This window comes from Gorilla gorilla, chromosome 6 (assembly GCF_029281585.2).
Source record: "Gorilla gorilla gorilla isolate KB3781 chromosome 6, NHGRI_mGorGor1-v2.1_pri, whole genome shotgun sequence".
NCBI lineage: Eukaryota > Metazoa > Chordata > Mammalia > Primates > Hominidae > Gorilla > Gorilla gorilla.
This window is the reverse complement of record NC_073230.2, coordinates 4,265,752-4,337,840: the sequence shown is the minus strand read 5'-3', so window position 1 is coordinate 4,337,840 and position 72,089 is coordinate 4,265,752.

Genomic DNA, 72,089 nt, shown 5'->3' with positions numbered 1-72,089 from the left:
TCATACAGATAGCGGTGTAGATATTTCCATGTTCATACAGGTAGCAGTGTAGATATTTCCATGTTCATACAGATAACGGTGTAGATATTTCCATGTTTATACAGATAGCGGTGTAGATATCTCCTTCTTAATACAGATGGCGGTGTAGATATTTATATGTTCATACAGATGGCGGTGCAGATATTTCCATGTTCATACAGATGGTGGTGTAGATATTTCCATGTTTATAGATATAGCGGTGTAGTTATTTCCATGTGTAAAGAGATAGCTGTGTATATATTTCCATGTATATGCAGATAGCTTTGTAGATATTTCCATTTTCATGCAGTTAGCGGTGTAGATATTTACATGTTCAAACAGATAGCGGTGTAGGTATTTCCATGTTCATTCAGATAGCTTTGTAGATATTTCCATGTTCATACAGACAGCGGTGTAGATATTTCCATGTTCATACAGATAGCGGTGTAGATATTTCCATGTTCATACAGATAGCGTTGCTGATATTTCCATGTTTATACAGGTAGCGGTGTAGATATTTCCATGTTTATACAGACTGCGGTGAAGATGTATGCATGTTTACACAGATAGCGGTGTAGATATTTCCATGTTCATCCAGTTGGCTGTGTAGATATGTCCATGTTCATACAGATTGCTGTGTAGATATTTCTATGTGCATACAGATAGCGGTGTAGATATTTCATGTTCATCCAGATGGCTGTGTAGATATATCCAGGTTCATACAGATAGCGGTGTAGATATTTCCATGTTCATACAGATAACGGTGTAGATATTTCCATGTTCATACAGGCAGCGGTGTAGATATTTCCATGTTCATACAGATAGCGGTGCTGATATTTCCATGTTTATACAGGCAGCGGTGTAGATATTTCCATGTTCATACAGATAGCGGTGTAGATATCTCCATCTTAATACAGATGGCGGTGTAGATATTTATATGTTCATACAGATGGCGTTGCGGATATTTCCATGTTCATACAGATGGCAGTGTAGATATTTCCATGTTTATAGATATAGCGGTGTAGTTATTTCCATGTATAAAGAGATGGCTGTGTAGATATTTCCATGTATATGCAGATAGCTTTTTAGATATTTCCATTTTCATGCAGATAGCGGTGTAGATATTTCCATGTTCAAACAAATAGCGGTGTAGAAATTTCCATGTTCATTCAGATAGCTTTGTAGATATTTCCATGTTCATACAGATAGCGGTGTAGATATTTCCATGTTCATACAGATAGCGGTGTAGATATTTCCATGTTCATACAGATAGCGGTGCTGATATTTCCAAGTTTATACAGGTAGCGGTGTAGATATTTCCATGTTTATACAGATAGCGGTGTAGATATTTCCATGTTTATAAAGATAGTGGTGTAGATATTTCCATGTATTTTCAGATAGCGGTGTAGATATCTCCATCTTAATACAGATGGCGGTGTAGATATTTACATGTTCATACCGATGGCGGTGCAGATATTTCCATGTTCATACATATGGTGGTGTAGATATTTCCATGTTCATACAGTTAGCGGTGTAGTTATTTCCATGAGTAAAGAGATAGCTGTTTAGATATTAACATGTATATGCAGATAGCTGTGTAGATATTTCCATTTTCATGCAGATAGCGGTGTATATATTTCCATATTCAAACAGATAGCGGTGTAGATATTTCCATGTTCATACAGATAGCGGTGTAGATATTTCCATGTTTATACAGATCGCGGTGAAGATGTATGCATGTTTACACAGATAGCGGTGTGGATATTTCCAAGTTCATCCAGAGGGCTGTGTAGATATATCCACGTTCATACAGATAGCGGTGTAGATATTTCCATGTTCATACAGATAGCGGTGTAGATATTTCCATGTTCATCCAGATGGCTATGTAGATATATCCATGTTCATACAGAGGGCGGTGTAGATATTTCCGTGTTCATAGAGATAGCGGTGTAGATATTTCCATGTTCATACAGATAGAGGGGCTGATATTTCCATTTTCATACAGATAGCGGTGCTGATATTTCCATGTTTGTACAGGTAGTGGTGTAGATATTTCCATGTTTATACAGGTAGCAGTGTAGATATTTCCATGTTTATACAGATAGCGGTGTGGATATTTCCATGTTTATACTGATAGCGGTGTAGATATCTCCATCTTAATACAGATGGCGGTGTAGATATTTATATGTTCATTCAGATGTCGGTGCAGATATTTCCATGTTCTTACAGATGGCGGTGTAGATATTTCCATGTTCATACAGATAGCGGTGTAGTTATTTCCATGTGTAAAGAGATAGCTGTGTAGATATTTCCATGTATATGCAGATAGCTGTGTAGATATTTCTATTTTCATGCTGATAGCCGTTTAGATATTTCCATGTTCAAACAGATAGCGGTGTAAATATTTCCATGTTCATACAGACAGCGTTGTAGATATTTCCATGCTTATACAGATTGCGGTGAAGATGTATGCATGTTTACACAGATAGCGGTGTAGATATTTCCATGTTCATGCAGATAGCGGTGTAGATATTTCCATGTTCATCCAGATGGCTGTGTAGACATATCCATGTTCATACAGATAGCGGTGTAGGTATTTCCATGTTCATACAGATAGAGGTGTAGATATTTCCATGTTCGTACAGATAGCGGTGTAGCTATTTCCATGTTCATGCAGATAGCGGTGTAGATATTTCCATGTTCATAGAGATAGCGGTGTAGATATTTCCATGTTCATACAGATAGCGGTGCTGATATTTCCATGTTTATACAGGTAGCGGTGTAGATATTTCCATGTTTATACAGATAGCGGTGTAGATATTTCCAGGTTTATAGAGATAGCGGTGTAGATATTTCCAAGTTTATACGGATAGCATTGAAGGTATCTCCATCTTAATACAGATGGCGGTGTAGATATTTATATGTTCACACAGATGGCGGTGCAGATATTTCCATGTTCATTCAGATGGCTGTGTAGATATTTCCATGTTTATAGAGATAGCGGTGTAGATATTTCCATGTGTAAAGAGATAGGTTTGTAGATATTTCCATGTATATGCAGATAGCTGTGTAGATATTTCTATTTTCATGCAGATAGCGGTTTAGATATTTCCATGTTCAAACAGATAGCGGTGTAGATATTTCCATGTTCATACAGACAGCGGTGCAGATATTTCCATGTTTATACAGATAGCGGTGAAACGTATGCATGTTTACACAGATAGCGGTGTAGATATTTCCATGTTCATACAGATCGCGGTGTAGATATTTCCATGTTCATCCAGATGGCTGTGTAGACATATCCATGTTCATACAGATGGCGGTGAAGGTATTTCCATGTTCATACAGATAGCGGTGTAGATATATCCATGTTCATACAGATAGCGGTGTAGATATTTCCATGTTCATCCAGATGGCTGTGTAGATATATGCATGTTCATACAGATGGCGGTGAAGAAATTTCCATGTGCATACAGATAGCGGTGTAGCTATTTCCATGTTCATACAGATAGCGGTGTATGTATTTCCATGTTCATACAGATAGCGGTGTAGATATTTCCATGTTCATACATATAGCGGTGTAGATATTTCCATGTTCATACAGATGGCTGTGTAGATATATCCATGTTCATACAGATGGCGGTGTAGATATTTCCATGTTAATAGAGATAGCGTTGTAGATATTTCCATGTTCATACAGATAGAGGGAATGATATTTCCATATTCATACAGATAGCGGCGCTGATATTTCCATGTTTATACAGGTAGTGGTGTAGATATTTCCATGTTTATACAGGTAGCAGTGTAGATATTTCCATGTTTATACAGATAGCGGTGTGGATATTTCCATGTTTATACAGATAGCGGTGTAGATATCTCCATCTTAATACAGATGGCGGGGTAGATATTTATATGTTCATTCAGATGGCGGTGCAGATATTTCCATGTTCATACAGATGGCGGTGTAGATATTTCCATGTTCATGCAGATAGCGGTGTAGTTATTTCCATGTGTAAAGAGATAGCTGTGTAGATATTTCCATGTATATGCAGATAGCTGTGTAGATATTTCTATTTTCATGCTGATAGCGGTTTAGATATTTCCATGTTCAAACAGATAGCGGTGTAGATATTTCCATGTTCATTCAGATAGCGTTGTAGATATTTCCATGCTTATACAGATTGCAGTGAAGATGTATGCATGTTTACACAGATAGCGGTGTAGATATTTCCATGTTCATGCAGATAGCGGTGTAGATATTTCCATGTTCATCCAGATGGCTGTGTAGATATATCCATGTTCATACAGATAGCGGTGTAGATATTTCCATGTTCATACAGATAGTGGTGTAGATATTTCCATGTTCGTACAGATAGCGGTGTAGCTATTTCCATGTTCATGGAGATAGCGGTGTAGATATTTCCATGTTCATAGAGATAGCGGTGTAGATATTTCCATGTTCATACAGATAGCGGTGCTGATATTTCCATGTTTACAGGTAGCGGTGTATATATTTCCATGTTTATACAGATAGAGGTGTAGATATTTCCAGGTTTATAAAGACAGCGGTGAAGATATTTCCAAGTTTATACAGATAAAGTTGAAGATATCTCCATCTTAATACAGATGGCGGTGTAGATATTTATAAGTTCATACAGATGGCAGTGCAGATATTTCAATGTTCATACAGATTGCGGTGTAGATATTTCCATGTTTATAGAGATAGCGGTTTAGTTATTTCCATGTGTAAAGAGATAGGTTTGTAGATATTTCCATGTATATGCAGATAGCTGTGTAGATATTTCTTTTTTCATGCAGATAGCGGTTTAGAAATTTCCATGTTCAAACAGATAGCGGTGTAGATATTTCCATGTTCATACAGATAGCGGTGTAGATATTTCCATGTTTATACAGATAGCGGTGAAACGTATGCAAGTTTACACAGATAGCGGTGTAGATATTTCAATGTTCATACAGATATCTGTGTAGATATTTCCATGTTCATCCAGATGGCTGTGTAGACATATCCATGTTGATACAGATGGCGGTGAAGAGATTTCCATGTTCATACAGATAGCGGTGTAGATATTTCCATGTTCATACAGATAGCGGTGTAAATATTTCCATGTTAATACAGTTGGCTGTGTAGATATATCCATGTTCATACAGATGGCGGTGAATATATTTCCATGTTCATATAGATAGCGGTGTAGATATTTCCTTTTTCATACAGATAGCGGTGCAGATATTTCCATGTTCATACAGATAGCGGTGCTGATATTTCCATGTTTATACAGATAGCGTTGTAGATATTTCCATGTTTATACAGGAAGCGGTGTAGATATCTCCTTCTTAATACAGATGGCGGTGTACATATATATATGTTCATACAGATGGCTGTGAAGATATTTCCATGTTCATACAGATGGCGGTGTAGATATTTCCATGTTTATAGAGATAGCGGTGTAGTTATTTCCATGTGTAAAGAGATAGCTTTGTAGATATTTCCATGTATATGCAGATAGCTGTGTAGATATTTCCATTTTCATGCAGACAGCGGTGTAGATAATTCCATGTTCAGATAGCGGTGTAGATATTTCCATGTTGATACAGATAGCGGTGTATATATATCCATGTTCATACAGATAGCGGTGTAGGTATTTCCATGTTCATACAGATAGAGGGGCTGATATTTCCATGTTCATACAGATAGCGGTGCTGATATTTCCATGTTTATACAGATAGCGGTGTAGATATTTCCATGTTCATACAGATAGCGGTGTAGGTATTTCCATGTTCATACAGATAGAGGGGCTGATATTTCCATGTTCATACAGATAGCGGTGCTGATATTTCCATGTTTATACAGATAGCGGTGTAGATATTTCCATGTTTATACTGATAGCGATGTAGATATCTCCATCTTAATACAGATGGCCGTGTAGATATTTATATGTTCATACAGATGGCGGTGCAGATATTTCCATGTTCATACAGATGGCGGTGTAGATATTTCCATGTTCATACAGATAGCGGTGTAGTTATTTCCATGTGTAAAGAGATAGCAGTTTAGATATTTCTATGTATATGCAGATAGCTCTGTAGATATTTACATTTTCATGCAGATACCGGTGTAGATATTTCCATGTTCAAACAGATAGCGGTGTAGATATTTCCATGTTCACACAGATAGCGGTGTAGATATTTCCATGTTTATGCAGATTGCGGTGAAGATGTATGCATATTTACACAGATAGCGGTGTAGATATTTCCATGTTCATACAGATAGTGGTGTAGATATTTCCATGTTCATCCAGATGGCTGTGTAGATATATCCATGTTCATACAGATAGCGGTGTAGATATTTCCATGTTTATACAGATAGCGGTGTAGATATTTCCATGTTTATACATATAGCGGTGTAGATATTTCCAAGTTTATACAGATAGCGGTGTAGATATCTCCATCTTAATATAGATGGGGGTGTAGATATTTATATCTTCATATAGATGGCGGTGCAGATATTTCCATGTTCATACAAATGGCACTGTAGATATTTCCATGTTTATAGAGATAGCGGTGTAGTTATTTTCATGTGTATAGAGATAGCTTTGTAGATATTTCCATGTATATGCAGATAGCTGTGTAGATATTTCTATTTTCATGCAGATAGCGGTTTAGATATTTAGATGTTCAAACAGATAGCGGTGTAGATATTTCCATGTTCATACAGATAGCGGTGTAGATATTTCCATGTTTATACAGATAGCGGTGAAGATGTATGCATGTTTACACAGATAGCGGTGTAGGTATTTCCATGTTCATACAGATCGCGGTGTAGATATTTCCATGTTCATCCAGATGGCTGTGTAGACATATCCATGTTCAAACAGATGGCGGTGAAGATATTTCCATGTTTACACAGATAGCGGTGTAGATATTTCCATGTTCATACAGATAGCGGTGTAGATGTTTCCATGTTTATACAGATAGCGGTGTAGATATTTCCATGTTTATACAGATAGCGTTGTAGATATCTCCTTCTTAATACAGATGGCGGTGTAGATGTTTATATGTTCATACAGATGGCGGTGCAGATATTTCCATGTTCATACAGATGGCTGTGTAGATATTTCCATGTTTATATAGGGGTGTAGTTATTTCCATGTGTAAAGAGATAGCTGTGTTGATATTTCCATGTATATGCAGATAGCTGTGTAGATATTTCCATTTTCATGCAGACAGCTGTGTAGATATTTCCATGTTCAAAGAGATAGCGGTGTAGATATTTCCATGATCATACAGATGGCTGTGTAGATATATCCATGTTCATACTGATGGCGGTGAAGTTATTTCCATGTTCATACAGATAGCGGTGTAGATATTTCCATGTCCATACAGATAGCGGTGTAGATATTTCCATGTTCATACAGAAAGCGGTGTAGCTATTTCCATGTTCATACAGATAGCGGTGTATGTATTTCCATGTTCATACAGATAGCAGTGCAGATATTTCCATGTTCATACAGATAGCAGTGTAGATATTTCAATGTTCATCCAGGAGGCTGTGAAGATATATCCATGTTCATACAGATGGCGGTGAAGATATTTCCATGTTCATACAGACAGCGGTGTAGTTATTTCCATGTGTAAAGAGATAGCTGTGTAGATATTTCCATGTATATGCAGATAGCTGTGTGGATATTTCCATTTTCATGCAGATAGCGGTTTAGAGATTTTCATGTTCAAACAGATAGCGGTGTAGATATTTCCATGTTCATAGAGATAGCGGTGTAGATATTTCCATATTCATACAGATAGAGGGGCTGATATTTCCATGTTCATACAGATAGCGGTGCTGATATTTCCATGTTTATACAGGTAGCGGTTTAGATATTTCCATGTTTATACAGGTAGCAGTGTAGATATTTCCATGTTTATACAGAGAGCGGTGTAGATATATCCATGTTTATACTGATAGCGTTGTAGATATCTCCTTTTTAATACAGATGGCGGTGTATATATTTATAAGTTCATACAGATGGCGGTGCAGATATTTCCGTGTTCATACAGATGGCTGTTTAGATATTTCCATGTTCATACAGATAGCGGTGTAGTTATTTCCATGTGTAAAGAGATAGCTGTGTAGATATTTCCATGTATATGCAGATAGCGGTGTAGATATTTCCATTTTCATTCTGATAGCGGTTTAGATATTTCCATGTTTATACAGGTAGCGGTGCTGATATTTCCAAGTTTATACAGGTAGCGGTGTAGATATTTCCATGTTTATACAAATAGCGGTGTAGATATCTCCATCTTAATACAGATGGCGGAGTAGATATTTCTATGTACATGCAGATGGCGGTGCAGATATTTCCATGTTCATACAGATAGCGGTGTAGTTATTTCCATGTGTAAAGAGATAGCTGTGTAGATATTTCCATGTATATGCAGATAGCTGTGTAGATATTTCCATTTTCATTCAGACAGAGGTGTAGATATCTCCATGTTCAAACAGATAGCGGTGTAGATATTTCCATGTTCATACATATAGCGGTGTAGATATATCCATGTTCATACAGATTGCGGTGTAGATATTTCCATGTTCATACAGATAGCGGTGCTGTTATTTCCATGTTTATACAGGTAGCGGTGTAGATATTTCCATGTTTATACAGATAGCGGTGTAGATATTTCCATGTTTATACAGATAGCGGTGTAGATATTTCCATGTTTATACAGATAGCGGTGTACATATCTCCATGTTAATACAGATGGCGGTGTAGATATTTATATGTTCATACAGCTGGCGGTGCAGATATTTCCATATTCATACAGATAGCGGTGTAGCTATTTCCATGTTCATACAGATAGCGGTGTAGATATTTCCATGTTCATCCAGATGGCTGTGTAGACATATCCATGTTCATACAGATGGCAGTGAAGATAATTCCATGTTTATACATCTAGCGGTGTAGATATTTCCATGTTCATACAGATAGCGGTGTAGGTATTTCCATGTTCATACAGATAGAGGGGCTGATATTTCCATGTTCATACAGATAGCGGTGCTGATATTTCCATGTTTATACAGATAGCGGTGTAGATATTTCCATGTTTATACTGATAGCGGTGTAGATATCTCCATCTTAATACAGATGGCCGTGTAGATATTTATAAGTTCATACAGATGGCGGTGCAGATATTTCCATGTTCATACAGATGGCGGTGTAGATATTTCCATGTTCATACAGATAGCGGTGTAGTTATTTCCCTGTGTAAAGAGGTAGCTGTGTAGATATTTCCATGTATATGCAGATAGCTGTGTGGATATTTCCATTTTCATGCAGATAGCGGTTTAGAGATTTTCATGTTCAAACAGATAGCGGTGTAGATATTTCCATGTTCATAGAGATAGCGGTGTAGATATTTCCATGTTCATACAGATAGAGGGGCTATTTCCATTTTCATACAGATAGCGGTGCTGATATTTCCATGTTTATACAGGTAGCGGATTCGATATTTCCATGTTTATACAGGTAGCAGTGTAGATATTTCCATGTTTATACAGAGAGCGATGTAGATATATCCATGTTTATACAGATAGCCGTGTAGATATCTCCTTCTTAATACAGATGGCGGTGTAGATATTTATATGTTCATACAGATGGCGGTGCAGATATTTCCGTCTTCATACAGATGGCTGTTTAGATATTTTCATGTTCATACAGATAGCGGTGTAGTTATTTCCATGTGTAAAGAGATAGCTGTGTAGATATTTCCATGTATATGCAGATAGCGGTGTAGATATTTCCATTTTCATGCTGATAGCGGTTTAGATATTTCCATGATCAAACAGATAGCGTTGTAGATATTTCCATGTTCATTCAGATAGCGGTGTAGCTATTTCCATGCTTTTGCAGATTGCGGTGAAGATGTATGCATGTTTACACAAATAGCGGTGTAGATATTTCCATGTTCATGCAGATAGCGGTGTAGATATTTCCATGTTCATCCAGATGGCTGTGTAGATATATCCATGTTCATACAGATAGCGGTGTAGATATTTCCATGTTCATTGATATAGCGGTGTAGATATTTCCAGGTTCATACAGATAGCAGTGCTGATATTTCCATGTTTATACAGGTAGCGGTGTAGGTATTTCCATGTTTATACAGATAGCGGTGTAGATATTTCCAAGTTTATACAGATAGCGGTGAAGATATCTCCATGTTAATACAGATGGCGGTGTAGATATTTATATGTTCATACAGATGGCAGTGCAGATATTTCCATGTTCATACAGATCGCGGTGTAGATATTTCCATGTTCATCCAGATGGCTGTGTAGACATATCCATGTTCATACAGATGGTGGTGAAGATGTTTCCATGTTCATACAGATAGCGGTGTAGATATTTCCATGTTCATACATATAGCGGTGTAGATATTTCCATGATCATACAGATGGCTGTGTAGATATATCCATGTTCATACTTTTGGCGGTGAAGTTATTTCCATGTTCATACAGATAGCCTTTTAGATATTTCCATGTTCATACAGATAGCGGTGTAGATATTTCCATGTTCATACTGATAGCGGTGCTGATATTTCCATGTTTATACACGTAGCGGTGTAGATATTTCCATGTTTATAAAGATAGCGGTGTAGATATTTCCATGTTTATACAGATAGCAGTGTAGATATTTCGATGTTTATACAGATAGCGGTGTAGATATCTCCTTCTTAATAGAGATGGCGGTGCAGATATTTATATGTTCATACACATGGCAGTGCAGATATTTCCATGTTCATACAGATGGCGGTGTAGATATTTCCATGTTCATAAAGATAGCGGTGTAGATATCTCCATGTTCACACAGATAGCGGTGTAGATATTTCCATGTTCATACAGATGGCGGTGCAGATATTTCCATGTTCATACTGATAGCGGTGCTGATATTTCCATTTTTATACAGATAGCGGTGTAGATATTTCCATGTTTATACAGATAGCGGTGTAGATATTTCCATGTTTATACAGATAGCGGTGTAGATATCTCCTTAATACAGATGGTGGTGTAGATATTTATATGTTCATACAGATGGCAGTGAAGATATTTCCATGTTCACACAGATGGCGGTGTAGATATTTCCATGTTTTTAGAGATAGCGGTGTAGTTATTTCCATGTGTAAAGAGATAGCTGTGTAGATATTTCCATGTATATGCAGATAGCTGTGTAGATATTTCCATTTTCATGCAGACAGCGGTGTAGATATTTCCATGTTCAAACAGATAGCGGTGTAGATATTTCCATGTTCATACAGATAGCGGTGTATATATTTCCATGTTCATACAGATAGCGGTGTAGATATTTCCATGTTCATACAGATAGCGGTGTAGATATTTCCATGTTCATACAGATAGCGGTGTATATATTTCCATGTTCATACAGATAGCGGTGTAGATATTTCCATGTTCATCCAGATGGCTGTGTAGTCATATCCATGTTCATACAGATAGCGGTGTAGATATCCCCATCTTAATACAGATGGCGGTGTAGATATTTATATGTTCATGCAGATGGCGGTGCAGATATTTCCATGTTCATACAGATAGCGGAGTAGCTATTTCCATGTTCATACAGATAGCGGTGTAGATATTTCCATGTTCCTCCAGATGGCTGTGTAGACATATCCATGTTCACACAGATGGCGGTGAAGATAATTCCATGTTCATACATCTAGCGGTGTAGATATTTCCATGTTCATACAGATAGCGGTGTAGATATTTCCATGTTCATACAGATAGAGGGGCTGATATTTCCATGTTCATACAGATAGCGGTGCTGATATTTCCATGTTTATACAGATAGCGGTGTAGACATTTCCAAGTTTAAACAGATAGCGGTGTAGATATCTCCATCTTAATACAGATGGCGGTGTAGATGTTTATATGTTCATACAGATGGCTGTGCAGATATTTCCATGTTCATACAGATAGCGGTGTAGTTATTTCCATGTGTAAAGAGATAGCTGTGCAGATATTTCCAGGTATATGCAGATAGCTGTGTAGATATTTCCATTTTCATGCAGATAGCGGTTTAGATATTTCCATGTTCAAACAGATAGCGGTGTAGCTATTTCCACGTTCATACAGATAGCGGTGTAGATATTTCCATGTTCATCCAGATGGTTGTGTAGATATATCCATGTTCATACAGATAGCGGTGTAGATATTTCCATGTTCATACAGATAGCAGTGTATATATTTCCCTGTTCATACAGATAGCGGTGTAGATATTTCCATGTTCATCCAGATGGCTGTGTAGATATGTCCATGTTCATACAGATGGCGGTGAAGATAATTCCATGTTCATACAGATAGCCGTGTAGATATTTCCATGTTCATACAGATAGTGGTGTAGATATTTCCATGTTCATACAGATAGCGGTGCTGATATTTCCATGTTTATACAGGTAGCGGCGTAGATATTTCCATGTTTATACAGATAGCGGTGTAAATATTTCCATGTTTATACAAATAGCGGTGTAGATATCTCCATCTTAATACAGATGGCCGTGTAGATATTTATATGTTCATACAGATGGCGGTGCAGATATTTCCATGTTCATACAGATGGCGGTGTAGATATTTCCATGTTCATACAGATAGCGGTGTAGTTATTTCCATGTGTAAAGAGATAGCAGTTTAGATATTTCTATGTATATGCAGATAGCTCTGTAGATATTTCTATTTTCATGCAGATAGCGGTTTAGATATTTAGATGTTCAAACAGATAGTGGTGTAGATATTTCCATGTTCATACAGATAGCGGTCTAGATATTTCCATGTTTATACAGATAGCGGTGAAGATGTATGCATGTTTACACAGATAGCGATGTAGGTATTTCCATGTTCATACAGATCGCAGTGTAGATATTTCCATGTTCATCCAGATGGCTGTGTAGACATATCCATGTTCAAACAGATGGCGGTGAAGATATTTCCATGTTTACACAGATAGCGGTGTAGATATTTCCATGTTCATACAGATAGCGGTGTAGATATTTCCATGTTCATACAAATAGTGGTGCTGATATTTCCATGTTTATACAGGTAGCGGTGTAGATATTTCCATGTTTATACAGATAGCGGTGTAGATGTTTCCATGTTTATACAGATAGCGGTGTAGATATTTCCATGTTTATACAGATAGCGTTGTAGATATCTCCTTTTTAATACAGATGGCGGTGTAGATATTTATATCTTCATACAGATGGCGGTGCAGATATTTCCATGTTCATACAGATGGCGGTGTAGATATTTCCATGTTTATATAGGGGTGTAGTTATTTCCATGTGTAAAGAGATAGCTGTGTTGATATTTCCATGTATATGCAGATAGCTGTGTAGATATTTCCATTTTCATGCAGACAGCGGTGTAGATATTTCCATGTTAAAACAGATAGCGGTGTAGATATTTCCATGATCATACAGATGGCTGTGTAGATATATCCATGTTCATACTGATGGCGGTGAAGTTATTTCCATGTTCATACAGATAGCGGTGTAGATATTTCCATGTCCATACAGATAGTGGTGTAGATATTTCCATGTTCATACAGAAAGCTGTGTAGCTATTTCCATGTTCATACAGATAGCGGTGCATGTATTTCCATGTTCATGCAGATAGCTGTGCAGATATTTCCATGTTCATACAGATAGCAGTGTAGATATTTCCATGTTCATCCAGGAGGCTGTGAAGATATATCCATGTTCATACAGATGGCGGTGAAGATATTTCCATGTTCATACAGATAGCGGTGTAGTTATTTCCATGTGTAAAGAGATAGCTGTGTAGATATTTCCATGTATATGCAGATAGCTGTGTGGATATTTCCATTTTCATGCAGATAGCGGTTTAGAGATTTTCATGTTCAAACAGATAGCGGTGTAGATATTTCCATGTTCATAGAGATAGCGGTGTAGATATTTCCATGTTCATACAGATAGAGGGGCTGATATTTCCATGTTCATACAGATAGCGGTGCTGATATTTCCATGTTTATACAGGTAGCGGTTTAGATATTTCCATGTTTATACAGGTAGCAGTGTAGATATTTCCATGTTTATACAGAGAGCGGTGTAGATATATCCATGTTTATACAGATAGCGGTGTAGATATCTCCTTCTTAATACAGATGGCAGTGTAGATATTTATATGTTCATACAGATGGCGGTGCAGATAATTCCGTGTTCATACAGATGGCTGTTTAGATATTTCCATGTTCATACAGATAGCGGTGTAGTTATTTCCATGTGTAAAGAGATAGCTGTGTAGATATTTCCATGTATATGCAGATAGCGGTGTAGATATTTCCATTTTCATGCTGATAGCGGTTTAGATATTTCCATGATGAAACAGATAGCGTTGTAGATATTTCCATGTTCATACAGATAGCGGTGTAGTTATTGCCATTGGTAAAGAGATAGCTGTGTAGATATTTCCATGTATATGCAGATAGCTCTGTAGATATTTCCATTTTCATGCAGATAGCGGTTTAGATATTTCCAAGTTCAAACAGAGGTGTAGATATTTCCATGTTCATACAGATAGCGGTGTAGATATTTCCATGTTTATACAGATAGCGGTGAAGGTGTATGCATGTTTACACAGATAGCGGTGTAGATATTTCCATGTTCATACAGATAGCGGTGTAGATATTTCCATGTCCATCCAGATGGCTGTGTAGATATATCCATGTTCATACAGATAGCGGTGTAGTTAATTCCATGTTCATACAGATAGTGGTGTAGATATTTCCATGTTCAGATAGCGGTGTAGCTATTTCCATGTTCATACAGACAGCGGTGTATATATTTCCATGTTCGTACAGATAGCGGTGTAGATATTTCCATGTTCATACAGATAGCTGTGCTATTTCCATGTTTATACAGGTAGCGGTGTAGATATTTCCATGTTTATACAGATAGCGGGGTAGATATTTCCATGTTTATACAGATAGCGGTGTAGATATTTCCAGGTTTATACAGATAGCGGTGCAGATATCTCCTTCTTAATACAGATGGCGGTGTAGATATTTATATGTTCGTACAGATGGCGGTGCAGATATTTCCATGTTCATACTGATGGCGGTGTAGATATCACCATGTTTTTAGAGATAGCGGTGTAGTTATTTCCATGTGTAAAGAGATAGCTGTGTAGATATTTCCATGTATATACAGATTTCTGTGTAGATATATACATTTTCATGCAGACAGTGGTGTAGATATTTCCATGTTCAAACAGATAGCGGTGTAGATATTTCCATGTTCATACATATAGCGGTGTAGACATTTCCATGTTCATACAGATAGCGGTGTAGATATTTCAATGTTCATACAGATAGCGGTGTAGATATTTCCATGTTCATACAAATAGCGGTGCTGATATTTCCATGTTTATACAGGTAGCGGTGTAGATATTTCCATGTTCATACAGATAGCGGTGTAGATATTTCCATGTTCATCCAGATGGCTGTGTAGTCATATCCATGTTCATACAGATAGCGGTGTAGATATCTCCATCTTAATACAGATGGCGGTGTAGATATTTATATGTTCATACAGATGGCGGTGCAGATATTTCCATGTTCATACAGATAGCGGTGTAGTTATTGCCATTGGTAAAGAGATAGCTGTGTAGATATTTCCATGTATATGCAGATAGCGGTGTAGATATTTCCATTTTCATGCTGATAGCGGTTTAGATATTTCCATGATGAAACAGATAGCGTTGTAGATATTTCCATGTTCATACAGATAGCGGTGTAGTTATTGCCATTGGTAAAGAGATAGCTGTGTAGATATTTCCATGTATATGCAGATAGCTCTGTAGATATTTCCATTTTCATGCAGATAGCGGTTTAGATATTTCCAAGTTCAAACAGAGGTGTAGATATTTCCATGTTCATACAGATAGCGGTGTAGATATTTCCATGTTTATACAGATAGCGGTGAAGGTGTATGCATGTTTACACAGATAGCGGTGTAGATATTTCCATGTTCATACAGATAGCGGTGTAGATATTTCCATGTCCATCCAGATGGCTGTGTAGATATATCCATGTTCATACAGATAGCGGTGTAGTTAATTCCATGTTCATACAGATAGTGGTGTAGATATTTCCATGTTCAGATAGCGGTGTAGCTATTTCCATGTTCATACAGACAGCGGTGTATATATTTCCATGTTCGTACAGATAGCGGTGTAGATATTTCCATGTTCATACAGATAGCTGTGCTATTTCCATGTTTATACAGGTAGCGGTGTAGATATTTCCATGTTTATACAGATAGCGGGGTAGATATTTCCATGTTCATCCAGATGGCTGTGTAGATATATCCATGTTCATACAGATAGCGGTGTAGATATTTCCATGTTCATACAGATAGCGGTGTGGATATTTCCATGTTTATACAGGTAGCGGTGTAGATATTTCCATGTTTATACAGATAGCGGTGTAGATATCTCCTTCTTAATACAGATGGCGGTGTAGATGTTTATATGTTCATACAGATGGCGGTGCAGATATTTCCATGTTCATACAGATGGCGGTGTAGATATTTCCATGTTTATATAGGGGTGTAGTTATTTCCATGTGTAAAGAGATAGCTGTGTTGATATTTCCATGTATATGCAGATAGCTGTGTAGATATTTCCATTTTCATGCAGACAGCGGTTTAGATATTTCCATGTTCAAACAGATAGCGGTGTAGATATTTCCATGATCATACAGATGGCTGTGTAGATATATCCATGTTCATACTGATGGCGGTGAAGTTATTTCCATGTTCATACAGATAGCGGTGTAGATATTTCCATGTCCATACAGATAGCGGTGTAGATATTTCCATGTTCATACAGAAAGCGGTGTAGCTATTTCCATATTCATACAGATAGCGGTGTATGTATTTCCATGTTCATACAGATAGCAGTGCAGATATTTCCATGTTCATACAGATAGCAGTGTAGATATTTCCATGTTCATCCAGGAGGCTGTGAAGATATATCCATGTTCATACAGATGGCGGTGAAGATATTTCCATGTTCATACAGATAGCGGTGTAGATATTTCCATATTCATACAGATAGCGGTGTAGCTATTTCCATGTTCATACAGATAGCGGTGTAGATATTTCCATGTTCATCCAGATGGCTGTGTAGACATATCCATGTTCATACAGATGGCAGTGAAGATAATTCCATGTTTATACATCTAGCGGTGTAGATATTTCCATGTTCATACAGATAGCGGTGTAGGTATTTCCATGTTCATACAGATAGCGGTGCTGATATTTCCATGTTTATACAGATAGCGGTGTAGATATTTCCATGTTTATACTGATAGCGGTGTAGATATCTCCATCTTAATACAGATGGCCGTGTAGATATTTATATGTTCATACAGATGGCGGTGCAGATATTTCCATGTTCATACAGATGGCTGTGTAGATATTTCCATGTTCATACAGATAGCGGTGTAGTTCTTTCCATGTGTAAAGAGGTAGCTGTGTAGATATTTCCATGTATATGCAGATAGCTGTGTGGATATTTCCATTTTCATGCAGATAGCGGTTTAGAGATTTTCATGTTCAAACAGATAGCGGTGTAGATATTTCCATGTTCATAGAGATAGCAGTGTAGATATTTCCATGTTCATACAGGTAGAGGGGCTGATATTTCCATGTTCATACAGATAGCGGTGCTGATATTTCCATGTTTATACAGGTAGCGGATTAGATATTTCCATGTTTATACAGGTAGCAGTGTAGATATTTCCATGTTTATACAGAGAGCGGTGTAGATATATCCATGTTTATACAGATAGCGGTGTAGATATCTCCTTCTTAATACAGATGGCGGTGTAGATATTTATATGTTCATACAGATGGCGGTGCAGATATTTCCGTGTTCATACAGATGGCTGTTTAGATATTTCCATGTTCATACAGATAGCGGTGTAGTTATTTCTATGTGTAAAGAGATAGCTGTGTAGATATTTCCATGTATATGCAGATAGCGGTGTAGATATTTCCATTTTCTTGCTGATAGCGGTTTAGATATTTCCATGATCAAACAGATAGCGTTGTAGATATTTCCATGTTCATTCAGATAGCGGTGTAGCTATTTCCATGCTTTTGCAGATTGCGGTGAAGATGTATGCATGTTTACACAAATAGCGGTGTAGATATTTCCATGTTCATGCAGATAGCGGTGTAGATATTTCCATGTTCATCCAGATGGCTGTGTAGATATATCCATGTTCATACAGATAGCGGTGTAGATATTTCCATGTTCATTGATATAGCGGTGTAGATATTTCCAGGTTCATACAGATAGCAGTGCTGATATTTCCATGTTTATACAGGTAGCGGTGTAGGTATTTCCATGTTTATACAGATAGCGGTGTAGATATTTCCAAGTTTATACAGATAGCGGTGAAGATATCTCCATCTTAATACAGATGGCGGTGTAGATATTTATATGTTCATACAGATGGCAGTGCAGATATTTCCATGTTCATACAGATCGCGGTGTAGATATTTCCATGTTCATCCAGATGGCTATGTAGACATATCCATGTTCATACAGATGGCGGTGAAGATATTTCCATGTTCATACAGATAGCGGTGTAGATATTTCCATGTTCATACATATAGCTGTGTAGATATTTCCATGATCATCCAGATGGCTGTGTAGATATATCCATGTTCATACTTTTGGCGGTGAAGTTATTTCCATGTTCATACAGATAGCGGTGTAGATATTTCCATGTTCATACAGATAGCGGTGTAGATATTTCCATGTTCATACTGATAGCGGTGCTGATATTTCCATGTTTATACACGTAGCGGTGTAGATATTTCCATGTTTATGCAGATAGCGGTGTAGATATTTCCATGTTTATACAGATAGCAGTGTAGATATTTCGATGTTTATACAGATAGCGGTGTAGATATCTCCTTCTTAATACAGATGGCGGTGCAGATATTTATATGTTCATACACATGGCGGTGCAGATATTTCCATGTTCATACAGATGGCGGTGTAGATATTTCCATGTTCATACAGATAGTGGTGTAGATATCTCCATGTTCACACAGATAGCGGTGTAGATATTTCCATGTTCATACAGATAGCTGTGCTATTTCCATGTTTATACAGGTAGCGGTGTAGATATTTCCATGTTTATACATATAGCGGGGTAGATATTTCCAGGTTTATACAGATAGCGGTGCAGATATCTCCTTCTTAATACAGATGGCGGTGTAGATATTTATATGTTCATACAGATGGCGGTGCAGATATTTCCATGTTCATACAGATGGCGGTGTAGATATTTCCATGTTTTTAGAGATAGCGGTGTAGCTATTTCCATGTGTAAAGAGATAGCTGTGTAGATATTTCCATGTATATACAGATTTCTGTGTAGATATTTACATTTTCATGCAGACAGTTGTGTAGATATTTCCATGTTCAAACAGATAGCGGTGTAGATATTTCCATGTTCATACATATAGCGGTGTAGATATTTCCATGTTCATACAGATAGCGGTGTAGATATTTCAATGTTCATACAGATAGCGGTGTAGATATTTCCATGTTCATACAGATAGCGGTGCTGATATTTCCATGTTTATACAGGTAGCGGTGTAGATATTTCCATGTTTATACAGATAGCGGTGTAGATATTTCCAGGTTTATAGAGATAGCGGTGTAGAGATTTCCACGTTTATACAGATAGCAGTGAAGATATCTCCATCTTACTACAGATGGTGGTGTAGATATTTATATGTTCACACAGATGGCAGTGCAGATATTTCCATGTTCATTCAGATGGCGGTGTAGATATTTCCATGTTTATAGAGATAGCGGTGTAGTTATTTCCATGTGTAAAGAGATAGGTTTGTAGATATTTCCATGTATATGCAGATAGCTGTGTAGATATTTCTATTTTCATGCAGATAGCGGTTTAGATATTTCCATGTTCAAACAGATAGCGGTGTAGATATTTCCATGTTCATACAGGCAGTGGTGTAGATATTTCCATGTTTATACAGATAGCGGTGAAGATGTATGCATGTTTACCCAGATAGCGGTGTAGATATTTCCATGTCCATACAGATCGCGGTGTAGATATTTCCATGTTCATCCAGATGTCTGTGTAGACATATCCATGTTCATACAGATGGCGGTGAAGGTATTTCCATGTTCATACAGATAGCGGTGTAGATATTTCCACGTTCATACAGATAGCGGTGTACATATTTCCATGTTCATCCAGATGGCTGTGTAGATATATCCATGTTCATACAGATGGAGGTGAAGAAATTTCCATGTGCATACAGATAGCGGTGTAGCTATTTCCATGTTCATAGAGATAGCGGTGTATGTATTTCCATGTTCATACAGGTAGCGGTGTAGATATTTCCATTTTCATACAGATAGCGGGGTAGATATTTCCATATTCATCCAGATGGCTGTGTAGATATATCCATGTTCATACAGATGGCGGTGTAGTTATTTCCATGTTCATAGAGATAGCGGTGTAGATATTTCCATGTTCATACAGATAGAGGGGCTGATATTTCCATGTTCATACAGATAGCGGCGCTGATATTTCCATGTTTATACAGGTAGTGGTGTAGATATTTCCATGTTTATACAGGTAGCAGTGTAGATATTTCCATGTTTATACAGATAGCGGTGTGGATATTTCCATGTTTATACAGATAGCGGTGTAGATATCTCCATCTTAATACAGATGGCGGGGTAGATATTTATATGTTCATTCATATGGCTGTGCAGATATTTCCATGTTCATACAGATGGCGGTGTAGATATTTCCATGTTCATGCAGATAGCGGTGTAGTTATTTCCATGTGTAAAGAGATATCTGTGTAGATATTTCCATGTATATGCAGAGAGCTGTGTAGATATTTCTATTTTCATGCTGATAGCGGTTTAGATATTTCCATGTTCAAACAGATAGCGGTGTAGATATTTCCATGTTCATGCAGATAGCGTTGTAGATATTTCCATGCTTATACAGATTGCAGTGAAGATGTATGCATGTTTACACAGATAGCGGTGTAGATATTTCCATGTTCATGCAGATAGCGGTGTAGATATTTCCATGTTCATCCAGATGGCTGTGTAGATATATCCATGTTCATACAGATAGCGGTGTAGATATTTCCATGTTCATACAGATAGAAGTGTAGATATTTCCATGTTCGTAGAGATAGCGGTGTAGCTATTTCCATGTTCATGCAGATAGCGGTGTAGATACTTCCATGTTCATAGAGATAGCGGTGTAGATATTTCCATGTTCATACAGATAGCTGTGCTGATATTTCCATGTTTACAGGTAGCGGTGTATATATTTCCATGTTTATACAGATAGAGGTGTAGATATTTCCAGGTTTATAAAGACAGCAGTGTAGATATTTCCAAGTTTATACAGATAACGGTGAAGATATCTCCGTCTTAATACAGATGGCGGTGTAGATATTTATATGTTCATACAGATGGCAGTGCAGATATTTCCATGTTCATACAGATGGCGGTGTAGATATTTCCATGTTTATAGAGATAGCGGTTTAGTTATTTCCATGTGTAAAGAGATAAGTTTGTAGATATTTCCATGTATATGCAGATAGCTGTGTAGATATTTCTATTTTCATGCAGATAGCGGTTTAGATATTTCCATGTTCAAACAGATAGCGGTGTAGATATTTCCATGTTCATACAGATAGCGGTGTAGATATTTCCATGTTTATACAGATAGCGGTGAAACGTATGCAAGTTTACACAGATAGCGGTGTAGATATTTCAATGTTCATACAGATATCTGTGTAGATATTTCCATGTTCATCCAGATGGCTGTGTAGACATATCCATGTTCATACAGATGGCGGTGAAGATATTTCCATGTTCATACAGATAGCGGTGTAGATATTTCCATGTTCATACAGATAGCGGTGTAAATATTTCCATGTTCATACAGTTGGCTGTGTAGATATATCCATGTTCATACAGATGGCGGTGAATATATTTCCATGTTCATACAGATGGCGGTGAATATATTTCCATGTTCATACAGATAGCGGTGTAGATATTTCCATGTTCATACAGATTGCGGTGCAGATATTTCCATGTTCATACAGATAGCGGTGTTGATATTTCCATGTTTATACAGATAGCGTTGTAGATATTTCCATGTTTATACAGATAGCGGTGTAGATATCTCCTTCTTAATACAGATGGCGGTGTACATATATATATGTTCATACAGATGGCTGTGAAGATATTTCCATGTTCATACAGATGGCGGTGTAGATATTTCCATGTTTATAGAGATAGGGGTGTAGTTATTTCCATGTGTAAAGAGATAGCTTTGTAGATATTTCCATGTATATGCAGATAGCTGTGTAGATATTTCCATTTTCATGCAGACAGCGGTGTAGATATTTCCATGTTCAAACAGATAGCGGTGTAGATATTTCCATGTTCATACAGATAGCGGTGTATATATATCCATGTTCATACAGTTAGCGGTGTAGATATTTCCATGGTAATACAGATTGCGGTGTAGATATTTCCATGTTCATACAGATAGCGGTGCTGATATTTCCAAGTTTATACAGGTAGCGGTGTAGATATTTCCAGGTTTATACAAATAGCGGTGTAGATATCTCCATCTTAATACAGATGGCGGAGTAGATATTTCTATGTACATGCAGATGGCGGTGCAGATATTTCCATGTTCATACAGATAGCGGTGTAGTTATTTCCATGTGTAAAGAGATAGCTGTGTAGATATTTCCATGTATATGCAGATAGCTGTGTAGATATTTCCATTTTCATTCAGACAGCGGTGTAGATATTTCCATGTTCAAACAGATAGCGGTGTAGATATTTCCATGTTCATACATATAGCGGTGTAGATATATCCATGTTCATACAGATAGCGGTGTAGATATTTCCATGTTCATACAGGTAGCGGTGTAGATATTTCCATGTTCATACAGATAGCGGTGTATATATTTCCATGTTCATACAGATAGCGGTGTAGATATTTCCATGTTCATCCAGATGGCTGTGTAGTCATATCCATGTTCATACAGATAGCGGTGTAGATATCTCCATCTTAATACAGATGGCGGTGTAGATATTTATATGTTCATACAGATGGCGGTGCAGATATTTCCATGTTCATACAGATAGCGGAGTAGCTATTTCCATGTTCATACAGATAGCGGTGTAGATATTTCCATGTTCCTCCAGATGGCTGTGTAGACATATCCATGTTCACACAGATGGCGGTGAAGATAATTCCATGTTCATACATCTAGCGGTGTAGATATTTCCATGTTCATACAGATAGCGGTGTAGATATTTCCATGTTCATACAGATAGAGGGGCTGATATTTCCATGTTCATACAGATAGCGGTGCTGATATTTCCATGTTTATACAGATAGCGGTGTAGACATTTCCATGTTTATACAGATAGCGGTGTAGATATCTCCATCTTAATACAGATGGCGGTGTAGATGTTTATATTTTCATACAGATGGCTGTGCAGATATTTCCATGTTCATACAGATAGCGGTGTAGTTATTTCCATGTGTAAAGAGATAGCTGTGCAGATATTTCCAGGTATATGCAGATAGCTGTGTAGATATTTCCATTTTCATGCAGAAAGCGGTTTAGATATTTCCATGTTCAAACAGATAGCGGTGTAGCTATTTCCACGTTCATACAGATAGCGGTGTAGATATTTCCATGTTCATCCAGATGGTTGTGTAGATATATCCATGTTCATACAGATAGCGGTGTAGATATTCCCATGTTCATACAGATAGCAGTGTAGATATTTCCCTGTTCATACAGATAGCGGTGTAGATATTTCCATGTTCATACAGATAGCTGTGTAGCTATTTCCATGTTCATACAGATAGCGGTGTAAATATTTCCATGTTCATCCAGATGGCTGTGTAGATATATCCATGTTCATACAGATGGCGGTGAAGATAATTCAATGTTCATACAGATAGCCGTGTAGATATTTCCATGTTCATACAGATAGTGGTGTAGATATTTCCATGTTCATACAGATAGCGGTGCTGATATTTGCATGTTTATACAGGTAGCGGGGTAGATATTTCCATGTTTATACAGATAGCAGTGTAGATATTTCCATGTTTATACAAATAGCGGTGTAGATATCTCCATCTTAATACAGATGGCCGTGTAGATATTTATATGTTCATACAGATGGCGGTGCAGATATTTCCATGTTCATACAGATGGCGGTGTAGATATTTCCATGTTCATACAGATAGCGGTGTAGTTATTTCCATGTGTAAAGAGATAGCAGTTTAGATATTTCTATGTATATGCAGATAGCTCTGTAGATATTTCCATTTTCATGCAGATACCGGTGTAGATATTTCCATGTTCAAACAGATAGCGGTGTAGATATTTCCATGTTCACACAGATAGCGGTGTAGATATTTCCATGTTTATACAGATTGCGGTGAAGATGTATGCATATTTACACAGATAGCTGTGTAGATATTTCCATGTTCATACAGATAGCGGTGTAGATATTTCCATGTTCATCCAGATGGCTGTGTAGATATATCCATGTTCATACAGATAGCGGTGTAGATATTTCCATGTTTATACAGATAGCGGTGTAGATATTTCCATGTTTATACATATAGCGGTGTAGATATTTCCAAGTTTATACAGATAGCGGTGTAGATATCTCCATCTTAATATAGATGGGGGTGTAGATATTTATATCTTCATACAGATGGCGGTGCAGATATTTCCATGTTCATACAGATGGCACTGTAGATATTTCCATGTTTATAGAGATAGCGGTGTAGTTATTTCCATGTGTATAGAGATAGCTTTGTAGATATTTCCAAGTATATGCAGATAGCTGTGTAGATATTTCTATTTTCATGCAGATAGCGGTTTAGATATTTAGATGTTCAAACAGATAGCGGTGTAGATATTTCCATGTTCATACAGATAGCGGTGTAGATATTTCCATGTTTATACAGATAGCGGTGAAGATGTATGCATGTTTACACAGATAGCGATGTAGGTATTTCCATGTTCATACAGATCGCAGTGTAGATATTTCCATGTTCACCCAGATGGCTGTGTAGACATATACATGTTCAAACAGATGGCGGTGAAGATATTTCCATGTTTACACAGATAGCGGTGTAGATATTTCCATGTTTATACAGATAGCGGTGTAGATATTTCGATGTTTATACAGATAGCGGTGTAGATATCTCCTTCTTAATACAGATGGCGGTGCAGATATTTATATGTTCATACACATGGCGGTGCAGATATTTCCATGTTCATACAGATAGCAGTGTAGATATTTCCCTGTTCATACAGATAGCGGTGTAGACATATACATGTTCAAACAGATGGCGGTGAAGATATTTCCATGTTTACACAGATAGCGGTGTAGATATTTCCATGTTCATACAGATAGCGGTGTAGATATTTCCATGTTCATACCGATAGCGGTGCTGATATTTCCAAGTTTATACAGGTAGCGGTGTAGATATTTCCATGTTTATACAGATAGCGGTGTAGATGTTTCCATGTTTATACAGATAGCGGTGTAGATATTTCCATGTTTATACAGATAGCGTTGTAGATATCTCCTTCTTAATACAGATGGCGGTGTAGATGTTTATATGTTCATACAGATGGCGGTGCAGATATTTCCAGGTTCATACAGATGGCGGTGTAGATATTTCCATGTTTATATAGGGGTGTAGTAATTTCCATGTGTAAAGAGATAGCTGTGTTGATATTTCCATGTATATGCAGATAGCTGTGTAGATATTCCCATTTCCATGCAGACAGCGGTGTAGATATTTCCATGTTAAAACAGATAGCGGTGTAGATATTTCCATGATCATACAGATGGCTGTGTAGATATATCCATGTTCATACTGATGGCGGTGAAGTTATTTACATGTTCATACAGATAGCGGTGTAGATATTTCCATGTCCATACAGATAGTGATGTAGATATTTCCATGTTCATACAGAAAGCGGTGTAGCTATTTCCATGTTCATACAGATAGCGGTGTATGTATTTCCATGTTCATACAGATAGCGGTGTAGATATTTCCATGTTCATCCAGATGGCTGTGTAGATATATCCATGTTCATACAGATGGCGGTGAAGATAATTCCATGTTCATACAGATAGCCGTGTAGATATTTCCATGTTCATACAGATAGCGGTGTAGATATTTCCATGTTCATACAGATAGCGGTGCTGATATTTCCATGTTTATACAGGTAGCGGGGTAGATATTTCCATGTTCATACAGATAGCGGTGTAGTTATTTCCATGTGTAAAGAGATAGCAGTTTAGATATTTCTATGTATATGCAGATAGCTCTGTAGATATTTCCATTTTCATGCAGATACCGGTGTAGATATTTCCAAGTTCAAACAGATAGCAGTTTAGATATTTCTATGTATATGCAGATAGCTCTGTAGATATTTCCATTTTCATGCAGATACCGGTGTAGATATTTCCATGTTCAAACAGATAGCGGTGTAGATATTTCCATGTTCACACAGATAGCGGTGTAGATATTTCCATGTTTATACAGATTGCGGTGAAGATGTATGCATATTTACACAGATAGCGGTGTAGATATTTCCATGTTCATACAGATAGCGGTGTTGATATTTCCAAGTTTATACAGGTAGCGGTGTAGATATTTCCATGTTTATACAGATAGTGGTGTAGATATTTCCATGTTTATACGGATAGTAGTGTAGACATTTATATGTTTTTTCAGATAGCGGTGTAGATATCTCCATCTTAATACAGATGGCGGTGTAGATATTTATATGTTCATACAGATGGCGGTGCAGATATTTCCATGTTCATACAGATAGCGGTGTAGATATTTCAATGTTTATAAAGATAGCGGTGAGGTTATATCCATGTGTAAAGAGATAGCTGTGTAGATATTTCCATGTATATGCAGATAGCTGTTTAGATATTTCCATTTTCATGCAGACAGCGGTGTAGATATTTCGATGTTCAAACAGATAGCGGTGTAGATATTTCCATGTTCATACATATAGCGGTGTAGATATTTCCATGTTCATACAGATAGCGGTGTAGATATTTCCATGTTCATACAGATAGCGGTGTAGATATTTCCATGTTCATACAGATAGCGGTGCTGTTATTTCCCTGTTTATACAGGTAGCGGTGTAGATATTTCCATGTTTATACAGATAGAGGTGTAGATATGTCCATGTTTATACAGATAGCGGTGTAGATATTTCCATGTTTATACAGATAGCGGTGTAGAAATCTCCATGTTAATACAGATGGCGGAGTAGATATTTATATGTTTATACAGATGGCGGTGCAGATATTTCCATGTTCATACAGATAGCGGTGTAGCTATTTCCATGTTCATACAGATAGCGGTGTAGATATTTCCATGTTCATCCAGATGGCTGCGTAGACATATCCATGTTCATACAGATGGCAGTGAAGATAATTCCACGTTTATACATCTAGCGGTGTAGCTATTTCCATGTTCATACAGATAGTGGTGTAGATATATCCATGTTCATACAGATAGTGGTGCTGATATTTCCATGTTTATACAGGTAGCGGTGCTGTTATTTCCATGTTTATACAGATAGCGGTGTAGATATTTCCATGTTTCTACAGATAGCGGTGTAGATATTTCCATGTTTATACAGATAGCGCTGTAGATATTTCCATGTTTATACAGATAGCGGTGTAGATATCTCCATCTTAATACAGATGGCGGTGGAGATATTTATATGTTCATACAGATTGCCGTGCAGATATTTCCATGTTCATACAGATAGCGGTGTAGTTATTTCCATGTGTAAAGGGATAGCTGTGTAGATATTTCCATGTATATGCAGATAGCTGTGTAGATATTTCCATTTTCATGCAGATAGCGGTTTAGATATTTCCATGTTCAAACAGATAGCGGTGTAGATATTTCCATGTTTATACAGATAGCGGTGAAGATGTACGCATGTTTACACACATAGTGGTGTAGATATTTCCATGTTCATACAGATAGCGGAGTAGATATTTCCATGTTCATCCAGATGGCTGTGTAGATATATCCATGTTCATACAGATAGCGGTGTAGTTATTTCCATGTTCATACAGATAGTGGTGTAGCTATTTCCATGTTGATACAGATAGCGGTGTAGATATTTCCATCTTCGTACACATAGCGGTGTAGATATTTCCATGTTCATACAGATAGCTGTGCTGATATTTCCATGTTTATACAGGTAGCGGTGTAGATATTTCCATCTTCATACAGATAGCTGTGTAGCTATTTCCATGTTCATACAGATAGCGGTGTAGATATTTCCATGTTCATCCAGATGGCTGTACAGATATATCCATGTTCATACAGATGGCGGTGAAGATAATTCCATGTTCATACAGATAGCGGTGTAGATATTTCCATGTTCATACAGATAGTGGTGTAGATATTTCCATGTTCATACAGATAGCGGTATAGCTATTTCCATGTTCATACAGATAGCGGTGTAGATATTTCCATGTTCATCCAGATGGCTGTGTAGATATATCCACGTTCAAACAGATGGCGTTGTAGATATTTCCATGTTCATACGGATAGCGGTGTAGATATGTCCAGGTTCATACAGATAGCGGTGTAGGTATTTCCTTGTTCATACAGATAGAGGGGCTGATATTTCCATGTTCATACAGATAGCGGTGGTGATATTTCCATGTTTATACAGGTAGCGGTGTAGATATTTCCATGTTTATACAGATAGCGGTGTAGTTATTTCCATGTTTATACAGATAGCGGTGTAGATATTTCCATGTTTATACTGATAGCGGTGTAGATATCTCCATCTTAATACAGATGGCCGTGTAGATATTTATATGTTCATAAAGATGGCGGTGCAGATATTTCCATGTTCATACAGATGGCGGTGTAGATATTTCCATGTTCATACAGATAGCGGTGTAGTTATTTCCATGTGTAAAGAGATAGCTGTGTAGATATTTCCATGTATATGCAGATAGCTCTGTAGATATTTCCATTTTCACGCAGATAGCGGTGTAGATATTTCCATGTTCAAACAGATAGCGGTGTAGATATTTCCATGTTCATACAGATAGCGGTGAAGATGTATGCATGTTTACACACATAGTGGTGTAGATATTTCCATGTTCATACAGATAGCGGTGTAGATATTTCCATGTTCATCCAGATGGCTGTGTAGATATATCCATGTTCATACAGGTAGCGGTGTAGATATTTCCATGTTCATACAGATAGTGGTGTAGATATTTCCATGTTCATACAGATAGCGGTGTAGCTATTTCCATGTTCATACAGATAGCGGTGTAGATATTTCCATCTTCGTACACATAGCGGTGTAGATATTTCCATGTTCATACAGATAGCGGTGTAGATATTTGCATGTTCATACAGATGGCTGTGTAGATATATCCATGTTCATACAGATGGCGGTGAGTATATTTCCATGTTCATACAGATAGCGGTGTAGATATTTCCATGTTCATACAGATAGCGGTGCAGATATTTCCATGTTCATACAGATAGCGGTGCTGATATTTCCATGTTTATACAGATAGCGATGTAGATATTTCCATGTTTATACAGATAGCGGTGTAGATATCTCCTTCTTAATACAGATGGCGGTGTACATATTTATATGTTCATACAGATGGCTGTGAAGATATTTCCATGTTCATTCAGATGGCGGTGTAGATATTTCAATGTTTATAGAGATAGCGGTGTAGTTATTTCCATGTGTAAAGAGATAGCTGTGTAGATATTTCCATGTATATGCAGATAGCTGTGTAGATATTTCCATTTTCATGCAGACAGCGGTGTAGATATTTCCATGTTCAAACAGATAGCGGTGTAGATATTTCCATGTTCATACAGATTGTGGTGTATATATATCCATGTTCATACAGATAGCGGTGTAGATATTTCCATGTTAATACAGATTGCGGTGTAGATATTTCCATGTTCATACAGAAAGCGGTGCTGATATTTCCAAGTTTATACAGGTAGCGGTGTAGATATTTCCATGTTTATACAAATAGCGGTGTAGATATTTCCATGTTTATACAGATAGCGTTGTAGATATGTCCATGTTTATACAGATAGCGGTGTAGATATCTCCATCTTAATACAGATGGCGGAGTAGATATTTCTATGTACTTACAGATGGCGGTGCAGATATTTCCATGTTCATACAGATAGCGGTGTAGTTATTTCCATGTGTAAAGAGATAGCTGTGTAGATATTTCCATGTATATGCAGATAGCTGTGTAGATATTTCCATTTTCATGCAGATAGCGGTTTAGATATTTCCATGTTCAAACAGATATCGGTGTAGATATTTCCATGTTCATACAGATAGCGGTGTAGATATTTCCATGTTTATACAGGTAGCGCTGAAGATGTATGCATGTTTACACAGATAGCGGTGTAGATATTTCCATGTTCATACAGATAGCGGGGTAGATATTTCCATGTTCATCCAGATGGCTGTGTAGATATATCCATGTTCATACAGATAGCGGTGTAGTTATTTCCATATTCGTACAGATAGTGGTGTAGATATTTCCATGTTCATACAGATAGCGGTGTAGCTATTTCCATGTTCATACAGATAGCAGTGTAGATATTTCCATGTTCGTACAGATAGCGGTGTATATATTTCCATGTTCATACAGATAGCTGTGCTGATATTTCCATGTTTATACAGGTAGCGGTGTAGATATTTCCATCTTTATACAGATAGCGGTGTAGATATTTCCATGTTTATACAGATAGCGGTGTAGATATTTCCAGGTTTATACAGATAGAGGTGTAGATATCTGCTTCTTAATACAGATGGCGGTGTAGATATTTATATGTTCATACAGATGGCGGGGCAGATATTTCCATGTTCATACTGATAGCGGTGTAGATATTTCCATGTTTATAGAGATAGCGGTGAGGTTATATCCATGTGTAAAGAGATAGCTGTGTAGATATTTCCATGTATATGCAGATAGCTGTGTAGATATTTCCATTTTCATGCAGACAGCGATGTAGATATTTCCATGTTCATACAGATGGCGGTGAAGATATTTCCATGTTTATAGAGATAGCGGTGTAGATACTTCCATGTTTACACAGATAGCGGTGTAGATATTTCCATGTTTACACAGATAGCGGTGTAGATATTTCCATGTTTATACAGATAGCGGTGTAGATATTTCAATGTTTATAGAGTTGGCGGTGTAGATATTTTCATGTTCAGATGGCGGTGTAGATATTTCCATGTTTATATCGATGGTAGTGTAGATATTTCCAAGTTCATACAGATGACGGTGAAGATATTTCCATGTTTATACACATAACGGTGAAGATATTTCCAAGTTTTAAGAGATGGCGGTGTAGATATTTCCATGTTTATACAGATAGCGGTGTAGGTATCTCCATCTTAATACAGATGGCGGTGTAGATATTTAAATGTTCATACAGATGGCGGTGAAGATATTTCCATGTTCATACAGATAGAGGTGTACTTATTTCCATGTGTAAAGAGATAGCTGTGTAGATATTTCCATGTATATGCAGATAGCTGTGTAGAGATTTCCATTTTCATGCTGATAGCGGTTTAGATATTTAAATATTCAAACATATAGCGGTGTAGATATTTCCATGTTCATACGATAGCGGTGTAGATATCTCCATGCTTATACAGATTGCGAAGATGTATGCATATTTACACAGATAGCGGTGTAGATATTTCCATGTTCATGCAGGTAGCGGTGTAGATATTTCCATGTTCATCCAGATGGCTGTGTAGATATATCCATGTTCATACAGATGGCGGTCTAGATATTTACATGTTCATACAGATAGTGGTGTAGATATTTCCATGTTCATACAGATAGCGTTGTAGCTATTTCCATGTTCATACAGATAGCGGTGTAGATATTTCCATGTTCATAGAGATAGCGGTGTAGATATTTCCATGTTCATACAGATAGCGGTGCTGATATTTCCAGGTTTATACAGGTAGCGGTGTAGATATTTCCATGTTCATGCAGATAGCGGAGTAGATATTTCCATGTTCATCCAGATGGCTGTGTAGATATATCCATGTTCATACAGATGGCGGTGAAGATATTTCCATGTTCATATAGATAGAGGGGCAGATATTTCCATGTTCATACAGATAGCGGTGCTGATATTTCCATGTTTATACAGGTAGCGGTGTATATATTTCCATGTTTATACAGGTAGCGGTGTAGATATTTCCATGTTTATACAGACAGCGGTGTAGATATTTCAATGTTTATACAGATAGCGGTGTAGATATTTCTACCTTAATACAGATGGCCGTGTAGTTATTTATATGTTCATACAGATTGCGGTGCAGATATTTCCATGTTCATACAGATGGCGGTGTAGATATTTCCATGTTCATACAGATAGCGGTGTAGTTATTTCCATGTGTAAAGAGATAGATGTGTAGGTATTTCCATGTATATGCAGATAGCTCTGTAGATATTTCCATTTTCATGCAGATAACGGTTTAGATATTTCCATGTTCAAACAGATAGCGGTGTAGATATTTCCATGTTCATACAGATAGCGGTGTAGATATTTCCATGTTTATACAGATAGCGGTGATGATGTATGCATGTTTAAAGAGATAGCGGTGTAGATATTTCCATATTCATACAGATCGCGGTGTAGATATTTCCATGTTCATCTAGATGGCTGAGTAGACATATCCATGTTCATACAGAGGGCGGTGAAGGTATTTCCATGTTCATACAGATAGCGGTGTAGATATTTCCATGTTCAAACCGATAGCGGTGTAGATATTTCCATGTTCATTCAGATAGAGGAGTAGATATTTCCATGTTCATACAGATAGCGGTGTAGATATTTCCATGTTCATACAGATAGCGGTGTAGATATTTCCAAGTTTATACAGACAGCGGTGAAGATGTATGAATATTTCAACAGATAGCGTTGTGGAGATTTCCAAGTTCATCCAGAGGGCTGTGTAGATATATCCATGTTCATACAGATAGCGGTGTAGATGTTTCCATGTTCATACAGATAGCGGTGTAGTTATTTCCATGTGCAAAGAGATAGCTGTGTAGATATTTACATGTATATGCAGATAGCTGTGTAGATATTTCCATTGTCATGCAGATAGCTGTTTAGATATTTCCATGTTTATACAGATAGCGGTGAAGATATTTCATTGTTTATACAGATAGCGGTGTAGATATTTCCATGTTTATGCAGATAGCGGTGTAGATATCTCCATCTCAATACAGATGGCGGTGTAGATTTTTATATGTTCATACAGATGGCAGTGCAGATATTTCCATGTTCATACAGATGGCGGTGTAGATATTTCCATGTTCTTACAGATAGCGGTGTAGTTATTTCCATGTGTAAAGAGATAGCTGTGTAGATATTTCCATGTATATGCAGATAGCTGTGTAGATATTTCCATTTTCATGCAGATAGCGGTTTAGATATTTCCATGTTCAAGCAGATATCGGTGTAGATATTTCCATGTTCATACAGATAGCGGTGTAGATATTTCCATGTTTATACAGGTAGCACTGAAGATGTATGCATGTTTACACAGATAGCGGTGTAGATATTTCCATGTTCATACAGATAGCGGGGTAGATATTTCCATGTTCATCCAGATGGCTGTGTAGATATATCCATGTTCATACAGATAGCGGTGTAGTTATTTCCATATTCGTACAGATAGTGGTGTAGATATTTCCATGTTCATACAGATAGCGGTGTAGCTATTTCCATGTTCATACAGATAGCAGTGTAGATATTTCCATGTTCGTACAGATAGCGGTGTATATATTTCCATGTTCATACAGATAGCTGTGCTGATATTTCCATGTTTATACAGGTAGCGGTGTAGATATTTCCATCTTTATACAGATAGCGGTGTAGATATTTCCATGTTTATACAGATAGCGGTGTAGATATTTCCAGGTTTATACAGATAGAGGTGTAGATATCTGCTTCTTAATACAGATGGCGGTGTAGATATTTATATGTTCATACAGATGGCGGGGCAGATATTTCCATGTTCATACAGATAGCGGTGTAGATATTTCCATGTTTATAGAGATAGCGGTGAGGTTATATCCATGTGTAAAGAGATAGCTGTGTAGATATTTCCATGTATATGCAGATAGCTGTGTAGATATTTCCATTTTCATGCAGACAGCGATGTAGATATTTCCATGTTCATACAGATGGCGGTGAAGATATTTCCATGTTTATAGAGATAGCGGTGTAGATACTTCCATGTTTACACAGATAGCGGTGTAGATATTTCCATGTTTACACAGATAGCGGTGTAGATATTTCCATGTTTATACAGATAGCGGTGTAGATATTTCAATGTATATAGAGTTGGCGGTGTAGATATTTTCATGTTCAGATGGCGGTGTAGATATTTCCATGTTTATATCGATGGTAGTGTAGATATTTCCAAGTTCATACAGATGACGGTGAAGATATTTCCATGTTTATACACATAACGGTGAAGATATTTCCAAGTTTTAAGAGATGGCGGTGTAGATATTTCCATGTTTATACAGATAGCGGTGTAGGTATCTCCATCTTAATACAGATGGCGGTGTAGATATTTAAATGTTCATACAGATGGCGGTGAAGATATTTCCATGTTCATACAGATAGAGGTGTACTTATTTCCATGTGTAAAGAGATAGCTGTGTAGATATTTCCATGTATATGCAGATAGCTGTGTAGAGATTTCCATTTTCATGCTGATAGCGGTTTAGATATTTAAATGTTCAAACATATAGCGGTGTAGATATTTCCATGATCATACGATAGCGGTGTAGATATCTCCATGCTTATACAGATTGCGAAGATGTATGCATATTTACACAGATAGCGGTGTAGATATTTCCATGTTCATGCAGGTAGCGGTGTAGATATTTCCATGTTCATCCAGATGGCTGTGTAGATATATCCATGTTCATACAGATGGCGGTCTAGATATTTACATGTTCATACAGATAGTGGTGTAGATATTTCCATGTTCATACAGATAGCGTTGTAGCTATTTCCATGTTCATACAGATAGCGGTGTAGATATTTCCATGTTCATAGAGATAGCGGTGTAGATATTTCCATGTTCATACAGATAGCGGTGCTGATATTTCCAGGTTTATACAGGTAGCGGTGTAGATATTTCCATGTTCATGCAGATAGCGGAGTAGATATTTCCATGTTCATCCAGATGGCTGTGTAGATATATCCATGTTCATACAGATGGCGGTGAAGATATTTCCATGTTCATATAGATAGAGGGGCAGATATTTCCATGTTCATACAGATAGCGGTGCTGATATTTCCATGTTTATACAGGTAGCGGTGTATATATTTCCATGTTTATACAGGTAGCGGTGTAGATATTTCCATGTTTATACAGACAGCGGTGTAGATATTTCAATGTTTATACAGATAGCGGTGTAGATATTTCTACCTTAATACAGATGGCCGTGTAGTTATTTATATGTTCATACAGATTGCGGTGCAGATATTTCCATGTTCATACAGATGGCGGTGTAGATATTTCCATGTTCATACAGATAGCGGTGTAGTTATTTCCATGTGTAAAGAGATAGATGTGTAGGTATTTCCATGTATATGCAGATAGCTCTGTAGATATTTCCATTTTCATGCAGATAACGGTTTAGATATTTCCATGTTCAAACAGATAGCGGTGTAGATATTTCCATGTTCATACAGATAGCGGTGTAGATATTTCCATGTTTATACAGATAGCGGTGATGATGTATGCATGTTTAAAGAGATAGCGGTGTAGATATTTCCATATTCATACAGATCGCGGTGTAGATATTTCCATGTTCATCTAGATGGCTGAGTAGACATATCCATGTTCATACAGAGGGCGGTGAAGGTATTTCCATGTTCATACAGATAGCGGTGTAGATATTTCCATGTTCAAACCGATAGCGGTGTAGATATTTCCATGTTCATTCAGATAGAGGAGTAGATATTTCCATGTTCATACAGATAGCGGTGTAGATATTTCCATGTTCATACAGATAGCGGTGTAGATATTTCCAAGTTTATACAGACAGCGGTGAAGATGTATGAATATTTCAACAGATAGCGTTGTGGAGATTTCCAAGTTCATCCAGAGGGCTGTGTAGATATATCCATGTTCATACAGATAGCGGTGTAGATGTTTCCATGTTCATACAGATAGCGGTGTAGTTATTTCCATGTGCAAAGAGATAGCTGTGTAGATATTTACATGTATATGCAGATAGCTGTGTAGATATTTCCATTGTCATGCAGATAGCTGTTTAGATATTTCCATGTTTATACAGATAGCGGTGAAGATATTTCATTGTTTATACAGATAGCGGTGTAGATATTTCCATGTTTATGCAGATAGCGGTGTAGATATCTCCATCTCAATACAGATGGCGGTGTAGATTTTTATATGTTCATACAGATGGCAGTGCAGATATTTCCATGTTCATACAGATGGCGGTGTAGATATTTCCATGTTCTTACAGATAGCGGTGTAGTTATTTCCATGTGTAAAGAGATAGCTGTGTAGATATTTCCATGTATATGCAGATAGCTGTGTAGATATTTCCATTTTCATGCAGATAGCGGTTTAGATATTTCCATGTTCAAGCAGATATCGGTGTAGATATTTCCATGTTCATACAGATAGCGGTGTAGATATTTCCATGTTTATACAGGTAGCACTGAAGATGTATGCATGTTTACACAGATAGCGGTGTAGATATTTCCATGTTCATACAGATAGCGGGGTAGATATTTCCATGTTCATCCAGATGGCTGTGTAGATATATCCATGTTCATACAGATAGCGGTGTAGTTATTTCCATATTCGTACAGATAGTGGTGTAGATATTTCCATGTTCATACAGATAGCGGTGTAGCTATTTCCATGTTCATACAGATAGCAGTGTAGATATTTCCATGTTCGTACAGATAGCGGTGTATATATTTCCATGTTCATACAGATAGCTGTGCTGATATTTCCATGTTTATACAGGTAGCGGTGTAGATATTTCCATCTTTATACAGATAGCGGTGTAGATATTTCCATGTTTATACAGATAGCGGTGTAGATATTTCCAGGTTTATACAGATAGAGGTGTAGATATCTGCTTCTTAATACAGATGGCGGTGTAGATATTTATATGTTCATACAGATGGCGGGGCAGATATTTCCATGTTCATACAGATAGCGGTGTAGATATTTCCATGTTTATAGAGATAGCGGTGAGGTTATATCCATGTGTAAAGAGATAGCTGTGTAGATATTTCCATGTATATGCAGATAGCTGTGTAGATATTTCCATTTTCATGCAGACAGCGATGTAGATATTTCCATGTTCATACAGATGGCGGTGAAGATATTTCCATGTTTATAGAGATAGCGGTGTAGATACTTCCATGTTTACACAGATAGCGGTGTAGATATTTCCATGTTTACACAGATAGCGGTGTAGATATTTCCATGTTTATACAGATAGCGGTGTAGATATTTCAATGTATATAGAGTTGGCGGTGTAGATATTTTCATGTTCAGATGGCGGTGTAGATATTTCCATGTTTATATCGATGGTAGTGTAGATATTTCCAAGTTCATACAGATGACGGTGAAGATATTTCCATGTTTATACACATAACGGTGAAGATATTTCCAAGTTTTAAGAGATGGCGGTGTAGATATTTCCATGTTTATACAGATAGCGGTGTAGGTATCTCCATCTTAATACAGATGGCGGTGTAGATATTTAAATGTTCATACAGATGGCGGTGAAGATATTTCCATGTTCATACAGATAGAGGTGTACTTATTTCCATGTGTAAAGAGATAGCTGTGTAGATATTTCCATGTATATGCAGATAGCTGTGTAGAGATTTCCATTTTCATGCTGATAGCGGTTTAGATATTTAAATGTTCAAACATATAGCGGTGTAGATATTTCCATGATCATACGATAGCGGTGTAGATATCTCCATGCTTATACAGATTGCGAAGATGTATGCATATTTACACAGATAGCGGTGTAGATATTTCCATGTTCATGCAGGTAGCGGTGTAGATATTTCCATGTTCATCCAGATGGCTGTGTAGATATATCCATGTTCATACAGATGGCGGTCTAGATATTTACATGTTCATACAGATAGTGGTGTAGATATTTCCATGTTCATACAGATAGCGTTGTAGCTATTTCCATGTTCATACAGATAGCGGTGTAGATATTTCCATGTTCATAGAGATAGCGGTGTAGATATTTCCATGTTCATACAGATAGCGGTGCTGATATTTCCAGGTTTATACAGGTAGCGGTGTAGATATTTCCATGTTCATGCAGATAGCGGAGTAGATATTTCCATGTTCATCCAGATGGCTGTGTAGATATATCCATGTTCATACAGATGGCGGTGAAGATATTTCCATGTTCATATAGATAGAGGGGCAGATATTTCCATGTTCATACAGATAGCGGTGCTGATATTTCCATGTTTATACAGGTAGCGGTGTATATATTTCCATGTTTATACAGGTAGCGGTGTAGATATTTCCATGTTTATACAGACAGCGGTGTAGATATTTCAATGTTTATACAGATAGCGGTGTAGATATTTCTACCTTAATACAGATGGCCGTGTAGTTATTTATATGTTCATACAGATTGCGGTGCAGATATTTCCATGTTCATACAGATGGCGGTGTAGATATTTCCATGTTCATACAGATAGCGGTGTAGTTATTTCCATGTGTAAAGAGATAGATGTGTAGGTATTTCCATGTATATGCAGATAGCTCTGTAGATATTTCCATTTTCATGCAGATAACGGTTTAGATATTTCCATGTTCAAACAGATAGCGGTGTAGATATTTCCATGTTCATACAGATAGCGGTGTAGATATTTCCATGTTTATACAGATAGCGGTGATGATGTATGCATGTTTAAAGAGATAGCGGTGTAGATATTTCCATATTCATACAGATCGCGGTGTAGATATTTCCATGTTCATCTAGATGGCTGAGTAGACATATCCATGTTCATACAGAGGGCGGTGAAGGTATTTCCATGTTCATACAGATAGCGGTGTAGATATTTCCATGTTCAAACCGATAGCGGTGTAGATATTTCCATGTTCATTCAGATAGAGGAGTAGATATTTCCATGTTCATACAGATAGCGGTGTAGATATTTCCATGTTCATACAGATAGCGGTGTAGATATTTCCAAGTTTATACAGACAGCGGTGAAGATGTATGAATATTTCAACAGATAGCGTTGTGGAGATTTCCAAGTTCATCCAGAGGGCTGTGTAGATATATCCATGTTCATACAGATAGCGGTGTAGATGTTTCCATGTTCATACAGATAGCGGTGTAGTTATTTCCATGTGCAAAGAGATAGCTGTGTAGATATTTACATGTATATGCAGATAGCTGTGTAGATATTTCCATTGTCATGCAGATAGCTGTTTAGATATTTCCATGTTTATACAGATAGCGGTGAAGATATTTCCTTGTTTATACAGATAGCGGTGTAGATATTTCCATGTTTATGCAGATAGCGGTGTAGATATCTCCATCTCAATACAGATGGCGGTGTAGATTTTTATATGTTCATACAGATGGCGGTGCAGATATTTCCATGTTCATACAGATGGCGGTGTAGATATTTCCATGTTCTTACAGATAGCGGTGTAGTTATTTCCATGTGTAAAGAGATAGCTGTGTAGATATTTCCATGTATATGCAGATAGCAGTGTAGATAATTCCATTTTCAAGCAGATAGCGGTGTAGATACTTCCATGTTCAAACAGATAGCGGTGTAGATATTTCCATGTTCATACAGATAGCGGTATAGATATCTCCATGTTCATACAGATAGCGGTGTAGATATTTCCATGTTTATACAGACTGCGGTGAAGATGTATGCATGTTTACCCAGATAGCGGTGTAGATATTTCCATGTTCATACAGGTAGCGGTGAAGATATTTCCATGTTCATACAGATAGCGGTGCTGATATTTCCATGTTTATACAGGCAGCGGTGTAGATATTTCCATGTTTATACAGATAGCGGTGTAGATATCTCCATCTTAATTCAGATGGCGGTGTAGATATTTATATGTTCATACATATGGCGTTGCGGATATTTCCATGTTCATACAGATGGCAGTGTAGATATTTCCATGTTTATAGATATAGCGGTGTAGTTATTTCCATGTGTAAAGAGATGGCTGTGTAGATATTTCCATGTATATGCAGATAGCTTTGTAGATATTTCCATTTTCATGCAGATAGCGTTGTAGATATTTACATGTTCAAACAGATAGCGGTGTAGAAATTTCCATGTTCATTCAGATATCTTTGTAGATATTTCCATGTTCATACAGATAGCGGTGTAGATATTTCCATGTTCATACAGATAGCGGTGTAGATATTTCCATGTTCATACAGATAGCGGTGTTGATATTTCCAAGTTTATACAGGTAGCGGTGTAGATATTTCCATGTTTATACAGATAGTGGTGTAGATATTTCCATGTTTATACGGATAGTAGTGTAGACATTTATATGTTTTTTCAGATAGCGGTGTAGATATCTCCATCTTAATACAGATGGCGGTGTAGATATTTATATGTTCATACAGATGGCGGTGCAGATATTTCCATGTTCATACAGATAGCGGTGTAGATATTTCAATGTTTATAAAGATAGCGGTGAGGTTATATCCATGTGTAAAGAGATAGCTGTGTAGATATTTCCATGTATATGCAGATAGCTGTTTAGATATTTCCATTTTCATGCAGACAGCGGTGTAGATATTTCGATGTTCAAACAGATAGCGGTGTAGATATTTCCATGTTCATACATATAGCGGTGTAGATATTTCCATGTTCATACAGATAGCGGTGTAGATATTTCCATGTTCATACAGATAGCGGTGTAGATATTTCCATGTTCATACAGATAGCGGTGCTGTTATTTCCCTGTTTATACAGGTAGCGGTGTAGATATTTCCATGTTTATACAGATAGAGGTGTAGATATGTCCATGTTTATACAGATAGCGGTGTAGATATTTCCATGTTTATACAGATAGCGGTGTAGAAATCTCCATGTTAATACAGATGGCGGAGTAGATATTTATATGTTTATACAGATGGCGGTGCAGATATTTCCATGTTCCTACAGATAGCGGTGTAGCTATTTCCATGTTCATACAGATAGCGGTGTAGATATTTCCATGTTCATCCAGATGGCTGCGTAGACATATCCATGTTCATACAGATGGCAGTGAAGATAATTCCACGTTTATACATCTAGCGGTGTAGCTATTTCCATGTTCATACAGATAGTGGTGTAGATATATCCATGTTCATACAGATAGTGGTGCTGATATTTCCATGTTTATACAGGTAGCGGTGCTGTTATTTCCATGTTTATACAGATAGCGGTGTAGATATTTCCATGTTTCTACAGATAGCGGTGTAGATATTTCCATGTTTATACAGATAGCGCTGTAGATATTTCCATGTTTATACAGATAGCGGTGTAGATATCTCCATCTTAATACAGATGGCGGTGGAGATATTTATATGTTCATACAGATTGCCGTGCAGATATTTCCATGTTCATACAGATAGCGGTGTAGTTATTTCCATGTGTAAAGGGATAGCTGTGTAGATATTTCCATGTATATGCAGATAGCTGTGTAGATATTTCCATTTTCATGCAGATAGCGGTTTAGATATTTCCATGTTCATACAGATAGCGGTGTAGATATTTCCATGTTCATCCAGATGGCTGTGTAGATATATCCACGTTCAAACAGATGGCGTTGTAGATATTTCCATGTTCATACGGATAGCGGTGTAGATATTTCCAGGTTCATACAGATAGCGGTGTAGGTATTTCCATGTTCATACAGATAGAGGGGCTGATATTTCCATGTTCATACAGATAGCGGTGGTGATATTTCCATGTTTATACAGGTAGCGGTGTAGATATTTCCATGTTTATACAGATAGCGGTGTAGTTATTTCCATGTTTATACAGATAGCGGTGTAGACATTTCCATGTTTATACTGATAGCGGTGTAGATATCTCCATCTTAATACAGATGGCCGTGTAGATATTTATATGTTCATAAAGATGGCGGTGCAGATATTTCCATGTTCATACAGATGGCGGTGTAGATATTTCCATGTTCATACAGATAGCGGTGTAGTTATTTCCATGTGTAAAGAGATAGCTGTGTAGATATTTCCATGTATATGCAGATAGCTCTGTAGATATTTCCATTTTCATGCAGATAGCGGTGTAGATATTTCCATGTTCAAACAGATAGCGGTGTAGATATTTCCATGTTCATACAGATAGCGGTGAAGATGTATGCATGTTTACACACATAGTGGTGTAGATATTTCCATGTTCATACAGATAGCGGTGTAGATATTTCCATGTTCATCCAGATGGCTGTGTAGATATATCCATGTTCATACAGATAGCGGTGTAGATATTTCCATGTTCATACAGATAGTGGTGTAGATATTTCCATGTTCATACAGATAGCGGTGTAGCTATTTCCATGTTCATACAGATAGCGGTGTAGATATTTCCATCTTCGTACACATAGCGGTGTAGATATTTCCATGTTCATACAGATAGCGGTGTAGATATTTGCATGTTCATACAGATGGCTGTGTAGATATATCCATGTTCATACAGATGGCGGTGAATATATTTCCATGTTCATACAGATAGCGGTGTAGATATTTCCATGTTCATACAGATAGCGGTGCAGATATTTCCATGTTCATACAGATAGCGGTGCTGATATTTCCATGTTTATACAGATAGCGATGTAGATATTTCCATGTTTATACAGATAGCGGTGTAGATATCTCCTTCTTAATACAGATGGAGGTGTACATATTTATATGTTCATACAGATGGCTGTGAAGATATTTCCATGTTCATTCAGATGGCGGTGTAGATATTTCCATGTTTATAGAGATAGCGGTGTAGTTATTTCCATGTGTAAAGAGATAGCTGTGTAGATATTTCCATGTATATGCAGATAGCTGTGTAGATATTTCCATTTTCATGCAGACAGCGGTGTAGATATTTCCATGTTCAAACAGATAGCGGTGTAGATATTTCCATGTTCATACAGATTGTGGTGTATATATATCCATGTTCATACAGATAGCGGTGTAGATATTTCCATGTTAATACAGATTGCGGTGTAGATATTTCCATGTTCATACAGATAGCGGTGCTGATATTTCCAAGTTTATACAGGTAGCGGTGTAGATATTTCCATGTTTATACAAATAGCGGTGTAGATTTTCCATGTTTATACAGATAGCGTTGTAGATATGTCCATGTTTATACAGATAGCGGTGTAGATATCTCCATCTTAATACAGATGGCGGAGTAGATATTTCTATGTACTTACAGATGGCGGTGCAGATATTTCCATGTTCATACAGATAGCGGTGTAGTTATTTCCATGTGTAAAGAGATAGCTGTGTAGATATTTCCATGTATATGCAGATAGCTGTGTAGATATTTCCATTTTCATGCAGATAGCGGTTTAGATATTTCCATGTTCAAACAGATATCGGTGTAGATATTTCCATGTTCATACAGATAGCGGTGTAGATATTTCCATGTTTATACAGGTAGCGCTGAAGATGTATGCATGTTTACACAGATAGCGGTGTAGATATTTCCATGTTCATACAGATAGCGGTGTAGATATTTCCATGTTCATCCAGATGGCTGTGTAGATATATCCATGTTCATACAGATAGCGGTGTAGTTATTTCCATATTCGTACAGATAGTGGTGTAGATATTTCCATGTTCATACAGATAGCGGTGTAGCTATTTCCATGTTCATACAGATAGCAGTGTAGATATTTCCATGTTCGTACAGATAGCGGTGTATATATTTCCATGTTCATACAGATAGCTGTGCTGATATTTCCATGTTTATACAGGTAGCGGTGTAGATATTTCCATCTTTATACAGATAGCGGTGTAGATATTTCCATGTTTATACAGATAGCGGTGTAGATATTTCCAGGTTTATACAGATAGAGGTGTAGATATCTGCTTCTTAATACAGATGGCGGTGTAGATATTTATATGTTCATACAGATGGCGGGGCAGATATTTCCATGTTCATACAGATAGCGGTGTAGATATTTCCATGTTTATAGAGATAGCGGTGAGGTTATATCCATGTGTAAAGAGATAGCTGTGTAGATATTTCCATGTATATGCAGATAGCTGTGTAGATATTTCCATTTTCATGCAGACAGCGATGTAGATATTTCCATGTTCATACAGATGGCGGTGAAGATATTTCCATGTTTATAGAGATAGCGGTGTAGATACTTCCATGTTTACACAGATAGCGGTGTAGATATTTCCATGTTTACACAGATAGCGGTGTAGATATTTCCATGTTTATACAGATAGCGGTGTAGATATTTCAATGTATATAGAGTTGGCGGTGTAGATATTTTCATGTTCAGATGGCGGTGTAGATATTTCCATGTTTATATCGATGGTAGTGTAGATATTTCCAAGTTCATACAGATGACGGTGAAGATATTTCCATGTTTATACACATAACGGTGAAGATATTTCCAAGTTTTAAGAGATGGCGGTGTAGATATTTCCATGTTTATACAGATAGCGGTGTAGGTATCTCCATCTTAATACAGATGGCGGTGTAGATATTTAAATGTTCATACAGATGGCGGTGAAGATATTTCCATGTTCATACAGATAGAGGTGTACTTATTTCCATGTGTAAAGAGATAGCTGTGTAGATATTTCCATGTATATGCAGATAGCTGTGTAGAGATTTCCATTTTCATGCTGATAGCGGTTTAGATATTTAAATGTTCAAACATATAGCGGTGTAGATATTTCCATGATCATACGATAGCGGTGTAGATATCTCCATGCTTATACAGATTGCGAAGATGTATGCATATTTACACAGATAGCGGTGTAGATATTTCCATGTTCATGCAGGTAGCGGTGTAGATATTTCCATGTTCATCCAGATGGCTGTGTAGATATATCCATGTTCATACAGATGGCGGTCTAGATATTTACATGTTCATACAGATAGTGGTGTAGATATTTCCATGTTCATACAGATAGCGTTGTAGCTATTTCCATGTTCATACAGATAGCGGTGTAGATATTTCCATGTTCATAGAGATAGCGGTGTAGATATTTCCATGTTCATACAGATAGCGGTGCTGATATTTCCAGGTTTATACAGGTAGCGGTGTAGATATTTCCATGTTCATGCAGATAGCGGAGTAGATATTTCCATGTTCATCCAGATGGCTGTGTAGATATATCCATGTTCATACAGATGGCGGTGAAGATATTTCCATGTTCATATAGATAGAGGGGCAGATATTTCCATGTTCATACAGATAGCGGTGCTGATATTTCCATGTTTATACAGGTAGCGGTGTATATATTTCCATGTTTATACAGGTAGCGGTGTAGATATTTCCATGTTTATACAGACAGCGGTGTAGATATTTCAATGTTTATACAGATAGCGGTGTAGATATTTCTACCTTAATACAGATGGCCGTGTAGTTATTTATATGTTCATACAGATTGCGGTGCAGATATTTCCATGTTCATACAGATGGCGGTGTAGATATTTCCATGTTCATACAGATAGCGGTGTAGTTATTTCCATGTGTAAAGAGATAGATGTGTAGGTATTTCCATGTATATGCAGATAGCTCTGTAGATATTTCCATTTTCATGCAGATAACGGTTTAGATATTTCCATGTTCAAACAGATAGCGGTGTAGATATTTCCATGTTCATACAGATAGCGGTGTAGATATTTCCATGTTTATACAGATAGCGGTGATGATGTATGCATGTTTAAAGAGATAGCGGTGTAGATATTTCCATATTCATACAGATCGCGGTGTAGATATTTCCATGTTCATCTAGATGGCTGAGTAGACATATCCATGTTCATACAGAGGGCGGTGAAGGTATTTCCATGTTCATACAGATAGCGGTGTAGATATTTCCATGTTCAAACCGATAGCGGTGTAGATATTTCCATGTTCATTCAGATAGAGGAGTAGATATTTCCATGTTCATACAGATAGCGGTGTAGATATTTCCATGTTCATACAGATAGCGGTGTAGATATTTCCAAGTTTATACAGACAGCGGTGAAGATGTATGAATATTTCAACAGATAGCGTTGTGGAGATTTCCAAGTTCATCCAGAGGGCTGTGTAGATATATCCATGTTCATACAGATAGCGGTGTAGATGTTTCCATGTTCATACAGATAGCGGTGTAGTTATTTCCATGTGCAAAGAGATAGCTGTGTAGATATTTACATGTATATGCAGATAGCTGTGTAGATATTTCCATTGTCATGCAGATAGCTGTTTAGATATTTCCATGTTTATACAGATAGCGGTGAAGATATTTCCTTGTTTATACAGATAGCGGTGTAGATATTTCCATGTTTATGCAGATAGCGGTGTAGATATCTCCATCTCAATACAGATGGCGGTCTAGATTTTTATATGTTCATACAGATGGCGGTGCAGATATTTCCATGTTCATACAGATGGCGGTGTAGATATTTCCATGTTCTTACAGATAGCGGTGTAGTTATTTCCATGTGTAAAGAGATAGCTGTGTAGATATTTCCATGTATATGCAGATAGCAGTGTAGATAATTCCATTTTCAAGCAGATAGCGGTGTAGATACTTCCATGTTCAAACAGATAGCGGTGTAGATATTTCCATGTTCATACAGATAGCGGTATAGATATCTCCATGTTCATACAGATAGCGGTGTAGATATTTCCATGTTTATACAGACTGCGGTGAAGATGTATGCATGTTTACCCAGATAGCGGTGTAGATATTTCCATGTTCATACAGGTAGCGGTGAAGATATTTCCATGTTCATACAGATAGCGGTGCTGATATTTCCATGTTTATACAGGCAGCGGTGTAGATATTTCCATGTTTATACAGATAGCGGTGTAGATATCTCCATCTTAATTCAGATGGCGGTGTAGATATTTATATGTTCATACATATGGCGTTGCGGATATTTCCATGTTCATACAGATGGCAGTGTAGATATTTCCATGTTTATAGATATAGCGGTGTAGTTATTTCCATGTGTAAAGAGATGGCTGTGTAGATATTTCCATGTATATGCAGATAGCTTTGTAGATATTTCCATTTTCATGCAGATAGCGTTGTAGATATTTACATGTTCAAACAGATAGCGGTGTAGAAATTTCCATGTTCATTCAGATATCTTTGTAGATATTTCCATGTTCATACAGATAGCGGTGTAGATATTTCCATGTTCATACAGATAGCGGTGTAGATATTTCCATGTTCATACAGATAGCGGTGTTGATATTTCCAAGTTTATACAGGTAGCGGTGTAGATATTTCCATGTTTATACAGATAGTGGTGTAGATATTTCCATGTTTATACGGATAGTAGTGTAGACATTTATATGTTTTTTCAGATAGCGGTGTAGATATCTCCATCTTAATACAGATGGCGGTGTAGATATTTATATGTTCATACAGATGGCGGTGCAGATATTTCCATGTTCATACAGATAGCGGTGTAGATATTTCAATGTTTATAAAGATAGCGGTGAGGTTATATCCATGTGTAAAGAGATAGCTGTGTAGATATTTCCATGTATATGCAGATAGCTGTTTAGATATTTCCATTTTCATGCAGACAGCGGTGTAGATATTTCGATGTTCAAACAGATAGCGGTGTAGATATTTCCATGTTCATACATATAGCGGTGTAGATATTTCCATGTTCATACAGATAGCGGTGTAGATATTTCCATGTTCATACAGATAGCGGTGTAGATATTTCCATGTTCATACAGATAGCGGTGCTGTTATTTCCCTGTTTATACAGGTAGCGGTGTAGATATTTCCATGTTTATACAGATAGAGGTGTAGATATGTCCATGTTTATACAGATAGCGGTGTAGATATTTCCATGTTTATACAGATAGCGGTGTAGAAATCTCCATGTTAATACAGATGGCGGAGTAGATATTTATATGTTTATACAGATGGCGGTGCAGATATTTCCATGTTCCTACAGATAGCGGTGTAGCTATTTCCATGTTCATACAGATAGCGGTGTAGATATTTCCATGTTCATCCAGATGGCTGCGTAGACATATCCATGTTCATACAGATGGCAGTGAAGATAATTCCACGTTTATACATCTAGCGGTGTAGCTATTTCCATGTTCATACAGATAGTGGTGTAGATATATCCATGTTCATACAGATAGTGGTGCTGATATTTCCATGTTTATACAGGTAGCGGTGCTGTTATTTCCATGTTTATACAGATAGCGGTGTAGATATTTCCATGTTTCTACAGATAGCGGTGTAGATATTTCCATGTTTATACAGATAGCGCTGTAGATATTTCCATGTTTATACAGATAGCGGTGTAGATATCTCCATCTTAATACAGATGGCGGTGGAGATATTTATATGTTCATACAGATTGCCGTGCAGATATTTCCATGTTCATACAGATAGCGGTGTAGTTATTTCCATGTGTAAAGGGATAGCTGTGTAGATATTTCCATGTATATGCAGATAGCTGTGTAGATATTTCCATTTTCATGCAGATAGCGGTTTAGATATTTCCATGTTCAAACAGATAGCGGTGTAGATATTTCCATGTTCATACAGATAGTGGTGTAGATATTTCCATGTTCATACAGATAGCGGTATAGCTATTTCCATGTTCATACAGATAGCGGTGTAGATATTTCCATGTTCATCCAGATGGCTGTGTAGATATATCCACGTTCAAACAGATGGCGTTGTAGATATTTCCATGTTCATACGGATAGCGGTGTAGATATTTCCAGGTTCATACAGATAGCGGTGTAGGTATTTCCATGTTCATACAGATAGAGGGGCTGATATTTCCATGTTCATACAGATAGCGGTGGTGATATTTCCATGTTTATACAGGTAGCGGTGTAGATATTTCCATGTTTATACAGATAGCGGTGTAGTTATTTCCATGTTTATACAGATAGCGGTGTAGACATTTCCATGTTTATACTGATAGCGGTGTAGATATCTCCATCTTAATACAGATGGCCGTGTAGATATTTATATGTTCATAAAGATGGCGGTGCAGATATTTCCATGTTCATACAGATGGCGGTGTAGATATTTCCATGTTCATACAGATAGCGGTGTAGTTATTTCCATGTGTAAAGAGATAGCTGTGTAGATATTTCCATGTATATGCAGATAGCTCTGTAGATATTTCCATTTTCATGCAGATAGCGGTGTAGATATTTCCATGTTCAAACAGATAGCGGTGTAGATATTTCCATGTTCATACAGATAGCGGTGAAGATGTATGCATGTTTACACACATAGTGGTGTAGATATTTCCATGTTCATACAGATAGCGGTGTAGATATTTCCATGTTCATCCAGATGGCTGTGTAGATATATCCATGTTCATACAGATAGCGGTGTAGATATTTCCATGTTCATACAGATAGTGGTGTAGATATTTCCATGTTCATACAGATAGCGGTGTAGCTATTTCCATGTTCATACAGATAGCGGTGTAGATATTTCCATCTTCGTACACATAGCGGTGTAGATATTTCCATGTTCATACAGATAGCGGTGTAGATATTTGCATGTTCATACAGATGGCTGTGTAGATATATCCATGTTCATACAGATGGCGGTGAATATATTTCCATGTTCATACAGATAGCGGTGTAGATATTTCCATGTTCATACAGATAGCGGTGCAGATATTTCCATGTTCATACAGATAGCGGTGCTGATATTTCCATGTTTATACAGATAGCGATGTAGATATTTCCATGTTTATACAGATAGCGGTGTAGATATCTCCTTCTTAATACAGATGGAGGTGTACATATTTATATGTTCATACAGATGGCTGTGAAGATATTTCCATGTTCATTCAGATGGCGGTGTAGATATTTCCATGTTTATAGAGATAGCGGTGTAGTTATTTCCATGTGTAAAGAGATAGCTGTGTAGATATTTCCATGTATATGCAGATAGCTGTGTAGATATTTCCATTTTCATGCAGACAGCGGTGTAGATATTTCCATGTTCAAACAGATAGCGGTGTAGATATTTCCATGTTCATACAGATTGTGGTGTATATATATCCATGTTCATACAGATAGCGGTGTAGATATTTCCATGTTAATACAGATTGCGGTGTAGATATTTCCATGTTCATACAGATAGCGGTGCTGATATTTCCAAGTTTATACAGGTAGCGGTGTAGATATTTCCATGTTTATACAAATAGCGGTGTAGATTTTCCATGTTTATACAGATAGCGTTGTAGATATGTCCATGTTTATACAGATAGCGGTGTAGATATCTCCATCTTAATACAGATGGCGGAGTAGATATTTCTATGTACTTACAGATGGCGGTGCAGATATTTCCATGTTCATACAGATAGCGGTGTAGTTATTTCCATGTGTAAAGAGATAGCTGTGTAGATATTTCCATGTATATGCAGATAGCTGTGTAGATATTTCCATTTTCATGCAGATAGCGGTTTAGATATTTCCATGTTCAAACAGATATCGGTGTAGATATTTCCATGTTCATACAGATAGCGGTGTAGATATTTCCATGTTTATACAGGTAGCGCTGAAGATGTATGCATGTTTACACAGATAGCGGTGTAGATATTTCCATGTTCATACAGATAGCGGTGTAGATATTTCCATGTTCATCCAGATGGCTGTGTAGATATATCCATGTTCATACAGATAGCGGTGTAGTTATTTCCATATTCGTACAGATAGTGGTGTAGATATTTCCATGTTCATACAGATAGCGGTGTAGCTATTTCCATGTTCATACAGATAGCAGTGTAGATATTTCCATGTTCGTACAGATAGCGGTGTATATATTTCCATGTTCATACAGATAGCTGTGCTGATATTTCCTTGTTTATACAGGTAGCGGTGTAGATATTTCCATCTTTATACAGATAGCGGTGTAGATATTTCCATGTTTATACAGATAGCGGTGTAGATATTTCCAGGTTTATACAGATAGAGGTGTAGATATCTGCTTCTTAATACAGATGGCGGTGTAGATATTTATATGTTCATACAGATGGCGGGGCAGATATTTCCATGTTCATACAGATAGCGGTGTAGATATTTCCATGTTTATAGAGATAGCGGTGAGGTTATATCCATGTGTAAAGAGATAGCTGTGTAGATATTTCCATGTATATGCAGATAGCTGTGTAGATATTTCCATTTTCATGCAGACAGCGATGTAGATATTTCCATGTTCATACAGATGGCGGTGAAGATGTATGCATGTTTACACACATAGTGGTGTAGGTATTTCCATGTTCATACAGATAGCGGTGTAGATATTTCCATGTTCATCCAGATGGCTGTGTAGATATATCCATGTTCATACAGATAGCGGTGTAGATATATCCATGTTCGTACAGATAGTGGTGTAGATATTTCCATGTTCAAACAGATAGCGGTGTAGCTATTTCCATGTTCATACAGATAGCGGTGTAGATATTTCCATCTTCGTACACATAGCGGTGTAGATATTTCCATGTTCATACAGATAGCTGTGCTGATATTTCCAGGTCTATACAGGTAGCGGTGTAGATATTTCCATGTTCATACAGATAGCTGTGTAGCTATTTCCATGTTCATACAGATAGTGGTGTAGATATTTCCATGTTCATTCAGATGGCTGTACAGATATATCCATGTTCATACAGATGGCGGTGAAGATAATTCCATGTTCATACAGATAGCGGTGTAGATATTTCCATGTTCATACAGATAGTGGTGTAGATATTTCCATGTTCATACAGATAGCGGTGTAGCTATTTCCATGTTCATACAGATAGTGGTGTAGATATTTCCATGTTCATCCAGAAGGCTGTGTAGATATATCCATGTTCAAAGAGATGGTTTTGTAGATATTTCCATGTTCATACGTATAGCAGTGTAGATATTTCCATGTTCATACATATAGCGGTGTAGGTATTTCCATGTTCATACAGATAGAGGGGCTGATATTTCCATGTTCATACAGATAGCGGTGCTGATATTTCCATGTTTATACAGGTAGCGGTGTAGATATTTCCATGTTAATACAGATAGCGGTGTATTTATTTCCATGTTTATGCAGATAGCGGTGTAGATATTTCCATGTTTATACTGATAGCGGTGTAGATATCTCCATCTTAATACAGATGGCGGTGTTGATATTTATATGTTCATACAGATGGCGGTGCAGATATTTCCATGTTCATACAGATGGCGGTGTAGATATTTCCATGTTCATACAGATAGCGGTGTAGTTATTTCCATGTGTAAAGAGATATCTGTGTAGATATTTCCATGTATATGCAGATAGCTCTGTAGATATTTCCATTTTCATGCAGATAGCGGTGTATATATTTCCATGTTCAAACAGATAGCGGTGTAGACATTTCCATGTTCATTCAGATAGCGGTGAAGATATTTCCATGTTTATACAGATTGCGGTGAAGATGTATGCATATTTACACAGATAGCGGTGTAGATATTTCCATGTTCATACAGATAGCGTTGTAGATATTTCCATGTTCATCCAGATGGCTGTGTAGACATATCCATGTTCATACAGATAGCGCTGTAGATATTTCCATGTTCATACAGATAGAGGTGTAGATATTTCCATGTTCGTACAGATAGCGGTGTGGCTATTTCCATGTTCATGCAGATAGCGGTGTAGATAATTCCATGTTCATAGAGATAGCGGTGTAGATATTTCCATGTTCATACAGATAGCGGTGCTGATATTTCCATGTTTATACAGGTAGCGGTGTAGATATTTCCATGTTTATACAGATAGCGGTTTAGATATTTCCAGGTTTATAAAGATAGCGGTGTAGATATTTCCAAGTTTATACAGATAGCAGTGAAGATATCTCCATCTTAATACAGATGGCGGTGTAGATATTTATATGTTCATACAGATGGCAGTGCAGATATTTCCATGTTTATACAGATGGCGGTGTACATATTTCCATGTTTATAGAGATAGCGGTGTAGTTATTTCCATGTGTAAAGAGATAGGTTTGTAGATATTTCCATGTATATGCTGATAGCTGTGTAGATATTTCTATTTTCATGCATTTAGTGGTTTAGATATTTCCATGTTCAAACAGATAGCGGTGTAGATATTTCCATGTTCATACAGATAGCGGTGTAGATATTTCCATGTTTATACAGATAGCGGTGAAACGTATGCATGTTTACACAGATAGCGGTGTAGATTTTTCCATGTTCATCCAGATGACTGTGTAGACATATCCATGTTCATACAGATGGCGGTGAAGGTATTTCCATGTTCATACAGATAGCGGTGTAGATATTTCCATGTTCATACAGATAGCGGTGTAGATATTTCCATGTTCATCCAGATGGCTGTGTAGATATATCCATGTTCATACAGATGGCGGTGAAGAAATTTCCATGTCCATACAGATAGCAGTGTAGCTATTTCCATGTCCATACAGACAGCGGTGTATGTATTTCCAAGTTCATACAGATAGCGGTGTAGATATTTCCATGTTCATACAGATAGCGGTGTAGATATTTCCATGTTCATCCAGATGGCTGTGTAGATATATCCATGTTCATACAGATGGCGGTGTAGATATTTCCATGTTCATAGAGATAGCGGTGTAGATATTTCCATGTTCATACAGATAGAGGGGCTGATATTTCCATGTTCATACAGATAGCGGTGCTGATATTTCCATGTTTATACAGGTAGTGGTGTAGATATTTCCATGTTTATACATGTAGCCGTGTAGATATTTCCATGTTTATACAGATAGCGGTGTGGATATTTCCATGTTTATACAGATAGCGGTGTAGATATCTCCATCTTAATACAGAAGGCGGTGTAGATAATTATATGTTCATTCAGATGGCGGTGCAGATATTTCCATGTTCATACAGATGGCGGTGTAGATATTTCCATGTTCATACAGATAGCGGTGTAGTTATTTCCATGTGTAAAGAGATAGCTGTGTAGGTATTTCCATGTATATGCAGATAGCTGTGTAGATATTTCTATTTTCATGCTGATAGCGGTTTAGATATTTCCATGTTAAAACATATAGCAGTGTAGATATTTCCATGTTCATACAGATAACGTTGTAGATATTTCCATGCTTATACAGATTGCAGTGAAGATGTATGCATGTTTACACAGATAGCGGTGTAGATATTTCCATGTTCAGGCAGATAGCGCTGTAGATATTTCCATGTTCCTCCAGATGGCTGTGTAGATATATCCATGTTCATACAGATAGCGGTGTAGATATTTCCATGTTCATACAGATAGAAGTGTAGATATTTCCATGTTCGTACAGATAGCGGTGTAGCTATTTCCATGTTCATGGAGATAGCGGTGTAGATACTTCCATGTTCATAGAGATAGCGGTGTAGATATTTCCATGTTCATACAGATAGCGGTGCTGATATTTCCATGTTTATACAGGTAGCGGTGTAGATATTTCCATGTTTATGCAGATAGCGGTGTAGATATTTCCAGGTTTATAAAGATAGCGGTGTAGATATTTCCAAGTTTATACAGATAGCAGTGAAGATATCTCCATCTTAATACAGATGGCGGTGTAGATATTTATATGCTCATACAGATGGCAGTGCAGATATTTCCATGTTCATACAGATGGCGGTGCAGATATTTCCATGTCTATAGAGATAGCGGTTTAGTTATTTCCATGTGTAAAGAGATAGGTTTGTAGATATTTCCATGTATATGCAGATAGCTGTGTAGATATTTCTATTTTCATGCAGATAGCGGTTTAGATATTTCCATGTTCATACAGATAGCGGTGTAGATATTTCCATGTTTATACAGATAGCGGTGAAACGTATGCAAGTTTACACAGATAGCGGTGTAGATATTTCCATGTTCATACAGATCGCGGTGTAGATATTTCCATGTTCATCCAGATGGCTGTGTAGACATATCCATGTTCATACAGATGGCGGTGAAGATATTTCCATGATCATACAGATAGCGGTGTAGATATTTCCTTGTTCATACAGATAGCGGTGTAGATATTTCCATGTTCATACAGATGGCTGTGTAGATATATCCATGTTAACACAGATGGCGGTGAATATATTTCCATGTTCATACAGGTAGCGTTGTAGATATTTCCATGTTCATACAGATAGCGGTGCAGATATTTCCATGTTCATACAGATAGCGGTGCTGATATTTCCATGTTTATACAGATAGCGCTGTAGATATTTCAATGTTTATACAGATAGCGGTGTAGATATCTCCTTAATACAGATGGCGGTGTACATATTTATATGTTCATACAGATGGCTCTGAAGATATTTCCATTTTCATACAGATGGCGGTGTAGATATTTCCATGTTCATACAGATAGCGGTGTAGTTATTTCCATGTGTAAAGAGATAGCTGTGTAGATATTTCCATGTATATGCAGATAGCTGTGTAGATATTTCCATTTTCATGCAGACAGCGGTGTAGATATTTCCATGTTCAAACAGATAGCGGTGTAGATATTTCCATGTTCATACAGATCGTGGTGTATATATATCCATGTTCATACAGATAGCGGTGTAGATATTTCCATGTTAATACAGATTGCGGTGTAGATATTTCCATGTTCATACAGATAGCGGTGCTGATATTTCCAAGTTTATACAGGTAGCGGTGTAGATATTTCCATGTTTATACAAATAGCGGTGTAGATATTTCCATGTTTATACAGATAGCGTTGTAGATATTTCCATGTTTATACAGATAGCGGTGTAGATATCTCCATCTTAATACAGATGGCGGAGTAGATATTTATATGTACTTACAGATGGCGGTGCAGATATTTCATTGTTCATACAGATAGCGGTGTAGTTATTTCCATGTGTAAAGTGATAGCTGTGTAGATATTTCCATGTATATGCAGATAGCTGTGTAGATATTTCCATTTTCATGCAGATAGCGGTTTAGATATTTCCATGTTCAAACAGATATCGGTGTAGATATTTCCATGTTCATACAGATAGCGGTGTAGATATTTCCATGTTTATACAGGTAGCGCTGAAGATGTATGCATGTTTACACAGATAGCGGTGTAGATATTTCCATGTTCATACAGATAGCGGTGTAGATATTTCCATGTTCATACAGATAGTGGTGTAGATATTTCCATGTTCATACAGATAGCCGTGTAGCTATTTCTATGTTCAAACAGATAGCGGTGTAGATATTTCTATCTTCATACACATAGCGGTGTAGATATTTCCATGTTCATACAGATAGCTGTGCTGATATTTCCATGTTTATACAGGTAGCGGTGTAGATATTTCCATGTTCATACAGATAGCTGTGTAGCTATTTCCATGTTCATACAGATAGTGGTGTAGATATTTCCATGTTCATCCAGATGGCTGTACAGATATATCCTTGTTCATACAGATGGCGGTGAAGATAATTCCATGTTCATACAGATAGCGGTGTAGATATTTCCATGTTCATACAGATAGTGGTGTAGATATTTCCATGTTCATACAGATAGCGGTGTAGCTATTTCCATGTTCATACAGATAGTGGTGTAGATATTTCCATGTTCATCCAGATGGCTGTGTAGATATATCCATGTTCAAACAGATGGCGTTGTAGATATTTCCATGTTCATACGGATAGCGGTGTAGATATTTCCATGTTCATACATATAGCGGTGTAGGTATTTCCATGTTCATACAGATAGAGGGGCTGATATTTCCATGTTCATACAGATAGCGGTGCTGATATTTCCATGTTTATACAGGTAGCGGTGTAGATATTTCCATGTTTATACAGATAGCGGTGTAGTTATTTCCATGTTTATACAGATAGCGGTGTAGATATTTCCACGTTTATACTGATAGCGGTGTAGATATCTCCATCTTAATACAGATGGCCGTGTAGATATTTATATGTTCATACAGATGGCGGTGCAGATATTTCCATGTTCATACAGATGGCGGTGTAGATATTTCCATGTTCATACAGATAGCGGTGTAGTTATTTCCATGTGTAAAGAGATAGCTGTGTAGATATTTCCATGTATATGCAGATAGCTCTGTAGATATTTCCATTTTCATGCAGATAGTGGTGTAGATATTTCCATGTTCAAGCACATAGCGGTGTAGACATTTCCATGTTCATTCAGATAGCGGTGAAGATATTTCCATGTTTATACAGATTGCGGTGAAGATGTATGCATATTTACACAGATAGCGGTGTAGATATTTCCATGTTCATACAGATAGCGGTGTAGATATTTCCATGGTCATCCAGATGGCTGTGTAGATATATCCATGTTCATACAGATAGCGGTGTAGATATCTCCATGTTCATACAGGTAGTGGTGTAGATATTTCCATGTTCATACAGATAGCGGTGTAGCTATTTCCATGTTCATACAGATAGCGGTGTAGATATTTCCATGTTCATAGAGATAGCGGTGTAGATATTTCCGTGTTCATACAGATAGCGGTGCTGATATTTCCGTGTTTATACAGGTAGCGGTGTAGATATTTCCATGTTTATACAGATAGCGGTGTAGATATTTCCATGTTTATACAGATAGCGGTGTAGATATTTCTATGTTTACACATATAGCGGTGTAGATATCTCCATCTTAATATAGATTGGAGTGTAGATATTTATATCTTCATACAGATGTCGGTGCAGATATTTCAATGTTCATACAGATGGCAGTGTAGATATTTGCATGTATATAGAGATAGCGCTGTAGTTATTTCCATGTGTAAAGAGATAGCTTTGTAGATATTTCCATGTATATGCAGATCGCTGTGTAGATATTTCCATTTTCATGCAGATAGCGGTGTAGATATTTCCATGTTCAGATAGCGGTGTAGATATTTCCATGTTCATTCAGGTAGCAGTGTAGATATTTCCATGTTTATACAGATAGCGGTGAAGATGTATGCATGTTTATACAGATAGCGGTGTAGATATTTCCATGTTCATCCAGATGGCTGTGTTGATATATCCATGTTCATAGAGATGGCGGTGAAGATATTTCCATGTTCATACATATAGCGGTGTAGTTATTTCCGTGTGTAAAGAGATAGCTGTGTAGATATTTCCATGTATATGCAGATTGCTGTGTAGATATTTCCATTTTCATGCAGATAGCGTTTTAGATATTTCCATGTTCAAACAGATAGCGGTGTAGATATTTCCATGTTCATAGAGAGAGCGGTGTAGATATTTCCATGTTCATAGAGATAGCGCTGTAGATATTTCCATGTTTATACAGATAGTGGTGAAGATGTATGCATGTTTACACAGATAGCGGTGTAGATATTTCCATGTTCATACAGATAGCGGTGTAGATATTTCCATGTTCATCCAGATGGCTGTGTAGACATATCCATGTTCATACAGATGGCGGTGAAGATATGTCCATGTTCATACAGATAGCGGTGTAGATATTTCCATGTTCATCCAGATGGCTGTGTAGTTATATCCATGTTCATACAGATAGCGGTGTAGATATTTCCATGTTCATACAGATAGCGGTGTAGATATTTCCATGTTCATACAGATAGCGGTGTAGATAATTCCATGTTCATACAGATAGCGGTGTAGATATTTCCATGTTCATACAGGAAGCGGTGTATATATTTCCATGTTCATACAGATAGCGGTGCTGATATTTCCATGTTTATACAGGCAGCGGTGTAGATATTTCCATGATTATACAGATAGCGGTGTAGATATCTCCTTCTTAATACAGATGGCGGTGTAGATATTTATATGTTAATACAGATGGCGGTGCAGATACTTCCATGTTCATACAGATGGTGGTGTAGATATTTCCATGTTTATAAATATAGCGGTGTAGTTATTTCCGTGTGTAAAGAGATAGCTGTGTATATATTTCCATGTATATGCAGATAGCTTTGTAGATATTTCCATTTTCATGCAGTTAGCGGTGTAGATATTTACATGTTTAAACAGATAGCGGTGTAGGTATTTCCATGTTCATTCAGATAGCTTTGTAGATATTTCCATGTTCATACAGATAGCGGTGTAGATATTTCCATGTTCATACAGATATCGGTGTAGATATTTCCATGATCATACAGATAGCGGTGCTGATATTTCCATGTTTATACAGGTAGCGGTGTAGATATTTCCATGTTTATACAGATAGCGGAGTAGATATTTCCATGTTTATACAGATAGCGGTGTAGATATTTCCATGTTTATTCAGATAGCGGTATAGATATCTCCATCTTAATACAGATGTTGGTGTAGATATTTATATGTTCATACAGATGGCGGTGCAGATATTTCCATGTTCATACAGATGGCGGTGTAGGTATTTCCATGTTCAGATAGCGGTGTAGATATTTCCATGTTCATACAGATAGCGGTGTAGATATTTCCATGTTCATACAGGTAGCGGTGTAGATTTTTCTATGTTCATACAGATAGCGGTGTAGATATTTCCCTGTTCATACAGATAGCGGTGTAGTTATTTCCATGTGTAAAGAGATAGCTGTGCAGATATTTCCATGTATATGCAGATAGCTGTGTGGATATTTCCATTTTCATGCAGATAGCGGTTTAGATATTTCCATGTTCAAACAGATAGCGGTGTAGATATTTCCATGTTCATAGAGATAGCGGTGTAGATATTTCCATGTTCATACAGATAGAGGGGCTGATATTTCCATGTTCATACAGATAGCGGTGCAATTTCCATGTTTATACAGGTAGCGGTTTAGATATTTCCATGTTTATACAGGTAGCAGTGTAGATATTTCCATGTTTATACAGAGAGCGGTGTAGATATATCCATGTTTATACAGATAGCGGTGAAGATATCTCCTTCTTAATACAGATGGCGGTGTAGATATTTATATGTTCATACAGATGGTGGTGCAGGTATTTCCATGTTCATACAGATGGCTGTGTTGATATTTCCATGTTCATACAGATAGCGGTGTAGTTATTTCCATGTGTAAAGAGATAACTGTGTAGATATTTCCATGTATATGCAGATAGCGGTGTAGATATTTCCATTTTCATGCTGATAGCGGTTTAGATATTTCCATGATCAAACAGATAGCGGTGTAGATATTTCCATGTTCATTCAGATAGCGGTGTAGCTATTTCCATGCTTTTGCAGATTGCGGTGAAGATGTATGCATGTTTACACAAATAGCGGTGTAGATATTTCCATGTTCATGCAGATAGCGGTGTAGATATTTCCATGTTCATCCAGATGGCTTTGTAGATATATCCATGTTCATACAGATAGCGGTGTGGATATTTCCATGTTCATTGAGATTGCGGTGTAGATATTTCCATGTTCATACAGATAGCAGTGCTGATATTTCCATGTTTATACAGGTAGCGGTGTAGGTATTTCCATGTTTATACAGATAGCGGTGTAGATATTTCCAAGTTTATACAGATAGCGGGGAAGATATCTCCATCTTAATACAGATGGCGGTGTAGATATTTACATGTTCATACAGATGGCAGTGCAGATATTTCCATGTTCATACAGATGGCGGTGTAGATATTTCCATGTTCATACAGATGGCTGTGTAGACATATCCATGTTCATACAGATGGCGGTGAAGATATTTCCATGTTCATACAGATAGCGGTGTAGATATTTCCATGTTCATACATATAGCGGTGTAGATATTTCCATGATCATATAGATGGCTGTGTAGATATATCCATGTTCATACAGAGGGCGGTGAAGTTATTTCCATGTTCATACAGATAGCGGTGTAGATATTTCCATGTTCATACAGATAGCGGTGTAGATATTTCCATGTTCATACTGATAGCGGTGCTGTTATTTCCATGTTTATACAGGTAGCGGTGTAGATATTTCCATGTTTATACAGATAGCGGTGTAGATATTTCCATGTTTATACAGATAGCGGTGTAGATATTTCCATGTTTATACAGATAGCGGTGTAGATATCTCCTTCTTAATACAGATGGCGGTGCAGATATTTATATGTTCATACACATGGCGGTGCAGATATTTCCATGTTCATACAGATGGCGGTGTAGATATTTCCATGTTCATACAGATAGCGGTGTAGATATCTCCATGTTCACACAGATAGCGGTGTAGATATTTCCATGTTCATCCAGATGGCGGTGCAGAAATTTCCATGTTCATACTGATAGCGGTGCTGATATTTCCATTTTTATACAGATAGGGGTGTAGATATTTCCATGTTTATACAGATAGCGGTGTAGATATTTCCATGTTTATACAGATAGCGGTGTAGATATCTCCTTAATACAGATGGCGGTGTAGATATTTATATGTTCATACAGATGGCAGTGAAGATATTTCCATGTTAATACAGATGGCGGTGTAGATATTTCCATGTTTATAGATATAGCGGTGTAGCTATTTCCATGTGTAAAGAGATAGCTGTGTAGATATTTCCATGTATATGCAGATAGCTTTGTAGATATTTCCATTTTCATACAGATAGCGGTGTAGATATTTACATGTTCAAACAGATAGCGGTGTAGATATTTTCTTGTTCATACAGATAGCGGTGTAGATATTTCCATGTTCATACAGATAGCGGTGTAGATATTTCCATGTTCATACAGATAGCGGTGTAGATAATTCCATGTTCATACAGATAGCGGTGCTGATATTTCCATGTTTATGCAGATAGCGGTGCTGATGTTTCCATGTTTATACAGGTAGCAGTGTAGATATTTCCATGTTTATTCAGATAGCAGTGTAGATATCTCCATCTTAATACAGATGGCGGTGTAGATATTTATATGTTCATACAGATGGCGGTGCAGATATTTTCCATGTTCATACAGATGGCGGTGTAGATATTTCCATGTTCATACAGATAGCGGTGTAGTTATTTCCATGTGTAAAGAGATAGCTGTGTAGATATTTCCATGTATATGCAGATAGCTGTGTAGATATTTCTATTTTCATGCAGATAGTGGTGTATATATTTCCATCTTCAAACAGATAGCGGTGTAGATATTTCCATGTTCATACAGATAGCGGTGTAGATATTTCCAAGTGTATACAGACAGCGGTGAAGATGTATGCATGTTTACACAGATAGCGGTGTGGAGATTTCCATGTTCATACAGAGGGCTGTGTGGATATATCCATGTTCATACAGATAGCGGTGTAGATATTTCCATGCTCATACAGATATCGGTGTAGATATTTCCATGTTCATCCAGATGGCTGCGTAGATATATCCATGTTCATACCGATGGTGGTGAAGATATTTCCATGTCCATAGAGATAGCGCTGTAGATATTTCCATGTTCATACAGATAGCGGTGTAGCTATTTCCATGTTCATACAGATAGCGGTGTATGTATTTCCATGTTCATAAAGATAGCAGTGCAGATATTTCCATGTTCATACAGATAGCAGTGTAGATATTTCCATGTTCATCCAGGAGGCTGTGAAGATATATCCATGTTCATACAGATGGCGGTGAAGATATTTCCATGTTCATACAGATAGCAGTGTAGATATTTCCATGTTCATCCAGGAGGCTGTGAAGATATATCCATGTTCATACAGATGGCGGTGAAGGTATTTCCATGTTCATACAGATAGCGGTGTAGATATTTCCAAGTTCATGCAGATAGCAGTGTAGATATTTCCATGTTTATACAGATGGCGGTGAAGATGTATGCATGTTTACATAGATAGCGGAGTAGATATTTCCATGTTAATACAGATAGCGGTGAGGTTATATCCATGTGTAAAGAGATAGCTGTGTAGATATTTCCATGTATATGCAGATAGCTGTTTAGATATTTCCATTTTCATGCAGACAGCGGTGTAGATATTTCGATGTTCAAACAGATAGCGGTGTAGATATTTCCATGTTCATACATATAGCGGTGTAGATATTTCCATGTTCATACAGATAGCGGTGTAGATATTTCCATGTTCATACAGATAGCGGTGTAGATATTTCCATGTTCATACAGATAGCGGTGCTGTTATTTCCCTGTTTATACAGGTAGCGGTGTAGATATTTCCATGTTTATACAGATAGAGGTGTAGATATGTCCATGTTTATACAGATAGCGGTGTAGATATTTCCATGTTTATACAGATAGCGGTGTAGAAATCTCCATGTTAATACAGATGGCGGAGTAGATATTTATATGTTTATACAGATGGCGGTGCAGATATTTCCATGTTCATACAGATAGCGGTGTAGCTATTTCCATGTTCATACAGATAGCGGTGTAGATATTTCCATGTTCATCCAGATGGCTGCGTAGACATATCCATGTTCATACAGATGGCAGTGAAGATAATTCCACGTTTATACATCTAGCGGTGTAGCTATTTCCATGTTCATACAGATAGTGGTGTAGATATATCCATGTTCATACAGATAGTGGTGCTGATATTTCCATGTTTATACAGGTAGCGGTGCTGTTATTTCCATGTTTATACAGATAGCGGTGTAGATATTTCCATGTTTCTACAGATAGCGGTGTAGATATTTCCATGTTTATACAGATAGCGCTGTAGATATTTCCATGTTTATACAGATAGCGGTGTAGATATCTCCATCTTAATACAGATGGCGGTGGAGATATTTATATGTTCATACAGATTGCCGTGCAGATATTTCCATGTTCATACAGATAGCGGTGTAGTTATTTCCATGTGTAAAGGGATAGCTGTGTAGATATTTCCATGTATATGCAGATAGCTGTGTAGATATTTCCATTTTCATGCAGATAGCGGTTTAGATATTTCCATGTTCAAACAGATAGCGGTGTAGATATTTCCATGTTTATACAGATAGCGGTGAAGATGTACGCATGTTTACACACATAGTGGTGTAGATATTTCCATGTTCATACAGATAGCGGAGTAGATATTTCCATGTTCATCCAGATGGCTGTGTAGATATATCCATGTTCATACAGATAGCGGTGTAGTTATTTCCATGTTCATACAGATAGTGGTGTAGCTATTTCCATGTTGATACAGATAGCGGTGTAGATATTTCCATCTTCGTACACATAGCGGTGTAGATATTTCCATGTTCATACAGATAGCTGTGCTGATATTTCCATGTTTATACAGGTAGCGGTGTAGATATTTCCATCTTCATACAGATAGCTGTGTAGCTATTTCCATGTTCATACAGATAGCGGTGTAGATATTTCCATGTTCATCCAGATGGCTGTACAGATATATCCATGTTCATACAGATGGCGGTGAAGATAATTCCATGTTCATACAGATAGCGGTGTAGATATTTCCATGTTCATACAGATAGTGGTGTAGATATTTCCATGTTCATACAGATAGCGGTATAGCTATTTCCATGTTCATACAGATAGCGGTGTAGATATTTCCATGTTCATCCAGATGGCTGTGTAGATATATCCACGTTCAAACAGATGGCGTTGTAGATATTTCCATGTTCATACGGATAGCGGTGTAGATATGTCCAGGTTCATACAGATAGCGGTGTAGGTATTTCCTTGTTCATACAGATAGAGGGGCTGATATTTCCATGTTCATACAGATAGCGGTGGTGATATTTCCATGTTTATACAGGTAGCGGTGTAGATATTTCCATGTTTATACAGATAGCGGTGTAGTTATTTCCATGTTTATACAGATAGCGGTGTAGATATTTCCATGTTTATACTGATAGCGGTGTAGATATCTCCATCTTAATACAGATGGCCGTGTAGATATTTATATGTTCATAAAGATGGCGGTGCAGATATTTCCATGTTCATACAGATGGCGGTGTAGATATTTCCATGTTCATACAGATAGCGGTGTAGTTATTTCCATGTGTAAAGAGATAGCTGTGTAGATATTTCCATGTATATGCAGATAGCTCTGTAGATATTTCCATTTTCACGCAGATAGCGGTGTAGATATTTCCATGTTCAAACAGATAGCGGTGTAGATATTTCCATGTTCATACAGATAGCGGTGAAGATGTATGCATGTTTACACACATAGTGGTGTAGATATTTCCATGTTCATACAGATAGCGGTGTAGATATTTCCATGTTCATCCAGATGGCTGTGTAGATATATCCATGTTCATACAGGTAGCGGTGTAGATATTTCCATGTTCATACAGATAGCGGTGCAGATATTTCCATGTTCATACAGATAGCGGTGCTGATATTTCCATGTTTATACAGATAGCGATGTAGATATTTCCATGTTTATACAGATAGCGGTGTAGATATCTCCTTCTTAATACAGATGGCGGTGTACATATTTATATGTTCATACAGATGGCTGTGAAGATATTTCCATGTTCATTCAGATGGCGGTGTAGATATTTCAATGTTTATAGAGATAGCGGTGTAGTTATTTCCATGTGTAAAGAGATAGCTGTGTAGATATTTCCATGTATATGCAGATAGCTGTGTAGATATTTCCATTTTCATGCAGACAGCGGTGTAGATATTTCCATGTTCAAACAGATAGCGGTGTAGATATTTCCATGTTCATACAGATTGTGGTGTATATATATCCATGTTCATACAGATAGCGGTGTAGATATTTCCATGTTAATACAGATTGCGGTGTAGATATTTCCATGTTCATACAGAAAGCGGTGCTGATATTTCCAAGTTTATACAGGTAGCGGTGTAGATATTTCCATGTTTATACAAATAGCGGTGTAGATATTTCCATGTTTATACAGATAGCGTTGTAGATATGTCCATGTTTATACAGATAGCGGTGTAGATATCTCCATCTTAATACAGATGGCGGAGTAGATATTTCTATGTACTTACAGATGGCGGTGCAGATATTTCCATGTTCATACAGATAGCGGTGTAGTTATTTCCATGTGTAAAGAGATAGCTGTGTAGATATTTCCATGTATATGCAGATAGCTGTGTAGATATTTCCATTTTCATGCAGATAGCGGTTTAGATATTTCCATGTTCAAACAGATATCGGTGTAGATATTTCCATGTTCATACAGATAGCGGTGTAGATATTTCCATGTTTATACAGGTAGCGCTGAAGATGTATGCATGTTTACACAGATAGCGGTGTAGATATTTCCATGTTCATACAGATAGCGGGGTAGATATTTCCATGTTCATCCAGATGGCTGTGTAGATATATCCATGTTCATACAGATAGCGGTGTAGTTATTTCCATATTCGTACAGATAGTGGTGTAGATATTTCCATGTTCATACAGATAGCGGTGTAGCTATTTCCATGTTCATACAGATAGCAGTGTAGATATTTCCATGTTCGTACAGATAGCGGTGTATATATTTCCATGTTCATACAGATAGCTGTGCTGATATTTCCATGTTTATACAGGTAGCGGTGTAGATATTTCCATCTTTATACAGATAGCGGTGTAGATATTTCCATGTTTATACAGATAGCGGTGTAGATATTTCCAGGTTTATACAGATAGAGGTGTAGATATCTGCTTCTTAATACAGATGGCGGTGTAGATATTTATATGTTCATACAGATGGCTTGGCAGATATTTCCATGTTCATACTGATAGCGGTGTAGATATTTCCATGTTTATAGAGATAGCGGTGAGGTTATATCCATGTGTAAAGAGATAGCTGTGTAGATATTTCCATGTATATGCAGATAGCTGTGTAGATATTTCCATTTTCATGCAGACAGCGATGTAGATATTTCCATGTTCATACAGATGGCGGTGAAGATATTTCCATGTTTATAGAGATAGCGGTGTAGATACTTCCATGTTTACACAGATAGCGGTGTAGATATTTCCATGTTTACACAGATAGCGGTGTAGATATTTCCATGTTTATACAGATAGCGGTGTAGATATTTCAATGTTTATAGAGTTGGCGGTGTAGATATTTTCATGTTCAGATGGCGGTGTAGATATTTCCATGTTTATATCGATGGTAGTGTAGATATTTCCAAGTTCATACAGATGACGGTGAAGATATTTCCATGTTTATACACATAACGGTGAAGATATTTCCAAGTTTTAAGAGATGGCGGTGTAGATATTTCCATGTTTATACAGATAGCGGTGTAGGTATCTCCATCTTAATACAGATGGCGGTGTAGATATTTAAATGTTCATACAGATGGCGGTGAAGATATTTCCATGTTCATACAGATAGAGGTGTACTTATTTCCATGTGTAAAGAGATAGCTGTGTAGATATTTCCATGTATATGCAGATAGCTGTGTAGAGATTTCCATTTTCATGCTGATAGCGGTTTAGATATTTAAATATTCAAACATATAGCGGTGTAGATATTTCCATGTTCATACGATAGCGGTGTAGATATCTCCATGCTTATACAGATTGCGAAGATGTATGCATATTTACACAGATAGCGGTGTAGATATTTCCATGTTCATGCAGGTAGCGGTGTAGATATTTCCATGTTCATCCAGATGGCTGTGTAGATATATCCATGTTCATACAGATGGCGGTCTAGATATTTACATGTTCATACAGATAGTGGTGTAGATATTTCCATGTTCATACAGATAGCGTTGTAGCTATTTCCATGTTCATACAGATAGCGGTGTAGATATTTCCATGTTCATACAGATAGCGGTGTAGATATTTCCATGTTCATACAGATAGCGGTGCTGATATTTCCAGGTTTATACAGGTAGCGGTGTAGATATTTCCATTTTCATGCAGATAGCGGAGTAGATATTTCCATGTTCATCCAGATGGCTGTGTAGATATATCCATGTTCATACAGATGGCGGTGAAGATATTTCCATGTTCATATAGATAGAGGGGCAGATATTTCCATGTTCATACAGATAGCGGTGCTGATATTTCCATGTTTATACAGGTAGCGGTGTATATATTTCCATGTTTATACAGGTAGCGGTGTAGATATTTCCATGTTTATACAGACAGCGGTGTAGATATTTCAATGTTTATACAGATAGCGGTGTAGATATTTCTACCTTAATACAGATGGCCGTGTAGTTATTTATATGTTCATACAGATTGCGGTGCAGATATTTCCATGTTCATACAGATGGCGGTGTAGATATTTCCATGTTCATACAGATAGCGGTGTAGTTATTTCCATGTGTAAAGAGATAGATGTGTAGGTATTTCCATGTATATGCAGATAGCTCTGTAGATATTTCCATTTTCATGCAGATAACGGTTTAGATATTTCCATGTTCAAACAGATAGCGGTGTAGATATTTCCATGTTCATACAGATAGCGGTGTAGATATTTCCATGTTTATACAGATAGCGGTGATGATGTATGCATGTTTAAAGAGATAGCGGTGTAGATATTTCCATATTCATACAGATCGCGGTGTAGATATTTCCATGTTCATCTAGATGGCTGAGTAGACATATCCATGTTCATACAGAGGGCGGTGAAGGTATTTCCATGTTCATACAGATAGCGGTGTAGATATTTCCATGTTCAAACCGATAGCGGTGTAGATATTTCCATGTTCATTCAGATAGAGGAGTAGATATTTCCATGTTCATACAGATAGCGGTGTAGATATTTCCATGTTCATACAGATAGCGGTGTAGATATTTCCAAGTTTATACAGACAGCGGTGAAGATGTATGAATATTTCAACAGATAGCGTTGTGGAGATTTCCAAGTTCATCCAGAGGGCTGTGTAGATATATCCATGTTCATACAGATAGCGGTGTAGATGTTTCCATGTTCATACAGATAGCGGTGTAGTTATTTCCATGTGCAAAGAGATAGCTGTGTAGATATTTACATGTATATGCAGATAGCTGTGTAGATATTTCCATTGTCATGCAGATAGCTGTTTAGATATTTCCATGTTTATACAGATAGCGGTGAAGATATTTCCTTGTTTATACAGATAGCGGTGTAGATATTTCCATGTTTATGCAGATAGCGGTGTAGATATCTCCATCTCAATACAGATGGCGGTGTAGATTTTTATATGTTCATACAGATGGCAGTGCAGATATTTCCATGTTCATACAGATGGCGGTGTAGATATTTCCATGTTCTTACAGATAGCGGTGTAGTTATTTCCATGTGTAAAGAGATAGCTGTGTAGATATTTCCATGTATATGCAGATAGCTGTGTAGATATTTCCATTTTCATGCAGATAGCGGTTTAGATATTTCCATGTTCAAGCAGATATCGGTGTAGATATTTCCATGTTCATACAGATAGCGGTGTAGATATTTCCATGTTTATACAGGTAGCACTGAAGATGTATGCATGTTTACACAGATAGCGGTGTAGATATTTCCATGTTCATACAGATAGCGGGGTAGATATTTCCATGTTCATCCAGATGGCTGTGTAGATATATCCATGTTCATACAGATAGCGGTGTAGTTATTTCCATATTCGTACAGATAGTGGTGTAGATATTTCCATGTTCATACAGATAGCGGTGTAGCTATTTCCATGTTCATACAGATAGCAGTGTAGATATTTCCATGTTCGTACAGATAGCGGTGTATATATTTCCATGTTCATACAGATAGCTGTGCTGATATTTCCATGTTTATACAGGTAGCGGTGTAGATATTTCCATCTTTATACAGATAGCGGTGTAGATATTTCCATGTTTATACAGATAGCGGTGTAGATATTTCCAGGTTTATACAGATAGAGGTGTAGATATCTGCTTCTTAATACAGATGGCGGTGTAGATATTTATATGTTCATACAGATGGCGGGGCAGATATTTCCATGTTCATACAGATAGCGGTGTAGATATTTCCATGTTTATAGAGATAGCGGTGAGGTTATATCCATGTGTAAAGAGATAGCTGTGTAGATATTTCCATGTATATGCAGATAGCTGTGTAGATATTTCCATTTTCATGCAGACAGCGATGTAGATATTTCCATGTTCATACAGATGGCGGTGAAGATATTTCCATGTTTATAGAGATAGCGGTGTAGATACTTCCATGTTTACACAGATAGCGGTGTAGATATTTCCATGTTTACACAGATAGCGGTGTAGATATTTCCATGTTTATACAGATAGCGGTGTAGATATTTCAATGTATATAGAGTTGGCGGTGTAGATATTTTCATGTTCAGATGGCGGTGTAGATATTTCCATGTTTATATCGATGGTAGTGTAGATATTTCCAAGTTCATACAGATGACGGTGAAGATATTTCCATGTTTATACACATAACGGTGAAGATATTTCCAAGTTTTAAGAGATGGCGGTGTAGATATTTCCATGTTTATACAGATAGCGGTGTAGGTATCTCCATCTTAATACAGATGGCGGTGTAGATATTTAAATGTTCATACAGATGGCGGTGAAGATATTTCCATGTTCATACAGATAGAGGTGTACTTATTTCCATGTGTAAAGAGATAGCTGTGTAGATATTTCCATGTATATGCAGATAGCTGTGTAGAGATTTCCATTTTCATGCTGATAGCGGTTTAGATATTTAAATGTTCAAACATATAGCGGTGTAGATATTTCCATGATCATACGATAGCGGTGTAGATATCTCCATGCTTATACAGATTGCGAAGATGTATGCATATTTACACAGATAGCGGTGTAGATATTTCCATGTTCATGCAGGTAGCGGTGTAGATATTTCCATGTTCATCCAGATGGCTGTGTAGATATATCCATGTTCATACAGATGGCGGTCTAGATATTTACATGTTCATACAGATAGTGGTGTAGATATTTCCATGTTCATACAGATAGCGTTGTAGCTATTTCCATGTTCATACAGATAGCGGTGTAGATATTTCCATGTTCATAGAGATAGCGGTGTAGATATTTCCATGTTCATACAGATAGCGGTGCTGATATTTCCAGGTTTATACAGGTAGCGGTGTAGATATTTCCATGTTCATGCAGATAGCGGAGTAGATATTTCCATGTTCATCCAGATGGCTGTGTAGATATATCCATGTTCATACAGATGGCGGTGAAGATATTTCCATGTTCATATAGATAGAGGGGCAGATATTTCCATGTTCATACAGATAGCGGTGCTGATATTTCCATGTTTATACAGGTAGCGGTGTATATATTTCCATGTTTATACAGGTAGCGGTGTAGATATTTCCATGTTTATACAGACAGCGGTGTAGATATTTCAATGTTTATACAGATAGCGGTGTAGATATTTCTACCTTAATACAGATGGCCGTGTAGTTATTTATATGTTCATACAGATTGCGGTGCAGATATTTCCATGTTCATACAGATGGCGGTGTAGATATTTCCATGTTCATACAGATAGCGGTGTAGTTATTTCCATGTGTAAAGAGATAGATGTGTAGGTATTTCCATGTATATGCAGATAGCTCTGTAGATATTTCCATTTTCATGCAGATAACGGTTTAGATATTTCCATGTTCAAACAGATAGCGGTGTAGATATTTCCATGTTCATACAGATAGCGGTGTAGATATTTCCATGTTTATACAGATAGCGGTGATGATGTATGCATGTTTAAAGAGATAGCGGTGTAGATAT